The sequence below is a fragment of the Lissotriton helveticus genome, chromosome 10 (assembly GCF_964261635.1).
Source record: "Lissotriton helveticus chromosome 10, aLisHel1.1, whole genome shotgun sequence".
In the NCBI taxonomy this organism is placed as follows: Eukaryota; Metazoa; Chordata; class Amphibia; order Caudata; family Salamandridae; genus Lissotriton; species Lissotriton helveticus.
Genome location: NC_136071.1, coordinates 181,121,496 through 181,193,584, shown reverse-complemented (window position 1 = coordinate 181,193,584; position 72,089 = coordinate 181,121,496). Strand labels below are relative to the sequence as shown.

Sequence of the window (72,089 nt, the reverse complement as noted above, 5' to 3'; positions counted from 1 at the left end):
TGCCAGAACTGAGCGAGGCGTTGATGGTCCGTCCTAGTTCGGGTGCGATGACGGCGGTGGCCCTGTGGAAGATGTGCAGTGGGCAGTGGTCAGTTGGGGCTCCTGAGTGAGTTTTCTTCATGGTCGTGGTGATGAGTTCGATGGTAGCGGGGTCCCAGGACGTGATGGTGGGCTTGTCGGCTGCGGTAATGGTGGGTAGGGGGGTGGTGTCCGGCGCTGGTTCGCTGAAGTTGTAGTAGAGGACCTTGATCTTCAGATGGAAGAAGGAGCTGAGCTTGTCGCATAGGTCCTGGGAGGGTGTGACGTCCGTGGCTTCGCAGGTGGGTTTTGCAAACTTCTGTATGACGTTGAACAGTTCCTTGGTGTTGGTCGCGTTGGTCTGGACTTTGTCTCTTATGAAGGTCCGTTTGGTGTCTCTTATGCGCTGGTGGTATTCCTTCAGGGCGCTCTTGTGGTTGTTCCGTGCTTCCATGGTTTTCTGGTTTTGTGAGGTTTTCTCTAGGCGTCTGTAGGAGCGTCTGGCTTCTTGAAGTTCTGCGGTGAACCAGGCGACCTTCAGAGGGCGTTGATTGCTGGGGTGGAGGAGGGGTGCAAGCTTTTCTCGCAGCAGGTGCCCCAGCAGTGAAATTCCCTGGCTGCGGAGTTGGTGTCCGTCGTGGCCTTGGGGTAGGCCTCGTCAGAGGGTGGTGTTGAGGTGTTCCTCTGTGACCTTGCTCCAGTTCCGTTGTGGCGGCGGTAGACGGGCTTGAGTGCGGTGGTGGTGTTGAAGGTGAAATGGACTCCGTGGTGGTCCGTCCAGAGAGGCTGGGTGGTGTGGCTGAAGCGAATTTACAATCGTATGGCCGACTGGGTCCAGGAGCAGTAAATCCTGTCTTCGCTCCAATTTGTGTTTCGACCAGGGTTGAGAACAATCAAACACTGCTGAACTTATGTTTAATAACTAATAAGTACACCTTATCCAAATGCTGTCCTCTGTTTGGCTTTGATGGACCTCTCAACAGCGTTTGACTCTGTTACTAGAACTAAATTGTTGGTAAAACTTCTGGATATGGGGGTAGAAGTGTCTTTAGTGAATTTTTTGTTTTCTGCACTTGTACTTAGTTGCCCGAGTACGCCCTAACTCAATTGGCGAAATGTCTTCAGTTTTTAGCCTCAAGCGCAGAGTGCACCAGGGCAGCATTTTAGCTCCTATGTTGATTATCCAATACATTAACGACCTTGGCCCTTAACTGACTTATGTTCAGATAGATACCTATAGAGTGGCAGACACTCAGGTGCCCACACTTTTATATGCGGATGATGTGGTACTTTTGGCTCGCACCCCTAAGGCCGTGCGTGTGTTGGTGGATCACTTTGTCCAGTTTAAGATCTAGTTACTAATTATGGTAAATAGCATATTATTACCTGCGGACCTGAAAGAATCAAAACCCGCAGGTTACCTATAAAGAGGCAGTTCCTATGTAGTATGAATGATTTTACTTACCTGGGTGTTACTTTTAGTACATCAGGCTCTTGGCAGCCACATTTGGCCAGTTCTAGTCTTAAACTTAGTAGGTCAAAAAGAGACATTTTAAATCTCTTTAGGACAAAGGGAAAGGGGATGACATTACCTCTATTAAAAACCTATAACACTCAATGTGTCCCCAGCAGCTAAGCACTGGGCAAGGGTATGGGGCGCTTGCAGGATCTCTTCCTTTCAAGCGTGAGGAAGATCATACATGTAGGGGGGTTTTGCACCCCCCCCCCAGCCTATAGTTTTCTTTTACACACAGAGATCCAGCAAAGTTTTATCGAGGATAGTGTCCGAATGGCACCTCTAATTGTTTGGGTCAGTATATGGACAAATTCCAAAGCCACATTCTGAAGAGAGATCATTTCAGATTGTCTCATCGTTATAATTTGGGTTCTATGCCGTGGTTGAAACATATCAACACAACCTTTCAAGTGCTGGGGTCGTCTCCGATGTTCCTGTCTCCTATTAGGCTATAGAAAGGAGACAAATCTAGGATACAAATTTTATTTTTAGGTTTTTGTGTTGAGGTAAGAATGCAGAAGGAGCTGGCCAAGAGGTCTGCCTCAACTTACTATCATATCCTTGCTAGTCCAGAGCCCGTTCTTTATCTTTCTCTAGCATTAACGCAATGGTAAAGGTCCCTTCAGGCTCGGTATGGCGGCTTATGGGTTTTAGAATGCCAACTGATGCCTTGGGAGGCTCCTCCAGGGCTTGTCCCTGTGATGGGGTTTCCTCACAATCACTAATGCATTACATCCTTTATGTAATTATTTTAGTTATGCCCAGAGACTCTTTTCTAAACCACTTTTGAAATTCTTGGGGCATCGAAGCTGTGAACAGGCCTTGCACAAATTGCAAACATTAGATACCCCTATCGTCTGTGTTAGTGTGTGTTCTTTCCCTGAAGCAGCTGTTTTAGCTAGAACTATGGGTGCATAGTACTGTTTATTTTAAAATGAACTTATTCTGATTTTAGATAATTACTGTATCTGATTAGTTCATTTTTATTGAGGCACAATGTACTTTATATGCAGATATGCAAATTGTTTTAAATAATTAAAGTGTTGTAGTTTTATTTTGTTGCTGAGCATTAGTTATTATGCCTTATGGTTATTGGATCATTTACCTTATTAATGATGCCAAGATTGATGGAGTCATTTGTTTTATAATCATTTATTGCTCTATATTGTTTTTGTCATTTATGGTCACATACGGCCGAATAAAGAAATAAAGATGAGACGAGATACTAAACAAATAATATATAAAAAGAAATAAAAAACAAATACTGTCAAATTAAAATTATAAACAAATATTTAATAATAAATATATTTTAACAATATTTTAAAAAAATTAAATCTGGCGATAATACATAACCTATTCCCACTCCAGTTTATGCAATAGTAGAGAAAGCACTGGACTTCAGTGTGCTCAAATTGACTATTCCCAATCCAGTCTGTGCAACAGTAGCGAAACCGTTGGACTTTGGAGGGGTAACATTTACTATTCCCACTCCAGTCTGTGCAACAGTAGGGAAAACGTTGAACTTCACAGGGGTAAGATGTACTATTCCCACTCAAGCCTGTGCAACAGTGGGGAAAGCATGGGACTTCATAGGGGTTAAAATGACTATTTCCAATTCAGTCTAAGAAACAGAAGGGAAAGCGTTAGACTTTGGAGGGGTAAGATTTACTATTCCCCGTCCAGTCTATGCAACAGTAGGGGAAGCGTTGGACTTTGGAGGCATTAAAATTACCATTCTCATTCCAGTCAAAGCAACAGTAGTGAAAGTGTTGGACTTCGGAGGGGTAAGATTTTCTATTCCCACTCCAGCCTGTGCAACAGTAGAGAAAGGCCTGGACTTCGGAGGGGTTAAAATTACTGTTCCCACTCCAATCTAAGCAACAGTAGGGAAAGAATTGGACTTCAGAGGGGTAAGACTAACTATACCCACACCAATCTAAGCAACATTAGGTAAAATACTTCACTTCAAACACATTACATATTTGCATAACCATATTAATTTAGAAAAAATATAACATTCTTTATATAAACTTTATTACCTAACGTAATATATACGTACATATATATATTACCACAAGAACTCCCACCTCGCCGCCGCCAATACGACCAAGAATCAGGAAAACGGACCACACGGCAGGTAGAAATAAAGTGATTTTTTATTTTCTCAGTGCAAACATGATGCGTTTCGTCCGGTGCTCCCGGACTTGATCACATGACATGTCATGACCCCAAAGTGCTTAAATACCATTCCACAACATAATATGCTCCTCCCCTCCACATTCATGGGTATGGAAAACAGACTGTATCAGTTACCATATATCTAATAAAAGGATTTGCGAAAAAACATGAATATATTATTATATTAAAATATATACATGTCATCATATCTAAAAACATAGGCAAGTGCCTCTATATCATATGTGTAAACACCATAATTCATAATAAGACAACGAGGGCCAGTGCCCAGATTCTCCCAATTATACTCTGATATCAATGAGCATGATGGAATGTATTTGCCATGTTTTCCCTTAAATTTGTATGGGGAATAGGTATAATAACATTGTAGTGCAAAATCAGAAACCAGTGAAAAATTGAAAAATATAACGTAAACAAAGAATAAATCCTAAATAACATAGCAAACAAACAGTCAATCTAGAGCACAGTACGAAATCATATGAGACCCAAACAAAGAAAGACGGAAAATTGCATATAATGCTAAGTTTCCTGCAAATGTCACCATAATACCTTTATGTTGACTTTGTCAATTACAAGGGTTCATGTTATTAATTCAACTGTGCTTTAAAGTGCCACGTGCTAGAGCGCTAAACAATAAATAAATAATAATACAACATTAAGAAATTCATCCATCTCTGAAGCTGCTAATATATATCCATCTTGTTGTTATCACACACACCAATCACATATAGTCAACCCTCCACCCATAGACACCGAATAAAAACCAGTAAAAACCAGTTAAAATTCAGTAAAAACGGGCCGAAAATTCAACTACCGTGACATAGCATGCATAAAAACCACAAGATAAAACAGAAATCACTATCAAAATTTATCAAAATTATTTCATAAAATCTCACTACAAAAAATCAGATAATTCATAATACGACCACTGGTCCCAGTGGACGTTTACTGATCAAACTCAAATGACTGTTGTTACATAGCAATTCAAATGGGTATAAGAAGGTATATAAGTCTTCCCCTGTATTTAAACCATTAGGCATCTTAGTGTCAAACTGCATAATGTATCTACTTTCCAGCTGACGCAATTTTTTGTCCCTATTGCCTCCCCTTATTTGTTTAGGCACCGCATCTAAAACAAAATAAGTTAGATCTTTAAGATTGTAGGAGAGTAGGGTCTGCAATCCTATGATCACCCAGATTTTTGCTTTTTGCTTCACTGGTTTACGACTTTCCCTGGCTGTGGGCCTGCTAATCAGACCCACAGCCTAGCTGTTCTCTCTACTCCAAATTGTACCCAGGTACTAAATTGGCACTGGGCCCTCTCCAAGTCCCTGTACCCAGGGCTGAGGTGCACCCAGAGGTCTCCCAGGGGCTGCAGCATGTATTATGCCACCCCTGGGCTGACTAACTAAATCAGACACAACTGGCTGCTTGACAGCTGGGGCAGAGTGGTGTACCCACCCTCTGCTGTAGATATAGTATTCCTATATCTAAACCTAAATGGACACACAGATCTCCTATCAGTCACTCCTATGGCAGGCCTTGACAATCCTGAAGGCAGAGTGCTTGGAATCGTGTGAGATGGTGCTCTGGCATGAGCTGAGCCTGTCTGCGGCTTTCGGGGTCCATCCCTTAGCCGTTTCCATGATATCGCATACCATATACTCTTAAGTGCATTATAATCCTCGCGGTTATATGCCAACTCTGGTATCGCTTTATCAAAACATGTCGAGTAAGGTGTCATACGAATTGGAATACTAACCCCTCGCCAATTCTGGCGACTGGGTTAGCATTCCACCCTTCTAGAGGGACACGACATGTATGTAACCTGTAACCCCGGTTAAAGTCAGACAGAGCCTTAGCTCCACAAAATGGATGCTGCCACCGAGACACAAGTCTGCCCTCCTGCTGCTGGGAGTCCTCCCAGAGCAGGAGGCAAGGACAAAGGGTTTCCTGCCAGGGGGGGTGCCAGCACCGTCCCAGACAGGGTTTTGTGTATTCTAGGTAGGCAGGGCTTTAGAGGAAGGTGACTGCAAGTGGCACCCCGGTGCTCACTGTGCATAGGCCGGCTTGAACCAGTTCCAGGGGCACTCCAGCCCCTGATCTGGGGAAAGCCCGCCAAAGGAGAGGGGTGTAACCACCCCCCTCCTAGTCCCACCCATAGGGCAGGACTTAGTCGCGTGCCAGCCCCTTTTTGCAGGATAAAGGTAGGAACTGGCCCCCTTCCAAATCAGATCATCTTTGAATCCTGAAACTACTTTCCACGAAAGGAACTCAAGACTTCTTCTCAAGATTTCTCCCTTGTGACTAAGGAGTAGTCACCCTGCAGCAGCAGGCACCATCCAAGCATTGCGGTTTGCTGTAAGTCTCTCCTCCGGATCAAGACTGCCCCAGCACGACGAGAACCGGCTTCCCTGGCACCTCTGACCTCAACCTACATCATCAGCCCAGCTGTGATCCGTGGGTGCGACGAGACCTCGAGGGACCGGCCATCTTCAAAACTGCACGACGCTTGCCCAGCACGACTTCTGAGGAATCCTCACGTGAGTGCTTTGGGGCCCGAGAAGCCCCGACCCTGAGCAGCTCCAGCACCGAAGTCCAGCCCCCTTGCATTCACGAGATATGCGTGGGGCCCTTCTGCTCTTTGCTGCTCACCGCGTTGTCCAGGTCACTTGCCCGTTGGCTAGTGGCCCTCCTGACGACGAACTTCGACGACAACACCGCTGGTCTGGTTGCTCCAGACTAGCCCTTGCTCCCCTCCAGAAGAGGAGCACCCTGGACCCTCCTGGTCCACTCAAGACGCCATTTTAGGTCCACCGCGTGGGCCTTGCATTTGCCAAGACTTGTTGCCCAATCCTGGGTCCAGCGACGTCGACAGCAAGTACCTTCGTGGGACAGCTCGCACCTCCATCCTGGTCGCCGACAACGCCTCCTGGTCCGAGAGACTGCAGAGCCCAGCAGCGCCCACTCACCTGGCTGAGGTGACTTCGTCCGGTGCCATCCTGGTGCCCACTCAAATCACTGGCTAGTGATTCAGAACTTGGTCCCCTCTGCTTACAGGTTTCTTCTTCCCTGATCCAGGCTTGGATCACTCCGAACTTTCTTCACTGGCCGCCTGCCAGCAACTCTTTCTTCAGGCTCCTGGATCTTCAACAAGGGTTTCCGACGCAACTTCAACCCTATGCAGCCGCAGCCCCTGGGCTAGGTAACCTGAGTACCTCGGTGCTCCAGCATAGTCCAACACCCTAAGTGTTCGGATCCACTCCCGTTTTTGATCCACCTAGTCGGGTTCGCCCGAGAACAGTAACTTTGCAACTGCTAGCCTCCATAGACTTTTTCCCGCCTTACGCGTGAGAGTTCCCACTCTGCACACGATGTCCACAGGCCTCCTGCATCTAATCCCAGTGTTTAGAATTGTAGGCCTAGCGATTCCTAAGTCTAGAAAAGTACTACTTACCTGCTAGCAAGTTCGCATTCCACTTACCGAGTATATGGTTTTTCGTGCCCCTCGGGCATCTGTGTAAATTGTGCAACTTTCAGTGTTTCTTTAAGAGTTTTGTTGTGTGCTTAGCTCCCTGTCTCATAAAGAGCCAGGGTAGTCCTGTTATAAATAAATATACTTTATTTTTGATAACAACTTGTGTGGTGTCCTTTCACTTGGTGTTCAAGGGGTAATGTGATGGTAAAACAGCTGGCTTAACACGCCCTCTAGAGTCTTAGCCTTAGACTGCTCGTATCCATGCTACTAGGATAGCTGGTCTATAAGGTTGACTTACAACCAATCATCAATAAGGGTTGTTTGGACTGATACATAGTGATCACTAGAATAGTGAGCACTGCATATCAGGCCAACTTCTCACATTGGTGGCAGCGGTGGGATTTGAGCTTGCTGTTGTTTTACCACGCATATCCTAAGAATATCATTTGAAAGATCACATAAGTACTAAGGTACATATAACTTAGCTTAGAATACTCTGAGTTCTACTGAACCAGCTGTTGTAGCTCCTAGGGCCTAGCACACCCTAAACTACAACTCTAGCAAGGGATCAGTAGGCAAACATATAGTGTAGGTAAGTGCACCACTTACACCTCACTAGAAAAGCATGTCTACCCAAGGAGAGTCTACTGAGACCCCCCTTGTGGTTATTGACCCTCCACAGGTCAAATCAAGATATGCAGCTCTCAGTTTCCAGGAGATGAGACAAGTGTGTACCTCCAGGAAATTGAAACAGGGGTCTAACCCCACCATTCCCTTTCTGATAGGTCTCTTAGAGACTTATGATGCGAGAAAGATTTCTCAGCTAGATGGGAATATGCCAGCCTTAGAGGGTACCTCTGGGGATCCAGACCTCCCCAACACTGCCAATGCAGTTGAGGAGGAGGATCAAGAGGAACTCTCTGGGGATGAGGTAGACAAAGGTCTTGAGGTAGTCAGAAGGCTAACTAGGGCCAACTTAGACTTAATTGGGCTAGGATCTGGGGGACCCCCAGTACTGACCCGAAGTGGGCCTAACCTTGGAGTTAGGAGAGATAGATCTCTTTCTAGGGACTCCAACAGATCTCTGCACTCTAATGCCTCTTCTCAGAGGAGAAGGAACTCTCCCCAAAGGAGATTGACTTCCCCTCAGAGAATGGAGCATGAAGCAAGAATGAGACAGGCTGCTCTGAGGATTGAAAGGGAAGAACTTGCCCTGGCCAAAGAAAAGCTTGCCTTTGCTAGAGAGCAGCAGATGAGTGGGATAGTTCCCACTGGTGGCAGCAATCTCCCAAGAGATAGAGAGAAGGGTTTAGATACTAAACACCTGACAAAGATAGTGCCCCCCTTTAAACAAGGGGATGACATCCAGAAATGGATGGCTGCTTTGGAGAGGGCCTGCACTGTGCAGTGCATTCCCCAGAGTCAGTGGGCAGCTATACTGTGGCTCTCCTTTGATGGTAAAGGTAGAGATAAGCTCCTCACTACAAGAGTAGAGGATGCTAACAATTACCAGGTCCTGAAAAATACACTGGTTGATGGGTTTGGTTTAACCACTGAGCAGTACAGGTTGCTGTTCAGAGACACCCAGAAAACTCAGTCTCAGGACACGGTCTGACTTTGTGGATTGTGCCACTAAGGCTTTGGAGGGCTGGTTGCTGGGTAGCAAGGTTACTGATTACACAGGATTGTATAATCTGATGATGAGAGAACAAATTTTAAATCATTGTCAGAACCAGTTGTTGCACCAGCACCTTGTTGATTCAGATCTGACCTCTCCCCAAGAATTGGGAAAGAAGGCAGACAAATGGGTCAGAACAAGGATCAAGCAGAACCAGAACCAGAACCAGGGTGGTCAGAAGAAAGCAGACCAGAAGGGTAATACTAAGAGTGAACAAAATGACCAGAAGTCTTCACCAGGTCCCCAACAAACCAAAGAGGGTGGGGGTCAGGCTTCCCAGAAGAAGAAGACTCAAGAAGGCCAGTCAAAAAGGTGGTGCCAGTACTGTAAAAGTAAGTCTCACTGGTTTAGTGAGTGCACCAAAAGAGGAGGGCAAACTCCTACCACTACAGCCCCTAAGGCAACTGCACCCCCTAGTACAGTCAGTAGTGGTAGTGCACCTCCCAAGGCATTAGTTGGGTTAACCTTGGGAACTGAGGGGTCTGACAACTTAGTTGGCACACTCACTCAGGCTGTCCTTGTCTGTACAGGGGATATGGATATATCCCCTGACACAAGTCCCAATACTTTGGGCAAATACAGGCAGACACCTTTGATCAATGGCAAAATGGCTCAGGCCTATAGGGACACTTGTGCCACTAAGGCTTTGGAGGGCTGGTTGCTGGGTAGCAAGGTTACTGATTACACAGGATTGTATAATCTGATGATGAGAGAACAAATTTTAAATCATTGTCAGAACCAGTTGTTGCACCAGCACCTTGTTGATTCAGATCTGACCTCTCCCCAAGAATTGGGAAAGAAGGCAGACAAATGGGTCAGAACAAGGATCAAGCAGAACCAGAACCAGAACCAGGGTGGTCAGAAGAAAGCAGACCAGAAGGGTAATACTAAGAGTGAACAAAATGACCAGAAGTCTTCACCAGGTCCCCGACAAACCAAAGAGGGTGGGGGTCAGGCTTCCCAGAAGAAGAAGACTCAAGAAGGCCAGTCAAAAAGGTGGTGCCAGTACTGTAAAAGTAAGTCTCACTGGTTTAGTGAGTGCACCAAAAGAGGAGGGCAAACTCCTACCACTACAGCCCCTAAGGCAACTGCACCCCCTAGTACAGTCAGTAGTGGTAGTGCACCTCCCAAGGCATTAGTTGGGTTAACCTTGGGAACTGAGGGGTCTGACAACTTAGTTGGCACACTCACTCAGGCTGTCCTTGTCTGTACAGGGGATATGGATATATCCCCTGACACAAGTCCCAATACTTTGGGCAAATACAGGCAGACACCTTTGATCAATGGCAAAATGGCTCAGGCCTATAGGGACACTTGTGCCAGTGTCACCATGGTGACACCAAACTTTGTGGACCCTGGACAGATCATGCCAGGTACAGATTTCCTGGTGACCAATGCCAGCAACGTCACTACCAGTCATAGTATGGCGATTGTTGCTTTCTCCTGGGGAGGGGTAAGTGGCCAAAAGAAAGTTGTGGTTAGTTCAGACCTCCCAGTGGATTGTTTGTTGGGCAATGATTTGGAGTCATCACTATGGTCAGAAGTGGAGCAGAGGACTCACATGGAAATGTTAGGCTTGCCAGCACATGTGCTTGCTGTGACTAGGTCACAGGCCAGAAGATGCCCCACTGAACAGGTGCTGGATCCTGGAAGAATGGACCAGACACCTTCCAAGAAGAAGAGCAGTAGGGTTAAGGCTTTGCCTTCCCCCTTGCCCCAGGTTGAGGATCAGGTCTCTGAGGAGGCTGATCTGAGAGAGCTGAGGGAAACTGAGCCTAAAGAGCTTGAACTTGATCAAGTTGAGTTTCTGGGCTCAGGGGGACCCTCCAGAGAAGACCTGGGGAAGGCACAGTTAGACTGCCCTTCCCTTGAACCCCTCAGACAGCAGGCTGCTGCTGAGGCTGCAGGGAATGCCACAGGTGCCCACAGGGTATACTGGGAAGATGGACTCCTGTACTCTGAGTCAAGAGACCCCAAGCCTGGTGCAACCAGGAGGCTGTTCATCCCCTCGTCTCTGAGAGGTTTCCTTCTCACCTTGGCCCATGAGATTCCCCTTGCAGGTCACTTAGGTCAGACAAAGACTTGGGACAGGCTTGTCTCACACTTTCACTGGCCCCACATGAATGAGAATACCAAGGAGTTTTGTCGCTCCTGTGTCACTTGCCAAGCCAGTGGTAAGTCAGGTGGCACCACAAAGGCCCCCCTCATACCACTACCTGTGGTGGGGGTTCCCTTTGAAAGAGTGGGGATTGACATTGTTGGTTCAATGGAACCCCAGACAGCATCAGGGCACAAGTTTATACTGGTGGTGGTGGACCATGCCACCAGGTATCCTGAAGCTATTCTACTTAGGACCACTACAGCACCTGTAGTGGCAAGGGCCCTAGTTGGAGTGTTCTCCAGAGTGGGCTTCCCTAAGGAGGTCGTTTCTGACAGGGGTGCAAACTTCATGTCAGGATATCTGACTGCAATGTGGAAGGAGTGTGGTGTGAACTACAAGTTCACCACACCCTATCACCCACAATGCAATGGGCTTGTTGAGAGATTCAACAGGACCCTCAAAGGGATGATTCATGGACTACCTGAAACTCTTAGGAGAAGATGGGATGACCTGATCCCCTGCCTCTTGTTTTCTTACAGAGAGGTCCCACAGAAGGGGGTTGGCTACAGCCCTTTTGAACTTCTGTATGGGCATCCTGTAAGAGGACCCCTGTGTTTGGTGAAGGAAGGATGGGAGAGACCTCTCAAAAAGCCTGCAACCAACATAGTGGACTATGTACTTGGTCTCCGCTCCAGGATGGCTGAATACATGGAGAAGGCATCAAAAAACCTAGAGGCCAGCCAAGAACTCCAAAAAGCTTGGCATGACCAGAAGGCTGTCCTGACTGTGTACCAGCCTGGACAGAAGGTGTGGGTGCTGGAGCCAGTGGCCCCAGCAGCACTCAAAGACAAATGGTCTGGGCCCCACACCATCATTGAGCAAAAGGGAGAGGTCACCTACCTGGTGGACCTGGGAACTCCCAGGAGCCCTCTCAGAGTGCTCCATGTGAATAGGCTCAAAGCATATGTCGACAGGAAGGACATGAGCTTGCTCATGGCCACAGATGAGGGACAGGAGGAAGAGAGTGACCCTCTCCCAGACCTGCTCACTCAGAATCCTGATGATGGATCAGTAGATGGTGTTGTCTTTTGTGGCAGCCTCTCTGAACATCAGCAACAGGATTGTAGACAAGTTCTGCAATCCTTTAGAAATATGTTCTCTCTGACACCCAGCCAAACTGATTGGTGTACCCATGAGGTTGACACTGGGGACAGTCTGCCTGTCAAGAGTAAAATCTACAGACAGCCTGATCATGTTAGAGACTGCATCAAAACTGAAGTGCAGAAAATGTTGGAGCTGGGAGTCATTGAGCCCTCAGATAGCCCCTGGGCTAGCCCAGTAGTTCTAGTGCCAAAGCCTCACACCCAGGGTGGTAAGAAAGAGATGAGGTTTTGCGTAGACTACAGAGGACTCAATGCAGTCACTAAGACTGATGCCCACCCAATACCAAGAGCAGATGAACTTATAGATAGATTGGCTTCTGCCAACTACTTAAGTACATTTGACCTGACAGCTGGGTATTGGCAAATCAGGTTAGCTGAGGAGGCCAAGCCCAAGACAGCATTTTCTACCCCTGGTGGGCATTATCAATTTGTGGTAATGCCCTTTGGTTTGAAAAATGCACCTGCCACCTTCCAAAGGTTGGTGAATCAAGTTCTCACTGGGTTGGATGACTTCTGTGCAGCTTATCTTGACGATATTGCTGTCTTTAGCTCCACCTGGGAGGATCACCTGGTCCACCTGAGGAAAGTGTTAGAGGCCCTGCAAAAGGCAGGCCTCACTATCAAGGCCACTAAGTGCCAGATAGGGCAGACACAGGTTGTGTACCTGGGCCACCTTGTAGGTGGGGGCCAGGTTCAGCCATTGGAGAGTAAAATACAGGCCATCAAGGACTGGGCTCCTCCAATCACCCAGACTCAGGTTCGAGCTTTCTTGGGCCTGACTGTTTACTATAGGAAGTTTGTCAGAAATTATGGGTCCATAGTGACCCCCCTTAATGACCTGACAAGTAAGAAGATGCCAAAGAAAGTTCAGTGGACAGAAGGCTGTCAAAAGGCATTCAATGACCTAAAGCAGGCCATGTGCACAGCACCTATCCTAAAGAGTCCAGACTACTCCAAGCCATTCATTGTCCAAACAGATGCTTCTGAGTTGGGTGTGGGAGCTGTTCTATCTCAACTGAATTTTGATGGTAACGACCAGCCCATTGCTTTTATTAGCAGAAGGCTGACCCCCAGAGAGAAAAATTGGTCAGCTATTGAGAGGGAGGCCTTTGCTGTGGTTTGGGCCCTGAAGAAGCTGAGGTCCTACTTGTTTGGAACTCACTTCACAGTTCAGACCGACCATAAGCCCCTCTTATGGCTAAGTCAAATGAAGGGTGAAAACCCCAAACTACTTAGGTGGTCCATTTCCCTACAGGGGATGGATTTTACAGTGGAGCACAGACCTGGTACTGATCATGGCAATGCTGATGGGCTCTCCAGGTATTTCCACTTAGAGCAAGAAGACTCACCTGGTCAAGGTTAGTTTATTGTCCCAAAGTTTGGGGGGGGTCATGTTGGAGAGTAGGGTCTGCAATCCTATGATCACCCAGATTTTTGCTTTTTGCTTCACTGGTTTACGACTTTCCCTGGCTGTGGGCCTGCTAATCAGCTAGCTGTCCTCTCTACTCCAAATTGTACCCAGGTACTAAATTGGCACTGGGCCCTCTCCAAGTCCCTGTACCCAGGGCTGAGGTGCACCCAGAGGTCTCCCAGTGCCTGCAGCATGTATTATGCCACCCCTGGGCTGACTAACTAAATCAGACACAACTGGCTGCTTGACAGCTGGGGCAGAGTGGTGTACCCACCCTCTGCTGTAGATATAGTATTCCTATATCTAAACCTAAATGGACACACAGATCTCCTATCAGTCACTCCTATGGCAGGCCTTGACAATCCTGAAGGCAGAGTGCTTGGAATCGTGTGAGATGGTGCTCTGGCATGAGCTGAGCCTGTCTGCGGCTTTCGGGATCCATCCCTTAGCCGTTTCCATGATATCGCATGCCATATACTCTTAAGTGCATTATAATCCTCGCGGTTATATGCCAACTCTGGTATCGCTTTATCAAAACATGTCGAGTAAGGTGTCATACGAATTGGAATACTAACCCCTCGCCAATTCTGGCGACCGGGTTAGCATTCCACCCTTCTAGAGGGACACGACATGTATGTAACCTGTAACCCCGGTTAAAGTCAGACAGAGCCTTAGCTCCACAAAATGGATGCTGCCACCGAGACACAAGTCTGCCCTCCTGCTGCTGGGAGTCCTCCCAGAGCAGGAGGCAAGGACAAAGGGTTTCCTGCCAGGGGCGGTGCCAGCACCGTCCCAGACAGGGTTTTGTGTATTCTAGGTAGGCAGGGCTTTAGAGGAAGGTGACTGCAAGTGGCACCCCGGTGCTCACTGTGCATAGGCCGGCTTGAACCAGTTCCAGGGGCACTCCAGCCCCTGATCTGGGGAAAGCCCGCCAAAGGAGAGGGGTGTAACCACCCCCCTCCTAGTCCCACCCATAGGGCAGGACTTAGTCGCGTGCCAGCCCCTTTTTGCAGGATAAAGGTAGGAACTGGCCCCCTTCCAAATCAGATCATCTTTGAATCCTGAAACTACTTTCCACGAAAGGAACTCAAGACTTCTTCTCAAGATTTCTCCCTTGTGACTAAGGAGTAGTCACCCTGCAGCAGCAGGCACCATCCAAGCATCGCGGTTTGCTGTAAGTCTCTCCTCCGGATCAAGACTGCCCCAGCACGACGAGAACCGGCTTCCCTGGCACCTCTGACCTCAACCTACATCATCAGCCCAGCTGTGATCCGTGGGTGCGACGAGACCTCGAGGGACCGGCCATCTTCAAAACTGCACGACGCTTGCCCAGCACGACTTCTGAGGAATCCTCACGTGAGTGCTTTGGGGCCCGAGAAGCCCCGACCCTGAGCAGCTCCAGCACCGAAGTCCAGCCCCCTTGCATCCACGAGATATGCGTGGGGCCCTTCTGCTCTTTGCTGCTCACCGCGTTGTCCAGGTCACTTGCCCGTTGGCTAGTGGCCCTCCTGACGACGAACTTCGACGACAACACCGCTGGTCTGGTTGCTCCAGACTAGCCCTTGCTCCCCTCCAGAAGAGGAGCACCCTGGACCCTCCTGGTCCACTCAAGACGCCATTTTAGGTCCACCGCATGGGCCTTGCATTTGCCAAGACTTGTTGCCCAATCCTGGGTCCAGCGACGTCGACAGCAAGTACCTTCGTGGGACAGCTCGCACCTCCATCCTGGTCGCCGACAACGCCTCCTGGTCCGAGAGACTGCAGAGCCCAGCAGCGCCCACTCACCTGGCTGAGGTGACTTCGTCCGGTGCCATCCTGGTGCCCACTCAAATCACTGGCTAGTGATTCAGAACTTGGTCCCCTCTGCTTACAGGTTTCTTCTTCCCTGATCCAGGCTTGGATCACTCCGAACTTTCTTCACTGGCCGCCTGCCAGCAACTCTTTCTTCAGGCTCCTGGATCTTCAACGAGGGTTTCCGACGCAACTTCAACCCTATGCAGCCGCAGCCCCTGGGCTAGGTAACCTGAGTACTCCGGTGCTCCAGCATAGTCCAACACCGTAAGTGTTCGGATCCACTCTCGTTTTTGATCCACCTAGTCTGGTTCGCCCGAGAACAGAAACTTTGCAACTGCTAGCCTCCATAGACTTTTTCCCGCCTTACGCGTGAGAGTTCCCACTTTGCACACGACGTCCACAGGCCTCCTGCATCTAATCCCAGTGTTTAGAATTGTAGGCCTAGCGATTCCTAAGTCTAGAAAAGTACTACTTACCTGCTAGCAAGTTCGCATTCCACTTACTGAGTATATGGTTTTTCGTGCCCCTCGGGCATCTGTGTAAATTGTGCAACTTTCAGTGTTTCTTTAAGAGTTTTGTTGTGTGCTTAGCTCCCTGTCTCATAAGGAGCCAGGGTAGTCCTGTTATAAATAAATATACTTTATTTTTGATAACAACTTGTGTGGTGTCCTTTCACTTGGTGTTCAAGGGGTAATGTGATGGTAAAACAGCTGGCTTAACACGCCCTCTAGAGTCTTAGCCTTAGACTGCTCGTATCCATGCTACTAGGATAGCTGGTCTATAAGGTTGACTTACAACCAATCATCAATAAGGGTTGTTTGGACTGATACATAGTGATCACTAGAATAGTGAGCACTGCATATCAGGCCAACTTCTCACAAAGATCATTATTATGTACAAGTTTAAAATGACGGGCGACAGGGTAGCTGGAGTCTGAATTAACAATAGCACGTAAATGATGTAAAATACGTGTAGACACAGGTAGCTTATATATATATTTTAATTTGCAGGTACATTCTAAAACGTAAACCACATACTCAGTTTTACAGTTAAAAAGACCATTAAGTTTAAACAACTCATTTGCAAAAGCATCCTGGACCTCCCTTGTATTGATACCAAATTTACAAGCTCGACATGAGCTACACTTCACAAAGCCTTTTTTCTTAGTTAGCCAATCACTTTTGGTAGAGGTTTTGGTAACAGTCTCAGGCATTGTTCTATCCAGGGCATCCCTCATTGATGGAGCTCTCCTATAGGTTATACTTGGAGAGTCATCTATTTCAGTAGTTAAAATCATGTCAGATTTCAAAATCGGCCAACTTTTGGTTATAATTTGTCTAACACGCTTGTGTTGACTGTTATATGTCGTTATTAACCTTACAGGGGCCTTTCGTTGAAGACTTGACACATTGGGACTGCTAGAAACATCTGACTGTACCTCATTTATGTTGTGAACAGTGTCCACGGTATCAAGTTTAAGTAAAGATTTCTTGAGGTCCTCTATCTTATAGCCTCTGGCTAAGAATCTTTGCATAGATTCATCTAAACATATTTTTAAGTCATTGCTGTTGCTACAGATACGTTTAATCCTTAAAAATTCCCCATAGGGTATACTTTTGATTAGATGTCTAGGGTGGGTGCTGCTGGCGTGGAGGATGGAGTTTCCAGCCGTAGCTTTTCTATGGAGCTTAGTATTGATCATGTTGTTATTGATATAAATCTCTACATCGAGAAATTCTACTATCTCCCTATTGATGTTCGCCGTGAAACTCAAATTCATATCGTTGACATTGATCATGTCCACAAATGCCTGGGCAGATTAAACAGAGCCCTGCCGAATTATACAGACATCGTCAATAAAACGCCACCAGGCAATGACCTTGTCAGGAAAGGATTCCAACAGGATGCGCCTCAGGACATGCTCCTCCCACCAGCCTACATGTAAACATGCAAAACTGGGGGAGAAGCATGCCTCCATGGCCACACCCCGAAGTTGTTGATATACAGAGGTATTAAATTAAAAAAAATTGTTATACAAGCATAATCTGATTTTGCTATGTTCATAAAATTTGATGTTACAATTGGATAAATAGTATTGTACTCCCGTCAGACCTATCTCATGGTCTATGCTTGTATATAGAGCACAAATATCCATCACAATTAAACAGTATGAATCACGCCAGACTAGTCCATTCAACTTGTTCAAAAAATGTCCTGTGTCTTTTATATACGAATCCAAGTTTTCCACATAGTCTCTGATAAAAAAAGTCAACATATTTAGAAATTGGTTCCATTAAACCCCCCTGTGCTGATATAATCGGTCTTCCGGGTACTGGAATTATTTGTTTATGTACCTTTGGTATGAAATATAGGGTGGGGGTAATAGGATGGTCCACTTTCAAGAAGTTGTATTCTTCCTTACTGATCAAGCCCATCCGTTTCCACTGGGCTAACTCTTTAAAAAACAATTCCTTGACTTTATTTAATTCATTGAACGTGACCTTCTTGTAACACAATGCATCATCCAAGTGTTTATTGGCCTCGTTTATGTAGAGATCTCTTGGCCATAGGACAATATTTCCGCCTTTGTCTGCGTTTTTAACAATGATACTCTTGTTATCCTTGATTTTCTTCATCAATTTGGTATATTGTATTTCCTTATAACTCCTGTTGGGTGAGATCATTTACAACAACATCACTAAAAATGTCAATTACATCCCGTGGCATGACTGGCATGAACGTTGACGCAGGTTTGAATGGACTCAGGGCGGAGCTGCTGCACGCAATGCCCATGTTGCCCAATTCTTGCTGAGTGTTGTCATATTCAGGCTCTTTGTCATCACATGCCAAAGATTGCACTACTCTTAATCCCGGGACATCAGAAATCTGTAAAGACTTGCTGGGTGCACTTTTGTCAACGATAGTAGTTGCACGGTCATCAGCTTTTTTTAATTTGTGAAATTTAATCAGCTTCAGTTTTCGGATGAACTTAAAAACATCTATTCTTGTTTGGGTGTATTTGAAGCCGCTTTTGGGGCAAAAGGAGAGACCCAGTGACAGTAGTTGTAATTCTGCAATATCCAAATCCATATCGCTGAGGTTTATTATGGTGTTATTATTTTCAAAATTTTCCACTTGTACTGTGCTTTCCCTCTCCCTCCTTTGCCTCTCCAATTCCCTCTTGCGTTTCCGCCTTTTGTTGCGGCGTTGGGTGCGTTTGGACCTTGTGTTTTCTGTTGTTGTTTCTGTTGGGGTGTCCAGGATCGCAGCGTTTGCCTGCGATCCTCTACGATAAACCCCAATTCCTCTGATGGAGTAAAACTAGTTTGTCCCAAGTTTGCTATTGCGTCATCTTCCGAATCCATGTTGCTACTGAAAGAATTCGTATAATTAGTCTCCTCCTGGGAAGATAGCTCATTGTTTGTAGTTACCGTTGATACTGTATCCGGCTTGGCTGACACTTTAGATGTTAGTACTTTTCTCTTGACATTGTCGAACTTTCTAGAGAAAGTGAATATCCTGCCATTCTCATAGTCCTTTTTGTCTCTAACAAACTTATAGATTTTTCTTTCCTTAATTATCTCCTGATGTTTGTCCCAACGTTTTTTTTTTTTAAAAGGGTTTTATTGAAGAAAACAAGAGAAATTTACATATATCGGGTGTCATACATAAAATACAATATAGCGATAGGTGAGCGACTAAATCAATACGGGAAATACAAGTCACAGGAGTATGCAAGTCAACCTAGTTAGGTACATTAAGGGAAAAGTACGATCAACAATCCAGCGAAGTAGCAGCCAGCAGGGCTCACCCACCCATATTTCAGGATAATGAAGACCAAATTAGACACCCCGATACATAAGAAAATCGATACAGGATAAACGACCCATCTCTCGTAAAAGAAAAAAAGGGAAGAAAAAAAAAGGCCATAGAACTAAACTTAGGCAAAATAACAAACCCCTCCCCAATCCCCCCACCCTGCACCCCTGCAATGGCTACGGCCCAACCCCACTGGCAGTGTGCCTGTCGCCCCGGAACTAGACCTAAAAGAAGGAAAAAGAGAGAAAGTGGAGGAGGAAATATCAAACAGACCCCCGGTCTCCCTTACCCCCCACCAGTAGCAAACCACCCCTACACATATCCAGAATACAATGCAACGATGAAAATCAGACGGGGGAGCTTGTAAGAACCACCCAACTCCCGCGCCATTATAGGTTACAAATCCCGTATCAATTGAAGTCATAGTTCAAACCCATCCAGTCAAAGTTAACCCTGGCCGCTGCGATTCTTCATGCAAGCCCTGTCGGCTCGATCCGCCATTCCAATGAGAGTATCAAAATGTTGGGAAAGTTCAACGTCAGTACGGAAGGATTGAAGCCAGGATAAAAGTACACAAAGTCTAAGAGTCAAACGATGTTTGCTGACCACCAAAGATAAGTTTCTAGAGCGTATTTGAACCAACCAGGAGAAAAAGGGAGAGGGAACAATCCTACAGTCACTGGAGAATTCGCTCCGACATATAAGATCATCCATGTCCATCTGGGGCGGCATCGGCATAGGGCAGGATGTACATTCGATAGTCCCGGGCTTGCTAGCAGTCGTCCTGGGGGCCACAAAAAATACCAAGTCTGGCTTCAGCGCGGGGCCCTCTGTCTCAGACACTTCTTGCTCCGCGGGTAAAACAGCTTGTTCCAGAACCAACAAAGGGTCGGAGTCCGGTCTCCGGCAGATGATATCAACCGTTACGACCATCCTCTGGATGATGGCGGTGGCCTGTGAATGGAGCTCCCCAATGGCGGCCATTACCGTATGCAGCAACGGTATACATTCCACTCGCTCCATCGCCCCTCACGAAGCGACCGAGCAGGTCTCTGAACCCCGGAGGTCGACTACTCCGGGGCACCAGGCACAGGCAAATTCGGTGACAACTGTGGGCACTCTCAAAAGCGCGATCTCAACACCGTCGCCGCCAGCAAGGAACCAAGCCCATCGACCCCGGGAGCCCAACGGGGCCTCCGGGCAGCGGATCCCCGACCACAGCAACTGATACCTCACGCCGCCACAGCTGCGAGATAAAACTGCCACCAGTCCACCATCCAAAACGGACAAGAAACACTCCAATTCGGGAGACTGGATGCTACCCACGTCCCGCGGCCGATGTTATTCAACACCAACCCGGCTGGGTGAGAAATCGAGGCCCCGGCTTCAACTCTGGGTTAGGCTGAGAATGGGACACGGCGTATCTTCGTCATTTAAGCAGCTAGAAATTCCGGGATTGCACCTTTAGAGTCAGGAACACCTCAGCTGCACGTGAGTCCGGTGAGAAATCAGGATAATCGTCAGGATTTATGAGCAACTGGCGGAGGTCTGCGGAGCCGGGAGCTTTTGCGGCCATCTTGGTTGCTAGCGTAGCTCCTCCCCTTCTTTTTCATTTTTAATCATCTCTTGATTGTCAAAGGCACCCAACTCCAGTAGTAGAGCGTCAATCTCCTTGACTATCTCTGCTCTATCTATTTCAGCGTACTTGATGAGCATACAAACCATGTTCATTGAGGCATCAAGGTTATTAGTTGCCCATTCTTGTAGCATTAGGGGGTTGGGTTTTTCAAAGGATGGCGCTATTAATACCCTCAAGCCCCTTGGTACTCTTCCCGCTTCTTTATATTTTTGGAGAGACTTGCTCTCCCACCACTTAGTTAGTTCATTTTTTTGGAGTTTTTCTAATTTTTTTAAGACAGTCTTAACATTAGTTTCTTTTTTTCGCTCCTGCGCATTAGCACTTTGTTTGTCTGTGTTTTTATCAGTGTTGGATAAATTCGAGAACAAGGCTTCTGCCATCTCTTCTCGGTCACGAAGCTCGTCAGCTGCTTCAGCCATTGCGGCTTATTTGAGAAATTATTTGGTATGCACTGCAGCTTTAAATGGGCTCGTTCGTGAACGCCTCCAATACTGCGTTATCTTGTGTTTCTCCCGTATTCCCTCTCCCGGTATGAGGATTAATATGTAAAGCGCTATTAGCAAAGCGGGCACACTCATCTTGGATGCCTGGAATGGACCGCTTCGATTAGGGTGATTCACCGATCCTCCCGTGTATCGCGGCTTCGTGTTGACAGGCAAACCTCCGGCTTCGGCGTTTTCCTACAATGCACCGCGCTTCCACTTTCTTCCTCCGGGGGGCTGGCTCGCTTTTGCTCCTTGCAGAGTGTACATACGATGCCGTGAAACGGCTCCTGCTGATTTTTTCGAGCCAACCTGCTCACGAGGGTGGGTCCGTCCAAATTGGCTGCAGCAGACAACCAGGAAATTATAATACCACACGAACTCCCAACTCGCCGCCGCCAATACGACCAAGAATCAGGAAAACGGACCACACGGCAGGTAGAAATAAAGTGCTTTTTTATTTTCTCAGTGCAAACATGACGCGTTTCGTCCGGTGCTCCCGGACTTGATCACATGACATGTCATGACCCCAAAGTGCTTAAATACCATTCCACAACATAATATGCTCCTCCCCTCCACATTCATGGGTATGGAAAACAGACTGTATCAGTTACCATATATCTAATAAAAGGATTTGCGAAAAAACATGAATATATTATTATATTAAAATATATACAGTCATCATATCTAAAAACATAGGCAAGTGCCTCTATATCATATGTGTAAACACCATAATTCATAATAAGACAACATATATATATATAAAACTAAAAAAACAATTATCAAATTTAAGAAATTCATACACAATGTAATAATGAATTTCAAATTTTCGAAATTGTTATTTACATATTCATTAACTTGCCACCCTATAGCACTACACGCCTTGAAACCATATAAAAGTAAATAAATATAACACAATTTACATAATTGATGATCAATTAAATAACCGAATAACAATTATTTACCACTCAACAACCCTATAAGCTCAGCAGCACACACACCTAAAATACTACTATTATATATATATATATATATATATATATATATATATATATATATATATATATATAGTTATTGCATACATTGACATAATTATTACTCAATTAAATAATTAGATAACAATTATTAATTAATCAATAATTAGTTCACTTCCCACCCAACAACCCCACAGACCCAGCAGCCAACATCCAAAATATTACTAGGAGATATAATTATTAAATAACTGACATAATTATGAATCAATTCAATATTTGATTATACAATAATATTTAATATTTTTAAAATATTATTTATCACTACAAACCTAGTAACCCACAACTAAAATATAACTAAAATAATTCAGTATTACATAATGTACACAATTGATAATCACTCCAATAATTAATAAAACATCAATAATGTATTATTAACTCCTTCGACGCTCATGACGAGCTGAGCTCGTCATGAGCCACGGTGCTCGTGTGCTCATGACGAGCTGAGCTCGTCATGACTGTTAGAACGCTCGCATGCTGGGCTTATTCCCCTGCTGTGCGAGCGCTGTAAAGGAACGGGTGTGGTCATGACGAGCTCAGCTCGTCATGAGCACACGACCACCGTGCTGCATGACGAGCTGAGCTCGTCATGAGCACGGGGGCGCTGTGCTCCCCCCTCCCCCCAGCACAGCGAGGAAATGTGCCCCGCAGGGAAGAGGTTAATAATTACTTGGTTGACTTCCCACCCTATACCCCTAAAAACCCAGCAACCTGCACCTAAAATGTAACTAAAATAAATGCTTATACATAATTTACATATTTTATAAGCAATTAAATAATAAATTAGAAAATCATTTTCAGTTAATTATTACCTTATTAACTTTCCATCCTATAACCCTACAAAATATCAAACCGTCCCTTAAATATAATTAAGTCAGTATTACTCAATATACATAATTATTATCAATCACATACTTACTAAAAAACTAATTAATTGTTAGACCTGGCATCCTTAGGGTGGTCTTACCCCAGACGTTTTGTCGGCTTAACTACTCTTTTTGCTGATTCTTTTTGTTGGCCTTAGGACTCTGGGCTCTTTACCAATTGCAAAGTGCATGTGCTTCTCTCCTAAAACATGGTTTGTTTAATGTATCCTCAATTGGCACATTTAATTTACCTGTAAGTCCCTAGAACAGTGCACTACATGTGCACATAGCCTGTAATTTAAATGCTACTAGTGGGCTGCAGCACTGATTGTATAACCTACAAAAGTAGCATTTCAAACCTGTCTCAGGCCTGCCACTGCAGTAAGTGTGTGCAGTTTTCTTCCATTTCGACTCAGTATTTAAAACTACTTGCCAAGCCTTAAACTCCCTTTTTATTACATATAGGTTACCCCTAAGGTAGGCCCTACGTAGCACTAAGGTAACTGTGCTATGTAAGTAAAAGGTAGGGCATGGTTTAGGTTTTGAATTCCCTAGAAGTGACAAAAATCCTATTTCATTTTTCACTACTGTGAGGCCTACTCTCCTCATAGGTTAACATTGGTAATTACTTAAAACTCTTTTAAGCTGTAGTCCTGATCATAGTGTTTTAATTTTTCCAATGTTTCGAACGGTATTGATAAATCCTCCCTTCTGGTGAAGTTGGATTTAACTTTACTTTTTTAGAAATGCCACTTTTAGAAACTGGACATTTCTCTGTACTTACTACAAAATGAGCACCCAGCCCTACACATCTGGGCTGGGTGACAGCTACACATTGTGCATTCCCTTCAGACAGACACAAACACAGGAAGGATAGGGGTCACTAGCGGCCCGGCCCCTGCCAAAGTGCCAGGGCGGGTCGGGCCGGGCTGGAGGAGGGAGGTGGGGAGGAGGTGAGGGTTTGGAGGACAATTTTGTTTTTTTATTATTTAAAAAAAAAAATGTACCTGAATGCCGCCGACCACTGCATCACGCTCCTCTAAGCTTCTTCTGGGCACAGGCTCCCAGACTGCACTGCGGTCAATCATGATGCTTCATGAAAGCAGCGTCAGGTTTTGGCCTGACCGTTGCCAACGTATGCTCCCAGGCAGACTGGAAGCCTATGCCTGCTCTCCGCAGCCCCAGCAACTCAGCTCGGGCTGAAGAGAGCTTCACTGCGCATGAGGGTTTGGCTGGCCGGAGACGGCTGGCCAAACTCTCATGCATAGCCAAAGTTAAAGGACCTTCTTTTCAGTTTTGTTCATTAGGCACTTCAACCAATGGGATGCACATAAAAGTAAGAACATTATACACTTGAATACTAAATTGAAAAATAAATCTTTGTCAAAATATACATATGTAAGCATGCCCCTGAAAAGGAAGAGATGGGTTTTAAGGTTCAGATGGAAAGAAGAGCTGGAGATCAAGTTTTAACTATTGTAATGTGTGAGGGCACTGAGAGAGAATGAGTCTATGTACAAAGGACCACGAGGAGTAGTCGCGGGAGAATTTATACAGGCCACCTCAGTTATTATGAACGAGGACAAGAGATGCACATTTATCTCAATTTATTTAAAAAATACAAATTCGTTGCCATATTAAGTAAAAGAGGAAAGTGTGTCAGGAATGAAATGAGACAGGGAGAGATATAAAAGAATAAAGGCAAGCCAATGAAGTGAATAGAGGCATTGGGAACGGAGTTATTGTACACATGGGTATATGGTACACCACCTTCAAAGGGACCTACAGGTAAATGTAATAGGTCAAATAGGTATACAATAATTACACACATGTTTAGGAAAGAAGCACATGCACTTTAGCAGTGATTAGCAGTGGTAGAGTGTGCAGAGGTCAACAAAAAGATTCAGCAAAACTTGGAGGCAAGAAGCAAAAAGATTGGGGGTAGACCATATAAGACTGACAGGTTTTAGATGTTAGTTTTAGATGTTAGTGGCTTCTTGAGTAAAATGTGGAGGCATATGCATGATTCTCAGTTTGTTTTGGCACAAAGGTCCAATGTAGGTTAACACCTGGAAAACAAAGTACACCCCATCCAGGATTCTTAGGTCATCCAGAATCTAGATGCTGCCACTCCCCGAAAAAGAAAGGAAGCGTGTCTGCACCTGGGCAATGTGAAGCACCATCACAGAAACTTTGGCATGAAGATAACTGTAGTGAAAGTGCAATTAAAATATTGATAATTCAACTAAAATATCCATATGGTATGCATGTCTACTTGCTGCCAAACGTCGGAATGCTCTATATTGAAAATTACTTTCCAAAAATTATCTCTTTGACGAATTGAAAATTAATTTAGGGTCGAAGCAACAATACCAACCTAGAACTTATTATGAGAGCCCTGGACTAGCATCAGACAAAGCCGCATCCCTAAAGATAAAATTACCAGGTTACGCTTTGCCTGGGGGTCTAAAGTTAGCAGTATTCTGAATGGAACCCTGAGGTTTCACTTTGAAATGGGAAATGACAGAGTCCAAATAATCTGGTATTTCCACATTCAACTCTGCAGTTTTCATAAGAGTATTCAGCTTTTCAGGACAGCTAAAAGCTTCAGGGAATGGTGACAGGTTTGAGGTGTTTCCACAGACACATCTTTCCGACTGGCCTGGTAATTCCTGCTATCGGGCTTATTGAAGTTAATATTAATCAATAATGTCTATTCACCAAAGTGCCAGGGGTACAGGAAGTAACAATGACATTAAAGGGCTAGACTCTGACCCCACCTTTATCATCTCCACATTGAGTGTACTCCTATGGGGAAGACAAGGTAAGAAATCGAGAGAAAGTAAACAGGGATTCTAGTGTCGTCTTTCCGGCTCCCCTCTACCTTTGTGATCTCCAAGAGTGGGGTAGAAAGGGATATTGAAGGGGTAATCTAAAAAGAGTAGTCATGCTACCCTGGGTAACCACTAACTGACAAAAATGATAATAATGACCCACAAGTGCTGCGTGGATCCCCATTAATATTGAATGAGGGACATACAATGTGAAAACTTTGTAACATCCTTCGACAGGAACTCAAAGCAAACCCCTCTCACCTTCACTTTTAAAAAGAGCATAAAACTTTCCCCTTATCTCGTCAATCAGCAGTTCCCAGGAGGTGCATGTTGTTAAGGGCAGGGGGCCCCACCCCATCACATTTTTCAAGTATTTAGTGTCTGTCAGGCTGAGAAAAGGTCAGCCTGCCAGACACTCTTCATATTTGGGTCAGCAGCCAGGTAATGAACTTGTGCTAAATGCGCAGGTGCCAAGCTGCCTGAGCTGAACTTAGCTGGGGTGAAGAGTTCACAGCCATGTGGGCATGATCTCCTCAGCCCGGCAAAGTGCTGCAAGGTCGTCCCCATCATGAGTTGGAGGTCCTTCAGTTTTAAGCCCTGAAGTGCTCAAGGCAGACTACACATCAGTGACGTCCAGACAGACTGGAGTGTTGTCAGTAAGTCTCACTGACCACATCCGATTCTGTGACAAAAAAGGAAAGGTTCTCCGCACATTGCCTGACCCATGCCAAGGTCAGACCATGAAAGGAGGCAGCAGCCCCTTTCCCAATCCTCCAGGAACCACTGAGGGGCTTCCCTCCTGTGACCCGATATCACCTCTGCAGCCCATGTGCATGCGTATGTGTTTGTGAATCGTGGGTGTAAGTGTGTGAAAGGAGTGTGCATGCAGATAAGTGTATGTGTGTGTGGCTCACCCTGCTGCACAGGAAAATTATCAGCAGCCACTGGTAGTTCTCCTATTTCTTAATGACTTTTTCCAATGCATTTTGCACCATGACGTATGTGCCCCCTGATGTGATACAACAAATTCTTCATCCTACTATTAAGCTGCTTCGTTCATGGACTCTACATGTTTCGATGGCTCGCAAGTGATTGACATGAGTCTTTCAGCTTACAAAGCGCACAATCCTGTAGTCTCCAGTTATACCATTACAAGACCTACCAGGACCCCATGGGCACTTTACTGCTGATCAGTTAACAACCTGGTACGAGCATTCCATTGACGTAGTCGAGGATTTGTTTCAGAATGCCCACTTACTTACATTTGATCAGTTATGTCAGGAAAATAGCATTCCTCCAACTCAGCTTCTACTACATGAGCAGTTATTAGGAGTCCTCAGGACGCTGTGGGGTGTGATGACCACAGAACCACCGACAAACGCAGTGATGCACGTGCTATACACCTTGGGAACAGGTCGACAACTAATCATGTGGTTTTACAGAGCAATTAGGGATCACAATGGCACCTGAATCCCCCTCATACTAGCTCTAGAAATGCGAGATTTAAGAACATTCAGCTCATGATTCTTCATAGGGCTTAGCTCACATCTCAAATAAACTGTATGTTCTCATCAGCTAAATGTGTCTGCGCTAGATGCCGAGCGCTGTCTGCCGACCTTCGGCATATGCTTTGGGCGTGCCCAGTTATTGCCTGTTTCTGGAATTCGGTACAAACCCTATTAGCTACAGTTACAGAGCTTGGCTATGATCATGTATTTAGTTTTTATTGAATGAAAACTTAATCTATCAAATAAAGAAAGAAGAGAAAAACTTTTTGGATAAAACAAAGTCTCCTGAAAACTTATTGGGCCTTGGGGGTCTATCCATTATAAGTGTGATTGATATTAGATTGTATTCTTAAAAACTGCATTACATTATTCTTTGATATTCCAAATATACTGGTATGTGCCGAGCACCTTTTTGTCTGTACAGTTACAGAGCTAACAAGACTCAACTCATGGAAATCTACAGCAATGTTTTTTTTTCCAAGGAGGAAACATTTTAAGATGCGGATATGCTTTGCTGATTTATCCATTCTTTTAGCCAAGCGCATACTAACTATGCGTTGGCGCTCACGACAGCCCCCGTCCTTTCTTCAGTGGTGTTGAGCTTTACTCCGTTGGAGTGAAGCAAAAAGTGCTGCGTAACATTTTGAGGAACCCCTAAGAATAAGAAAATATCTCATAGCAGCAGCCTGGGACACCATGCTAACACAATTCAAAGAGTTATAGCAGAGTACCGCTCTATCTTCTCACATCAGTCTACTTCCCCGTGTCCTCTCCTGATAAGGAATACCAAGACACATGGTGGATCTGAGCAAACACTAGGATCTGGCCTCACACTACTTACTCAAGGCCCCCTAACTATCATCCCCTCTATTCCCTCATTGGCCTAATCATGTGTTCCGCTTTGATTCCTCTTTCCTTCACCCCTTCCAAGTTGGACTTCCCAAAGACGAATCCAACTACTTAATACCAAATGTTTTTTTTGTTTTATTAAAGATGCTAAATTAATCTCCCTTAATGTATGTAGTGCAAAAAAAGCTTCTTGTATTGTATTACTACATTGAATAATTTAAAAGCCTAATAAAAATAATTGAACCACCAAGACACTTTTGGCGTTATATAAATTCCGACATAACATACGTAAGAGAAAAGATAATTATAACTAACAAACTGGCAAATTGCCTTGTGGTGGCAATATCAGCAAACCTTGATATGGTGGTAGAGATAAACATGGCTCCACTGATGGAAAGGGTAAAAACGGATCTAATAAGGATGAATAATTTACACTTATCGCTGGTGGGCTGTACCAACGTTATTATGCTGATTCTCCCCAAATTTCTTTAATTTTTTAGATCGATCCCTTTATTTTTTGAGAACAGCTGGTTTAATACTTTAGAGGCAATATGTAGCAGATTCATCTGGGCACATGGGAAGACGCGTAGGGCATATAGATATATCACGCTCCCAAGAGAAAGGGGGGGGGAGCACCGGACTTCAGGTTATATTACATGGCAGCTGCTCTACAATACATGCAAGGGTTAAAATAGGCGGAACAGATCTGGATCAAAGAGTTAATAACCTGGATAACTAACAAACTTTCTTATCTAGTAAGGCTACTTAAATTATCATTCCTAAATAATTATAAAATATTTGCACCAAATCAGCCCAGTGAGGACAGTATTGAGCACCGTGGGACTGGCAGCCATTTGGAAGAGTGAGAGGTTAAGATAGTTCATTCTACAGATATCAGTTGGACGGCCTCAGCTCATAAACTGTAGAGATACAAGTGAGACACACAGTCTCACTATAATGGACAGATGAATATATTTGATATTATAGAGACCACAGATACATATACTATTTAAATCATATATTTTTTTAATGGAGTTAATATTTGCTACAATGCTCAACTTAGTAACCGTGCATTTTCTCATAGCACTCGTACACTGAATTGTCTCTCGAAGCATAGTTTAAGTTTAGTCAAGGAGAAATATCATTAGCTAAAATTCACTAGAAACTGACTGACGTTCTCCACTGCACTGCAGGGTTTCTTACACAACATACAATGTGCATGCATCTTGCCTGCACACAAGTGTGAGAAAAGAGGCCAGGCTCATGCTAATTCGATCTATAGCCTCTTTGCACTGCCTTCCCATAGAGGATTCTTACCCCAACAGTTTGAGATGTTTCTGTAGATTGTTCACTTGCCACAGGCTATTAGACTTAAACCCCCTCAATTAATGTCGCTTATGGCCAGTGAACAAATTACCTCATCGAACTTCATTTTGATTCTTTTCAGTCTGATTAAAAAAAGGGATGTAGTGGCATCGGATGAAAGATGGTGGAATAATTCTCAAACCAAGAAGCACTCCCATTATATAAATATAATCAACTGCACCCAGAGGATGGTGGGACGAAGTCACAGCAAATTATACAGCAATGGCTATTAATATATTGTTCACACTGTGATATGTCAGGGGTTTCAGGTACAGGTGAAAGCTTCCATATATAATTCCAGCAAATTAAGCAGCCACATCTAGCAAAACATGACACCCAGAGGCAAATATCAGCATTATACTACAAATATATGTTAACATATGCCTATACTTAGAGAACCCACAACCTGTGTTTTAAGTCCCCGCTCTGTCTATCTGCTCAGCATTTGTCCTGGAATTCACAAAAGACAGCATGGTGAGTCACTCACAAAAAGCATAGTTTTCAGTATTTCTCAGCTTTTAAAAATAAATACAGAGTGGAAACATTTTGTTTTCTGTCTGTATTTATCCGTAAAAATTGAAAACTGGGAGCCTTATTTATAATTTTGTATTCTTGTCACACCTCTTCTCTATTCCCATTTCTTCTTCATTTTCCCCAAACATACTCTTTTCACAATAGCTTTTAACACTCTCCAAGCTAACCAGAGGGAAAGATGTAGAGCAGCGACCAGCAATCCTATGACATCAACCAGATAGTACTGATAGAAGGGTAAGTCATTCCCGGCTGCCTGAAGATGGGACGCGCCCTTGTGACGGATGGTGTACTCTATCCAGAAGATGGCGGTCTGCATTGGGTGGACCTGAACATCTCTGTGCAGAGCAGACAGGCGTTGCATGTTGGCTCTATAGCTTGGGTCATCAATAACAGTTCTCACTGCATTGTAAATGTTTTCAGCTGTTAAGTCTGGCAGGTTCTTCAACAAAAAGGCAGCTCCCCGACTGTTAAGACGCAAGATATTTTCATACTGGTCACCAAAGACTGGAAAGCCGATCACCGGCACTCCATGGTAGATGGCCTCGTAAACGCCATTCTCTCCTCCATGGGCGATGAAGGCCTTTGTTTTTGGATGACTGAGAAGGTCATTCTGGGGCAGCCAGCTCAGAATCTTGGTGTTGTTTCCCAGTGTGAGCGGTGTCTCTCCTGTGTAGCGCCAGATCACACGTTCTGGAAGCCTGGCCAAGCCATCGGCAATGTTATTGGCTAACGCCCATGGTAAGGTTTTTAAAAATGATCCCAATGAGAAGACCACCACTCCTGCATCACCAGAACCGTCCATAAACTCTTGAATCTCTGCAGGAAGAGCCTTTGGAGGTCGGTTCTGAAAGCCTCCAATGTAGACGGCATTGGGCATGATCGGCCTGGGGAATTCAAAGACAAAATCCACCTTCATCAGGAAAATATCAGCCTTTTTAATAAGGTGATAAAGTCCGCTGTCTGTTTTGAGATACCGCCGACAAAGTTCATCATACGTTGGGTAAACAATTAACTTTTTCAGAATTTCATTCAAGCTGTAGAGCAAAACGTTTTTACACCTTTCAACAAAACTCATTCTATCTGTCCACCTAGAATTAAGCAGCACTGGCACATATGAGAGCGGCGATGGGGCAATAGCGAAGTGGATGTCTTCAAGTTGCACCCACCGTCCAAAAAGTACAACTGGAATCTCAAGGTGATGTGCCAGCATAACTCCCCCTTGAAAATACGGATCAGCCAGGACAAGCTCAAAATGCGTATTCTGAAGGCGCTCCATCAGTTCCTCGTTTTCAAACATGGCTGCAATAACCGCTGCATGGCTCTCAGTGGTTTGCTGAATGATGCCAAGTGTTTCCCAAGCAATGGAAAGTGATGATCTGTCTTTGGAGAAGAAGGCCATTCTAAACATCCAGTCAAGGCAATACTTTTCAAACTCCTCTTTGGTCATCGTGCTCGGTGGCATTTGAATTGTTTCTATTATAAAATCGTCAGACTCATCTTCTATGAGGATGGCATTGGAGGCTTTCACCACTGTGAGCTCGTGCCCTCGTCCCAGTAGCTCCATCATGAGAATTTTTATGTTCAGCCAGTGGCTGCCCTCCCCTGGGACCACCAGGATCTTAGCTGCCCCAGCGCCATTACCCAGAGCAAGTAACAGTGCACAAGAAACCACAAAGTAGAGGCTACGGATGTTGCAGGTTTTCACCATGTTTCACCAGCTCCGATCCTTCCGCCCTGTCCAAGGTCCTACGAACTAGATACAATATTTTGTTGTGAGTGAACTGATCTCACCTACACGCTCAGCTAGCGCGGCTCCAGCCGCATCAGGTTGAAGGTCTGCCAAGTGCGAAGTCTATTCATTTGTTTACCAGGAAGCCATAACCAGTCAGAAAATCAATATATGGGGCAGTGCGCCTCCGAAAAAGGAAGCTCGTGCAGCTCTACCTGGAGTCAGCGCACTGTTTAGTTTATTGTTTGACATATACGATATTTAAAAAAAAGCAGCGTAAACCACATGGTCTCCAATTACATGCAAATGCAATGAAAAATGGACTACACGCTACATCTGACTACCGCTGCAGCCCTGCTGGGAACGGAAGGACTACAAAGCCAGGGCTGCTCTATCTTCCCGCCCCTCAGCGCCCTTGCCCTTCACAAAGATGGCTGACGTTCGACTTCCAGGGAGAAGGCTAGGGCATGTAGCCATCTTTTTGTGGGGTACGCTCATTTTGAGTGCATGCGTGTGAACAGCATAGCATTCAATATATTTCATACACAACCCTGAGTCCTCAGCCATTCCATGGTTTCACTTTGTAGTTTGGGACTTGTTGCCAAATTTGTCCCATTATAAACACGCTTTGGCATAGTCTAGGTCTCGCATTTAGGACCTTATAAGTGTTTAGCCAGAACTAGTGGGTTTGCCAATGTCTTTAAACTATTTGCTGTGCACGATATAGTAAAAAAGTGTTAGCATTTTATGTAACCAAGGAGACCTTATGTACAACTGAACGACCCAATTAAAAGAAAATTAACGTAAAAGATGTCCTCTAATTTTTTGTCATTGCAACGCTGGCAACTTCTTCCTGCCAGTTCGAATGCTTGTTTGTTACAGCATTTTTTTGGGGGGTGGGGGTGGGGAGGGGGGACAACAGGATGGTGGAGATTGGGAAAAAGTAGAAAAAGTATACTGAATGATACTCACGTAATGCTGAAGTGGTGCTAAGTGACGCTGTGATGCTGAGTCAGGCTGAGGTGGTGGTGCTGCACTGATGCTCAGGTGGTGTTGCGTTGGTACTGAATTGCTGCTGAGTTGAGGCTGCGCTGGTGCTGAGGTGGGGCTGCACTGGTGTTGAGGTGGGGCTGTATGGTGGTGGTGCACTGCTGCTGAGATATTGCTGCGCTGCTGCTAAGGTTGTGCTGCACTGGTGCTCAGGTGGTGCAGCGCTGATGCTGAGTTGGTTTTGCACTGGTGGTGGTGCAGTGATGAAGAGCTGATCCTGAGGTGGTGTTGTGGTGGTGTCCAGGTATTGCTGTGTGATACTGAAGAGGTGTTGAGTGATGCTGAGGTGGTGCTCAGGTGGTTCTGAGTCATGCTGAAGTGGTGGTACTGCACTGGTGCTCAGATGGTGATGAGCTGGTGCTCAGGTTGTGCTGAGTAATGCTGAGTTGATACTCAGGTGGTGCTAAAGTGGTGCTGCATTGACGAATTACTGCTGTGTTTGACATGTGCTGGGGTGGAGCTGCGCTGGTGCTGAGGTGGGGATGACCTGGTGGTGGTGCACTGATGCAGAGAAGGTGCTGTGCTGATGCTGAGATGGTGCTGGGCTGATGTTGAGGTGGTGCTGCCCTGTTGCTGAGGTGGTGATGCGCTGATGCAGAGTTGGTACTGCACTGGTGGTGGTGCACTGATGAGGAGGTGGTGCTGTGCTGATGCTGCGCTGGTGTTGTGCTGATGCTGTGGTGGTCCTGTGCTTCTGCTGAGGTGGGGCTGCGCTGATGCTGAGGTGGTGCTGCACTGGTGCTGAGGTGGTGCTGCACTGCTGCTGAGGTGGTTCTGCACTGCTGCTGAGGTGGTGATGAGGCGGAGGTCTGCTTGTGCAGAGGTGGTGCTGAGCGATGCTAAGAGGGCGCTGAGAGATAGTGAGGTGGTGCAGAAAGATGCTTTGGCGGTTCTCAGGTGGTGTTGTGCTGGTACTCAGGCGTTGCTGCACTCATGCTGAGGTGGTGCTGCACTAATGTTGAAATGGTGTTTCGCTGGTGCTGAGTTGCTGCTGAGGTGGTGCTGCACTGATGCTGTGGTGGGGAGTTTGCGCTGGTGCTGACTTGGTGCTGTGTTGGTGGTGGTGTTCTTATTCAGGGGTGGTGCTGTGCTGATTCTGAGGTGGCGTTGTTATAGTGTTGAGTGATGCTGAGGTGGTGCTAGATGTTGTGGTGGTGCTGTGGTGGTACTGAGTGATGCTGTGATGGTGCTGAGTGATGCTGTGGTGGTGCTGGTGCTGTGGTGGTGCTGCGTCATGCTGAGGTGGTGGTGCTGAACTGGTGCTCAGGTGGTGCTGAGTGATGCTGAGTTGGTGCTGTGCTGTAGTGATGCTGCGCTGATGCTGAGGTGGTGCCACACTGCTGCTGAAGTGGTGCTGTGTTGACGCTGAGGTGGGGCTGCATTGGTGTTGAGTGATGCTGAGGTGGTGCTGAGTGATGCTATGGTGGCTCAGAGAGATGCTGTTGTGGCACTGTCGTGATGCTGAGTCATGCTGAGGTGGTGGTGCTGAGCTGGTACTCAGGCAGTGCTGAGTGATGGTGAGTTGGTGCTGTGCTGAGGTGATGCTGCACCGATGCTGAGGAGGTAGTGCGCTGATGCTGAAGTGGTACTGCATTGGTGCTGAGTTGCTGCTGAGGTGGGGCTGCACTGGTGGTGGTGCACTGATGCGGAGGTGGTGCTGTACTGATGCTGAGATGGTGATGTGCTGATGTATGAGGTGGTACTGCACAGGTGCTGATATGGTGCTGCACTGGTGCTGAGGTGCTGCTGCTAATTTTGGTACTGCATTGGTGGTGGTGCACTGATGTGGAGATGGTGCTGTGCTGATGTTGAGGTGTTGAGGAGGGGCTGAGCTCGTTCACTAATGCAGAGAAGGTGCTGTGCTGATACTGAGATGGTGCTGCCCTGATGTTGAGGGGTGCTGCCCTCGTGCTGAGGTGGTGCTGCGCTGATGCTAAGTTTGTACTGCACTGGTGGTGGTGCACTGATGAGGAAGTGGTGCTGTGCTGATGCTGTGCTGGTGTTGTGCTGATGCTGTTGTGGTGCTATGGTGGTGCTGTGCTTCTGCTAAGGTGATGCTGAGATGGTGCTGAGTGATGCTTTGGTGGTTCTCAGATGGTATGCTGGTGCTCAGGCATTGCTGCACTAGGGCTGAGGTGGTGCTGCGCTAATGTTGAAATGTTGTTTCGTTGGTGCTGAGTTGCTGCTGAAGTGGTGCTGCACAGATAGCACAAGAATAGGGGTTGAGGCAAAGAAAGCTTGCACCTAGCTATTACAATTGGCTAATTCAATAAAGTGATGGTGCTCAAAACCAGGAGGTAACCCCTTTTCACCCCCTATTTGGAAAAACCAAATACACAAAAACCAGCAAATCGGAATTAGCACCCATCAATATTACAGTTTACTCATAAATCCGATAGAATGTCCAGACATAAATCCAAAAGAGCAGGTCTCGAATCCACTTGTGGTAGACAAGTTGTTCTTTATTAGTATACTTCAGAATATTTAAAAATTACTACGAATGCTGACGTTGTGCTTTGCTCTTGGCCACTATACCTCTTCCTGCAACTGTACAAAAGGGGGTGGTGATGGACGGAGCATCTGAACCAATCAAACACTCACACCCAGTCAAAAGATCTGGGTTTGATCCATCACCGTTCTTTAGCCCACTCTGCCACCCCAGTTCAGACATGGCTATATGCAAATCAGTCTGACCCTGTGCCTAATGGGAACAGTCCAGCCCGAACTGCCAAGCCATGCCTTCCCTGGACCGGAAACAAGCTTCAGAGTACCGGTTTCTGGCATTACAGCCGTCTTCAGCCCGGCTTGCTTGAATCCAGTGGCAAAGTGAGCAAGGGACTCACGTCTGAGCATACCCTGCCACACTTATGGCGGCCAAAGCGGTACAAAAGGGGGTGGTGATGGACGGAGCATCTGAACCAATCAAACACTCACACCCAGTCAAAAGATCTGGGTTTGATCCATCACCGTTCTTTAGCCCACTCTGCCACCCCAGTTCAGACATGGCTATATGCAAATCAGTCTGACCCTGTGCCTCATGGGAACAGTCCAGCCCGAACTGCCAAGCCATGCCTTCCCTGGACCGGAAACAAGCTTCCGAGTACCGGTTTCTGGCATTACAGCCGTCTTCAGCCCGGCTTGCTTGAATCCAGTGGCAAAGTGAGCAAGGGACTCACGTCTGAGCATACCCTGCCACACTTATGGCGGCCAAAGCGGTACAAAAGGGGGTGGTGATGGACGGAGCATCTGAACCAATCAAACACTCACACCCAGTCAAAAGATCTGGGTTTGATCCATCACCGTTCTTTAGCCCACTCTGCCACCCCAGTTCAGACATTGCCATATGCAAATCAGTCTGACCCTGTGCCTCATGGGAACAGTCCAGCCCGAACTGCCAAGCCATGCCTTCCCTGAACCGGAAACAAGCTTCCGAGTACCGGTTTCTGGCATTACAGCCGTCTTCAGCCCGGCGTACTTGAATCCAGTGGCAAAGTGAGCAAGGGACTCACGTCTGAGCATACCCTGCCACACTTATGGCGGCCAAAGCGGTACAAAAGGGGGTGGTGATGGACGGAGCATCTGAACCAATCAAACACTCACACCCAGTCAAAAGATCTGGGTTTGATCCATCACCGTTCTTTATCCCACTCTGCCACCCCAGTTCAGACATGGCTATATGCAAATCAGTCTGACCCTGTGCCTCATGGGAACAGTCCAGCCCGAACTGCCAAACCATGCCTTCCCTGGACCGGAAACAAGCTTCCGAGTACCGGTTTCTGGCATTACAGCCGTCTTCAGCCCGGCTTGCTTGAATCCAGTGGCAAAGTGAGCAAGGGACTCACGTCTGAGCATACCCTGCCACCCTTATGGCGGCCAAAGCGGTACAAAAGGGGGTGGTGATGGACGGAGCATCTGAACCAATCAAACACCCACACCCAGTCAAAAGATCTGGGTTTGATCCATCACCGTTCTTTAGCCCACTCTGCCACCCCAGTTCAGACATGGCTATATGCAAATCAGTCTGACCCTGTGCCTCATGGGAACAGTCCAGCCCGAACTGCCAAGCCATGCCTTCCCTGGACCGGAAAAAAGCTTCCGAGTACCGGTTTCTGGCATTACAGCCGTCTTCAGCCCGGCTTGCTTGAATCCAGTGGCAAAGTGAGCAAGGGACTCACGCCTGAGCATACCCTGCCACACTTATGGCGGCCAAAGCGGTACAAAAGGGGGTGGTGATGGACGGAGCATCTGAACCAATCAAACACTCACACCCAGTCAAAAGATCTGGGTTTGATCTATCGCCGTTCTTTAGCCCACTCTGCCACCCAGTTCAGACATGGCTATATGCAAATCAGTCTGACCCTGTGCCTCATGGGAACAGTCCAGCCCGAACTGCCAAGCCATGCCTTCCCTGGACCGGAAACAAGCTTCCGAGTACCGGTTTCTGGCATTACAGCCGTCTTCAGCCCGGCTTGCTTGAATCCAGTGGCAAAGTGAGTAAGGGACTCACGTCTGAGCATACCCTGCCACACTTATGGCGGCCAAAGCGGTACAAAAGGGGGTGGTGATGGACGGAGCATCTGAACCAATCAAACACTCACACCCAGTCAAAAGATCTGGGTTTGATCCATCACCGTTTTTTAGCCCACTCTGCCACCCCAGTTCAGACATGGCCATATGCAAAGCAGTCTGACCCTGTGCCTCATGGGAACAGTCCAGCCCGAACTGCCAAGCCATGCCTACCCTGGACCGGAAACAAGCTTCCGAGTACCGGTTTCTGGCATTACAGCCAACTTCAGCCCGGCGTACTTGAATCCAGTGGCAAAGTGAGCAAGGGACTCACGTCTGAGCATACCCTGCCACACTTATGGCAGCCAAAGCGGTACAAAAGGGGGTGGTGATGGACGGAGCATCTGAACCAATCAAACACTCACACCCAGTCAAAAGATCTGGGTTTGATCCATCACAGTTCTTTAGCCCACTCTGCCACCCCAGTTCAGACATGGCTATATGCAAATCAGTCGGACCCTGTGCCTCATGGGAACAGTCTAGCCCGAACTGCCAAGCCATGCCTTCCCTGGACCGGAAACAAGCCTCCGAGTACCGGTTTCTGGCATTACAGCCGTCTTCAGCCCGGCTTGCTTGAATCCAGTGGCAAAGTGAGCAAGGGACTCACGTTTGAGCATACCCTGCCACACTTATGGCGGCCAAAGCGGTACAAAAGGGGGTGGTGATGGACGGAGCATCTGAACCAATCAAACACTCACACCCAGTCAAAAGATCTGGGTTTGATCCATCACCATTCTTTAGCCCACTCTGCCACCCCAGTTCAGACATTGCCATATGCAAATCAGTCTGACCCTGTGCCTCATGGGAACAGTCCAGCCCAAACTGCCAAGCCATGCCTTCCCTGGACCGGAAACAAGCTTCCGAGTACCGGTTTCTGGCATTACAGCCGTCTTCAGCCCGGCTTGCTTGAATCCAGTGGCAAAGTGAGCAAGGGACTCACGTCTGAGCATACCCTGCCACACTTATGGCGGCCAAAGCGGTACAAAAGGGGGTGGTGATGGACGGAGCATCTGAACCAATCAAACACTCACACCCAGTCAAAAGATCTGGGTTTGATCCATCACCGTTCTTTAGCCCACTCTGCCACCCCAGTTCAGACATTGCCATATGCAAATCAGTCTGACCCTGTGCCTCATGGGAACAGTCCAGCCCGAACTGCCAAGCCATGCCTTCCCTGAACCGGAAACAAGCTTCCGAGTACCGGTTTCTGGCATTACAGCCGTCTTCAGCCCGGCGTACTTGAATCCAGTGGCAAAGTGAGCAAGGGACTCACGTCTGAGCATACCCTGCCACACTTATGGCGGCCAAAGCGGTACAAAAGGGGGTGGTGATGGACGGAGCATCTGAACCAATCAAACACTCACACCCAGTCAAAAGATCTGGGTTTGATCCATCACCGTTCTTTATCCCACTCTGCCACCCCAGTTCAGACATGGCTATATGCAAATCAGTCTGACCCTGTGCCTCATGGGAACAGTCCAGCCCGAACTGCCAAGCCATGCCTTCCCTGGACCGGAAAAAAGCTTCCGAGTACCGGTTTCTGGCATTACAGCCGTCTTCAGCCCGGCTTGCTTGAATCCAGTGGCAAAGTGAGCAAGGGACTCACGCCTGAGCATACCCTGCCACACTTATGGCGGCCAAAGCGGTACAAAAGGGGGTGGTGATGGACGGAGCATCTGAACCAATCAAACACTCACACCCAGTCAAAAGATCTGGGTTTGATCTATCGCCGTTCTTTAGCCCACTCTGCCACCCAGTTCAGACATGGCTATATGCAAATCAGTCTGACCCTGTGCCTCATGGGAACAGTCCAGCCCGAACTGCCAAGCCATGCCTTCCCTGGACCGGAAACAAGCTTCCGAGTACCGGTTTCTGGCATTACAGCCGTCTTCAGCCCGGCTTGCTTGAATCCAGTGGCAAAGTGAGTAAGGGACTCACGTCTGAGCATACCCTGCCACACTTATGGCGGCCAAAGCGGTACAAAAGGGGGTGGTGATGGACGGAGCATCTGAACCAATCAAACACTCACACCCAGTCAAAAGATCTGGGTTTGATCCATCACCGTTTTTTAGCCCACTCTGCCACCCCAGGTCAGACATTGCTATATGCACATCAGTCTGACCCGGTGCCTCATGGGAACAGTCCAGCCCGAACTGCCAAGCCATGCCTTCCCTGGACCGGAAACAAGCTTCCGAGTACCGGTTTCTGGCATTACAGCCGTCTTCAGCCCGGCTTGCTTGAATCCAGTGGCAAAGTGAGCAAGGGACTCACGTCTGAGCATACCCTGCCACACTTATGGCGGCCAAAGCGGTACAAAAGGGGGTGGTGATGGACGGAGCATCTGAACCAATCAAACACTCACACCCAGTCAAAAGATCTGGGTTTGATCCATCACCGTTCTTTAGCCCACTCTGCCACCCCAGTTCAGACATGGCCATATGCAAAGCAGTCTGACCCTGTGCCTCATGGGAACAGTCCAGCCCGAACTGCCAAGCCATGCCTACCCTGGACCGGAAACAAGCTTCCGAGTACCGGTTTCTGGCATTACAGCCAACTTCAGCCCGGCGTACTTGAATCCAGTGGCAAAGTGAGCAAGGGACTCACGTCTGAGCATACCCTGCCACACTTATGGCAGCCAAAGCGGTACAAAAGGGGGTGGTGATGGACGGAGCATCTGAACCAATCAAACACTCACACCCAGTCAAAAGATCTGGGTTTGATCCATCACAGTTCTTTAGCCCACTCTGCCACCCCAGTTCAGACATGGCTATATGCAAATCAGTCGGACCCTGTGCCTCATGGGAACAGTCTAGCCCGAACTGCCAAGCCATGCCTTCCCTGGACCGGAAACAAGCCTCCGAGTACCGGTTTCTGGCATTACAGCCGTCTTCAGCCCGGCTTGCTTGAATCCAGTGGCAAAGTGAGCAAGGGACTCACGTTTGAGCATACCCTGCCACACTTATGGCGGCCAAAGCGGTACAAAAGGGGGTGGTGATGGACGGAGCATCTGAACCAATCAAACACTCACACCCAGTCAAAAGATCTGGGTTTGATCCATCACCATTCTTTAGCCCACTCTGCCACCCCAGTTCAGACATTGCCATATGCAAATCAGTCTGACCCTGTGCCTCATGGGAACAGTCCAGCCCAAACTGCCAAGCCATGCCTTCCCTGGACCGGAAACAAGCTTCCGAGTACCGGTTTCTGGCATTACAGCCGTCTTCAGCCCGGCTTGCTTGAATCCAGTGGCAAAGTGAGCAAGGGACTCACGTCTGAGCATACCCTGCCACACTTATGGCGGCCAAAGCGGTACAAAAGGGGGTGGTGATGGACGGAGCATCTGAACCAATCAAACACTCACACCCAGTCAAAAGATCTGGGTTTGATCCATCACCGTTCTTTAGCCCACTCTGCCACCCCAGTTCAGACATTGCCATATGCAAATCAGTCTGACCCTGTGCCTCATGGGAACAGTCCAGCCCGAACTGCCAAGCCATGCCTTCCCTGAACCGGAAACAAGCTTCCGAGTACCGGTTTCTGGCATTACAGCCGTCTTCAGCCCGGCGTACTTGAATCCAGTGGCAAAGTGAGCAAGGGACTCACGTCTGAGCATACCCTGCCACACTTATGGCGGCCAAAGCGGTACAAAAGGGGGTGGTGATGGACGGAGCATCTGAACCAATCAAACACTCACACCCAGTCAAAAGATCTGGGTTTGATCCATCACCGTTCTTTATCCCACTCTGCCACCCCAGTTCAGACATGGCTATATGCAAATCAGTCTGACCCTGTGCCTCATGGGAACAGTCCAGCCCGAACTGCCAAACCATGCCTTCCCTGGACCGGAAACAAGCTTCCGAGTACCGGTTTCTGGCATTACAGCCGTCTTCAGCCCGGCTTGCTTGAATCCAGTGGCAAAGTGAGCAAGGGACTCACGTCTGAGCATACCCTGCCACCCTTATGGCGGCCAAAGCGGTACAAAAGGGGGTGGTGATGGACGGAGCATCTGAACCAATCAAACACCCACACCCAGTCAAAAGATCTGGGTTTGATCCATCACCGTTCTTTAGCCCACTCTGCCACCCCAGTTCAGACATGGCTATATGCAAATCAGTCTGACCCTGTGCCTCATGGGAACAGTCCAGCCCGAACTGCCAAGCCATGCCTTCCCTGGACCGGAAAAAAGCTTCCGAGTACCGGTTTCTGGCATTACAGCCGTCTTCAGCCCGGCTTGCTTGAATCCAGTGGCAAAGTGAGCAAGGGACTCACGCCTGAGCATACCCTGCCACACTTATGGCGGCCAAAGCGGTACAAAAGGGGGTGGTGATGGACGGAGCATCTGAACCAATCAAACACTCACACCCAGTCAAAAGATCTGGGTTTGATCTATCGCCGTTCTTTAGCCCACTCTGCCACCCAGTTCAGACATGGCTATATGCAAATCAGTCTGACCCTGTGCCTCATGGGAACAGTCCAGCCCGAACTGCCAAGCCATGCCTTCCCTGGACCGGAAACAAGCTTCCGAGTACCGGTTTCTGGCATTACAGCCGTCTTCAGCCCGGCTTGCTTGAATCCAGTGGCAAAGTGAGTAAGGGACTCACGTCTGAGCATACCCTGCCACACTTATGGCGGCCAAAGCGGTACAAAAGGGGGTGGTGATGGACGGAGCATCTGAACCAATCAAACACTCACACCCAGTCAAAAGATCTGGGTTTGATCCATCACCGTTTTTTAGCCCACTCTGCCACCCCAGGTCAGACATTGCTATATGCACATCAGTCTGACCCGGTGCCTCATGGGAACAGTCCAGCCCGAACTGCCAAGCCATGCCTTCCCTGGACCGGAAACAAGCTTCCGAGTACCGGTTTCTGGCATTACAGCCGTCTTCAGCCCGGCTTGCTTGAATCCAGTGGCAAAGTGAGCAAGGGACTCACGTCTGAGCATACCCTGCCACACTTATGGCGGCCAAAGCGGTACAAAAGGGGGTGGTGATGGACGGAGCATCTGAACCAATCAAACACTCACACCCAGTCAAAAGATCTGGGTTTGATCCATCACCGTTCTTTAGCCCACTCTGCCACCCCAGTTCAGACATGGCCATATGCAAAGCAGTCTGACCCTGTGCCTCATGGGAACAGTCCAGCCCGAACTGCCAAGCCATGCCTACCCTGGACCGGAAACAAGCTTCCGAGTACCGGTTTCTGGCATTACAGCCAACTTCAGCCCGGCGTACTTGAATCCAGTGGCAAAGTGAGCAAGGGACTCACGTCTGAGCATACCCTGCCACACTTATGGCAGCCAAAGCGGTACAAAAGGGGGTGGTGATGGACGGAGCATCTGAACCAATCAAACACTCACACCCAGTCAAAAGATCTGGGTTTGATCCATCACAGTTCTTTAGCCCACTCTGCCACCCCAGTTCAGACATGGCTATATGCAAATCAGTCGGACCCTGTGCCTCATGGGAACAGTCTAGCCCGAACTGCCAAGCCATGCCTTCCCTGGACCGGAAACAAGCCTCCGAGTACCGGTTTCTGGCATTACAGCCGTCTTCAGCCCGGCTTGCTTGAATCCAGTGGCAAAGTGAGCAAGGGACTCACGTTTGAGCATACCCTGCCACACTTATGGCGGCCAAAGCGGTACAAAAGGGGGTGGTGATGGACGGAGCATCTGAACCAATCAAACACTCACACCCAGTCAAAAGATCTGGGTTTGATCCATCACCATTCTTTAGCCCACTCTGCCACCCCAGTTCAGACATTGCCATATGCAAATCAGTCTGACCCTGTGCCTCATGGGAACAGTCCAGCCCAAACTGCCAAGCCATGCCTTCCCTGGACCGGAAACAAGCTTCCGAGTACCGGTTTCTGGCATTACAGCCGTCTTCAGCCCGGCGTACTTGAATCCAGTGGCAAAGTGAGCAAGGGACTCACGTCTGAGCATACCCTGCCACACTTATGGCGGCCAAAGCGGTACAAAAGGGGGTGGTGATGGACGGAGCATCTGAACCAATCAAACACTCACACCCAGTCAAAAGATCTGGGTTTGATCCATCACCGTTCTTTAGCCCACTCTGCCACCCCAGTTCAGACATGGCTATATGCAAATCAGTCTGACCCTGTGCCTCATGGGAACAGTCCAGCCCGAACTGCCAAGCCATGCCTTCCCTGGACCGGAAACAAGCTTCCGAGTACCGGTTTCTGGCGTTACAGCCGTCTTCAGCCCGGCTTGCTTGAATCCAGTGGCAAAGTGAGCAAGGGACTCACGCCTGAGCATACCCTGCCACACTTATGGCGGCAAAAGCGGTACAAAAGGGGGTGGTGATGGACGGAGCATCTGAACCAATCAAACACTCACACCCAGTCAAAAGATCTGGGTTTGATCCATCACCGTTCTTTAGCCCACTCTGCCACCCCAGTTCAGACATGGCTATATGCAAATCAGTCTGACCCTGTGCCTCATGGGAACAGTCCAGCCCGAACTGCCAAGCCATGCCTTCCCTGGACCGGAAACAAGCTTCCGAGTACCGGTTTCTGGCATTACAGCCGTCTTCAGCCCGGCTTGCTTGAATCCAGTAGCAAAGTGAGCAAGGGACTCACGTCTGAGCATACCCTGCCACACTTATGGCGGCCAAAGCGGTACAAAAGGGGGTGGTGATGGACGGAGCATCTGAACCAATCAAACACTCACACCCAGTCAAAAGATCTGGGTTTGATCCATCACCGTTCTTTAGCCCACTCTGCCAGCCCAGTTCAGACATGGCCATATGCAAATCAGTCTGACCCTGTGCCTCATGGGAACAGTCCAGCCCGAACTGCCAAGCCATGCCTACCCTGGACCGGAAACAAGCTTCCGAGTACCGGTTTCTGGCATAACAGCCGACTTCAGCCCGGCGTACTTGAATCCAGTGGCAAAGTGAGCAAGGGACTCACGTCTGAGCATACCCTGCCACACTTATGGCGGCCAAAGCGGTACAAAAGGGGGTGGTGATGGACGGAGCATCTGAACCAATCAAACACTCACACCCAGTCAAAAGATCTGGGTTTGATCCATCACCGTTCTTTAGCCCACTCTGCCACCCCAGTTCAGACATGGCTATATGCAAATCAGTCTGACCCTGTGCCTCATGGGAACAGTCCAGCCCGAACTGCCATGCCATGCCTTCCCTGGACCGGAAACAAGCTTCCGAGTACCGGTTTCTGGCATTACAGCCGTCTTCAGCCCGGCTTGCTTGAATCCAGTGGCAAAGTGAGCAAGGGACTCACGTCTGAGCATACCCTGCCACACTTATGGCGGCCAAAGCGGTACAAAAGGGGGTGGTGATGGACGGAGCATCTGAACCAATCAAACACTCACACCCAGGCAAAAGATCTGGGTTTGATCCATCACCGTTCTTTAGCCCACTCTGCCACCCCAGTTCAGACATGGCTATATGCAAATCAGTCTGACCCTGTGCCTCATGGGAACAGTCCAGCCCGAACTGCCAAGCCATGCCTTCCCTGGACCGGAAACAAGCTTCCGAGTACCGGTTTCTGGCATTACAGCCGTCTTCAGCCCGGCTTGCTTGAATCCAGTGGCAAAGTGAGCAAGGGACTCACGTCTGAGCATACCCTGCCACACTTCCTGCAACTGTTGCGCATAATTATTGAAGCCAGATACTTGGCACCTTGAAGACTACTACTATTGTACGGGTCAATTCTTTCTGCATTTCCGGTGAAATTTTGGGAAATGCTGCAGGCATTCACTTGAGCCCTGAAGAAGTCTCGACAGAGACGAAACGCGTTGGCTAAATATCTGATGACTTGGAATTTTTAAAGAAAATATTCTGAAGTATACTAATAAAGAACAATTTTTCTACCACACGTGGATTTGAGACCTGCTCTTTTGGATTTATGTCTGGACATTCTATTGGATTTATGAGGAAACTGTGAATATTTTATAAATATTGATAGGTGCTAATTCCAATTTGCTGGTGCTGCACAGATGTTTTGGTGGAGAGTTTGCACTGGTGCTGACTTCGCGCTGTGTTGGTGGTGGTGTTCTTATTCAGGGGTGTTGCTGTGCTGATGCCGAGGTGGCGCTGTTGTAGTATTGAGTGATGCTGAGGAGATGCTGAGGTGGTGCTAAGTGATGTTGTGGTGGTGCTGTGGTGGTACTGAGTGATGCTGTGGTGGTGCTGAGTGATACTGTGGTGGTGCTGAGTCATGCTGAGGTGGTGGTGCTGAGCTGGTGCTCAGGTGGTGCTGAGTGATGCTGAGTTGGTGCTGTGCTGTGGTGATGCTGCGCCGATGCTGAGGTGGTGCTGCACTGAGGCTGAAGTGGTGCTGAGTTGACACTGAAGTGGGCTGCGTTGATGCTGAGGTGGTGCTGAGTGATGCGATGGTGGCTCAGAGAGATGCTGTTATGGCACTGTGGTGTTGCTGAGTCATGCTGAGGTGGTGATGCCGATCTGGTACTCAAGTGGTGCTGAGTGATGCTGAGTTGGTGATGTGTTGAGGTGCTGCTGCACCGATGCTGAGGTGGTGCTGTGCTGATAATGAAGTGGTGCTGCGTTGGTGCTAACATGCTACTGAGGTGGAGCTGCCCTGGTGCTGAAGTGGGGCTGCACTGGTCATGGTGCACTGATACGGAGGAGGTGCTGTATTGATGCTGAGATGGTGCTGCGCTAATGTTGAAATGGTGTTTCGTTGGTGCTGAGTTGCAGCTGAGGTGGTGCTGCACTGATGCTGTAGTGGGGAGTTTGCACTGGTGCTGACTTGGTGCTGTGCTGGCGGTGGTGTTCATATTTAGGGGTGGTGCTGTGCTGATGCTGAGGTGGTGCTGTTGTAGTGTTGAGAGATGCTGTGGTGGTGCTAAGTGATGCTGTGGTGGTGCTGTGGTGATGCTGAGTCATGCTGAGGGGGTGGTGCTCAGGTGGTGCTGAGTGATGCTGAGGTGGTGCTGCACTGATGCTGAAGTGGTGCTGAGTTGTCGCTGAGGTGGGGCTGCGTTGGTGTTGAGTGATGCTGAAGAGATGCTGAGGTGGCTCAGAGAGATGCTGTTGTGGCACTGTGGTGATGCTGAGTGATGCTGAGTTGGTGCTGTCTTGAAGTGATGCTGCATCGATGCTGACGTGGTGCTGTGCTTATGCTGAAGGTGCTGCATTGGTGCTGACTTGCTACTGAGGTGGTGCTGCCCTGGTGCTGAAGTGGGGCTGCACTGGCCATGGTGCACTGATGCGGAGGTAGTGCTGTCCTGATGCTGAGGTGGTGATGTGCTGATGTTGAGGTGGTCCTGCGCAGGTGCTGACATGATGCTGCACTGGTGCTGAGGTGCTGCTGCGCTGATGTTAATTTTGGTTCTGCATTGGTGGTGGTGCACTGATGAAGAGGTGGTGCTGTGCTGATGCTGAGATGGTGCTCTGCTGATGCTGAGGTGGTGCTCAGGTGGGGCTATGCTGATGCTCAAGTGGTGCTGCGCTATTGCTTGGGTGGTGCTTCATTGATGCTGAGGAGGTACTGCGCTGATGCTGAGGTGGAGCTGTTCTGATGCTGAGGTGGTGCTGCAGTGGTGCTGAGTGATACTGAGGTGGTAGTGTACTTGTGCAGAGGCGGTGCTCAGGTGGTGTTGAGTGATACTGAGGTGGTGCTGATTGATGCTAAGGTGTTACTGAGTGATGGTTTGGTGGTGCTCAGTGGTGCTGTCCAGGTGCTTAGATTGTACTGAGTGATCCTGAGTAGCTGCTGCGCTGGTGCTGAGGTGATGCTGAGGTGGTGCTACTCTTATTCTGAAGTACTGCTGAGTTGCTGCAGAGGTGGTCCTGCACTGGCATTGCGGTGGTGCTGTGCTGATGATGTGGTGGTGCTGAGTTTGATGCTGAGGTGGTGCTGCACTGGTGCTGAGGTGGTACTGCACTGCTGCTGAGGTGGTGCTGAGTGATACTGAGGTGGTGGTCTGCTTGTGCAGAGGTGGTGTTCAGGAGGTGCTGCATTGGTGGTGGTGCACTGATGGGGAGGTGGTGCTGAGCTAATGCTGAGGTGGTGCTGTGGTGGTGTTGAGTCATGCTGAAAGGATTCTGGTCTGGTGCTGAGTGATGCTGTGATAGGGGTTAGTGATGCTTTGGTGGTGCTGGTGGTGCACTGGTGCTCAGGTGGTGCTGAGTCATGCTGATTTGGGGCTTTGCTGAGGTGATGTTGCGCTGAAATGCTGCTGCGCTGAATCTGAGGTGGTGCTGTGTTGGTTCTGAGTTTCTGCTGAGGTGGGGCTGTACTGGTGCTGAGGTGGGGCTGCGGTGGTGGTGGTGCACTGATGTGGAGGTGGTGCACCGATGCTGAGATTGTGCTGTGGTGGTGTTGAGTCATGCTGAAAGGATTCTGGTCTGGTGCTGAGTGATGGTGTGATGGGGCTTAGTGATGCTATGGTGGTGCTGAGTCATGCTGTGGTGGTGGTGGTGGTGCACTGGTGCTCAGGTGGTGCTGAGTGATGCTGAGTTGGGTCTTTGCTGAGGTGATGCTGAGCTGATGCTGAAGTAGTGCTGCACTGAATCTAAAGTGGTGCCGAGTTTCTGCTGAGGTGTGCGCTGCAGAGGTGGGACTGCTGTGGTGGTGGTGCACTGATACGGAGGTGGTGCACTGATGCTGAGATGGTGCTGTGGTGGTTTAGAGTCATGCTGAAAGGATTCTGGTCTGGTGCTGAGTGATGCTTTGATGGGGCTTAGTGATGCTATGGTGGTGCTGAGTCCTGCTGTGGTGGTGGTGGTGCACTGGCACTCAGGTGGTGCTGAGTGATGCTGAGTTGGGGGATTGCTGAGGTGATATTGCAATGATTCTGAAGTGGTGCTGCACTGATGCTGAAGTGGTGCTGTGTTGGTACTGAGTTTCTGCTGAGGTGAGGCTCTGCTGGTGCTGAGGTGGGGCTGTGGTGGTGGTGGTGGTGCACTGATATGGAGCTGGTGCACTGATGCTGAGATGGTGCTGTGCTGATGTTGGGCCAATCATCAGGCCATGACCAAGACAGCAAAAGGAGGAACAAATGTAAACTATTCACAAACAAAATCAAAGGAATGTTGAAAAGCACATAAAGGAATGAATGAAAAGAAATGGGCGTGCTGAAAGCCCATACAGTATGTCTCAAGATACAGCACATACTCTGCCTGAGTCCAAGGAGGACTACGAGTCCCACAATTCAAAGTTAAAAAAATCTTAAATGAGTAAGCGCCTCATGCATAGAGATGAGGAACTCTTGAGCCTTGCATAGAGAGGTTACAGCTAAAACTTGGCAGCTTCAGCTAACAGGCTGAATTTTTTGTTCTAGGCATTCAAGCATGATATAATAGAGATCCTGAGTAAATATGTGTATTTTCTTGGGGTCGCTAAAATTAAAGGTGCAATGGAGGACTAAATTATGTTTTCTGATTGACAAACCTTTGTAGCAAGAAAATGAAAGGTATGCAGCAAATCTTGAGCCAGATTTGTCATGCTATTTTATCTTCTTGACACATTTATACACAAAGTATCCCACGCTGCCTGTTGAAAGAAATAAAAGAATAAAGCAGATCCCAATGACTTATCCACCAGCAAATAATAAGTTTGCTTTTTATCCAAACACATGAATTACGTTTTATTTGCAATGTCGCTTCAACCTAGAGTAAAAAAAAAAACACATGTAAAACATAGTTTTGCACTGAGCGGAAAACCAGGTCATATGTGCATAGGTCATATACTTAAAAGCAGGGGTCTTTTATGTATCCAGGTTATACTTCCGACCTGGCTTTCAATTATGTTTACTCTTTGTCTCTGGAAACACTGCTGTCCTCTAAGAAACAGCCTTGCAAAACAATTTTTTATTTTACATCTCTATAGTGTAAATGTTTTCCTAGATTTCTAGAAGGTGATATTCAAGGCTGAAACACTTACATAGAGATGGGAGGGGAGTAACATTAATCTGTTCAAATAATGAATACTAATAGCAAAGTGAAATATGTTCATGACAAAGAAGCAATCTTTCCCTCTGAATTATATTTTAATAGGTCAGGGTCTTTTCATACTGCAGAAGAAGCCCTTCCTAGTGGATGAAATGGAGACCTTAAGGGTGCCTGGAGAAATGTTTCACCTCGTTACTCAGTTTAATAATTGAACACTGCAATCAGCAATTGGAAAGTGTCTGCCCATTCACAGTAGTAAGTGTGGCACATTTTTTATAACTTTTTTTTCCGCTTGAGCTAGAAACACGTTTTTAGTGTACTCTGCAAAATAAGCAGGAGAGACTGGATGATGTAGAAAGTGCTTAAACACATAAAAAATGTCAAAAAAATGCAACTTCCACACAATTATGTACTTTTACCCGTGGCCCTGTGCCTAATTTGTAAAAATAAATGTGTCAGGGCTCCCGTCAGTGGGCCACTGCAGCTTGCACCACGCATTGCCTCTGGTATGCTGCCAATGATAGTAACAACACAACTACTAACCATCACAGTCCTACAAGTGTGACAATTGACACTATTCCAGACCCCCAAAGCAATACGAATGGCTTGGGTGGCAGGTAATAATCATTTGTAATGTATATTGAAATAATAATTGACTTTTGTTGTGGGCATCTCTAAATTAGAATCAGAAAGAACAAAAGGGACCCTGCCAGTAAAATGTCAATAGGTCCACCACGGGGATCCTACGATACAGATCTAACAATGGAGCTAGCGGTCAGAGTCAGAACATCAAATACAATCAAACATTAATGTATTTATTTTATATTTATTTTTTCTCAAATTACAAAATGATTTTTACATACAATCTTATTCCCGAAAATATACATATATATTCATGATTCAAAAAATAGGTAAAAACACATAGGTTCACTGCATCTTATAAAGTCCCACACACCATTCAACTCTCACACTCACAAGGCCACATAAATCCTAAACAATCACACAGCAAATCTTTCAAATCTCCAGACATAAAGATTCCAATAGTACCAAGAAGGCCATAAAATTAATGAATACACAGATGGGCAACAATTCATTAGACAAAGGAACGTTGGGTAGAGATGAAGTAAAGGACTGATGATGAAGAGAACAATCCTATTCCCAACCAGAATCACGCCCATCAGGCATCTCTAAATTAGCCAGACTGCACCTTGTGGCAGAGTATCACAAGCGCTGGTGTTGACAATCAAGTCCTGGTGCTGAGCACCGGAAAACACCAGCTGAAATTAAGCTCTGAGTGGCCCTGTTTATTGTCAGCCTGAACTCTTCTCATTCCAGTGCTCTCCTGCAGGCTCAGGAGTCCTGGCCCTGCATCAAGCTTCCTCTTAGTGGCACTGCAAGATGAAGGTGCCATATTTTGGGATGTGAGCACTGGGGGCAAGATGCATGTTTTGCAGCACTACAATTAACTTAAATTAAGCAACTTACACATTTCAGTCCATCATGGTGATGTGTCTTTTCCAAGGGTGTCTGACATTTGAGTGGTCGTGAGAGGGTAGGGTGTCACAACCTGGAGGAAGATAAGGCAGAGCTTTTGATATTATAGATTAGGCTCTTCTTCAGAAGCCTGTGAAATCTGTCTGGTGACAGTCAAAGGAATATTCATTGAGATTGTGGAGGAGGAGTTTTGGGTAACCAGCATGTCTGTCCATCAGCTCCATGATCATAGATGCCTACAGACAAGCGGGATTGCTAGTCTGGTAGGGGAATATTTTTGTCGGAACCTTTTGAACAAACCAGTACCTGGTCCATTTAGCAGAGTCTCACTTGTATCCTCCGATCTGTGTAATATTTTATGTGCTTCGTATTGGTGCTGTCCTAAAGTCTTACATCCTGATACAACACAAGGGATCGTGGTCCTCAGCTTCCTGCCAAAGATAAGCCTAGAAGGGAAGATGCTGTTTGTGCTATCCAGGATATCACAATGGGGTCTCTTATCAGACACAGTATTTCCCAGATGGGAGCTTTGGTGGGCTTTGCTACCTGTATGAAATTCTTTAAGGTGAGTGCGAACAACTCCCCACTACCATTAGTCTTAAGCTACAGCAGAGTGATCTTCATAGGGTGGAACTGGCCCAAAGTAATCCATGGCAACTTCCTCCCATATTTAGTACGCAGTATTTAACACCCTGATTGGTTTAGAAGGGCTGTCCTTTCTGAGACAGTGACAGACGTGGCACACGTCAAGCATCTTTTCCATGAGTTCATTGAGGAGTGACAAACGCACTTTCAGTTTATCTCAAAACTCTTTATCTGGTAGGAATGCCGCTTTGCCTTCCTGATTCTGCTCTACAGTCTGTTTTCAGTGAGCCTGAGAAATGAACAAGGCTCCTCAGAAAGAAGTCCTCTGATGTGGCAAGTCAACTCACCTTGTAGATTTTGTTTTAATAATCAATGTTATTGCATTTATAGCTACAATGAGCATTGTTAATATATTAATTTATTTATTTATTTTTGTGCTTGTATAGCGCAGGAAGTCAACCCTCGAAAGGGTATCTCCGCGCTTACGCATTACCAAAAAGCCAGGATCAGGTTCTAGACAGTAAAAAGAAAGGAAGAGAAACCTAACAGGCGACGAATAAAAAGGTTTTCAGTAGTTTCTTGAAGGATTGAAAATTAACAGTGTTTTTGAGAGCAGAGGGCAGTGAGTTCCAAAGTATGGGGCCTTTGTAGGACAGAGCTCGCCCTCCCTGCCTAGCTTTTTTTATCCTAGGAACCTGAAGTTGTTGCTGACTGCTGGAGCGAAGGGTACGACTAGGTATATAGGGTTTGAATATGTTTTTTAAATATTTAGGTCCATTGCCAAACAAACATCTGTGGATAGTGCAGCAGATTTTAAATTTTACACGCTGTCTGATTGGCAACCAGTGGAGTTTCGTGAGAAGTGGGGGGAGAGAGGCAGACCATGGCTGGGCGTTGAGAACTAATCTTGCAGCAGTGTTCTGGACTACCTGTAGTCTCTGTAGTTGTTCTTCATTTGCTGAGATCAACAGGCCATTACAGTAGTCCAGTCTACTTATAACCAAGGCCTGGACGAGAGTCTTCCTAAAGGAATCTGATAAAAATGGGAAGACTCGTCGTAACAGTCCAATAGCCTGAAAGCAAGATCCTGCAACTTGATTTGAGTGCTCTCTAAACAAAAGTGATTTGTCTAATCGCACACCAAGATTTTTGACGATCTGCTTGGGGCTTGGTGTTGATCCTAGGTCCGGGGGCCACCAGTCTGGAGACCACAAAAGTGTGGCCTCCCCAAACAGCATCACCTCAGTCTTGTTTACGTTGCACTGGAGGCAGTTGGTGGCCATCCAGTGTGATATTGCCCTCATTCCGTCCGCAAAAGATTTTTCTATTGCGGGTGTTAGGGTTTTAAAGGGGAAAAAAAGCTGAGTGTCGTCAGCATACGACACAGGGGTGAACCCATGAGATCTTACAATATCTGCCAAGGGGGCCACATACACGTTGAAGAGTGTGGGGCTAAGACATGAGCCCTGTGGCACTCCCTTGGTGAGCTCCCTTGAGATGGAATGGTGGGAGCCCAATCTTACCTCTTGTTGACGATCCGAAAGAAAGCTTTCCAACCAAGAAAGAGCCACTCCTTCCACTCCCCTCTCCCTCAGACGACCGAGAAGTAGCTCATGGGACACGGTGTCGAAGGCAGCGGATAAATCTAACAGCACTAAGATCGTTGAAACTCCTCCATCCAGTGACATCTTGATGTTATCAGTCACTGAAAAGAGGGCAGACTCTGTGCTGTGATTTGACCTAAATCCAGATTGGGATGGATCTAGGCCCTCCGCTGCCTCGATGTAATTAGACAAATGAATATTTACATGTCTCTCGGTCATCTTGCTGAGAAGGGGTAGTAGGGAGATGGGACGGAGGTTGGAAAGGTCGGTCCATGGGATTGCTGCGTTCTTTCGGATTGGGTTCACCACTGCTTTTTTCCACTCTGTAGGCACAGATCCTACCCTAAGAGAGTGGTTGATCAATGTTTGAATATGAGGCCTAAGCAAATTTTCCAAGGAGGTAGTCATTTTAGCTGATATAAGATCATCTGGGGATCCGGATTTTATGTGGCTCATAAGGGAGGTGAGATCTGAATTGTTGACTACTGGAAACATCGTAAGTGTGGATTTACTCCATGTGGACAAGATGGAAGGGGAAAAGGGATCATTACTATTTAAATTTGAGACCAATAAAATTTTGTCATAAATCAAACTGATTTTATTTTCAAAAAACAAGGAGATTTCGTCGCATAGTTGTTGAGAAAAGTCATCCGGACTTTTGCATGCGGTGGGTTTTACAAACTCCTGGAGAATTTTAAATAGTTCCCTAGAACGATTTCCTGCTTCTGCGAGTTGTTGAGAGAGGCTATTCCTCCGAGCAAGTTTGATATTTTTGTAATATTTAATCTGGGCCTCATGATGTGCTTTCTTATTTTCTTCGGTTCTTGTTTTTCTCCACTTCTTTTCTATCCTCCTACATTTTTGTTTTTCTGTTCTGAGCTCCTCCGTGTACCATGTTTCCTGTTTGGTGGCAGGGTATTGTTTGTGTAATTTTAGAGGTGCTATTTTGTCAATTGCTGCTTTGAGAGAATTATTGTATTTAGTTAATGCGATGTCAATACTATCTGTCTCTATGGGAATGGGCTGCTTCCATTCCTTTTGCAGTTCCTCTACGGTGACTTTATGCCACTGTCGACGCCAGACTGGTGGTAGGGAGTTTTTATTAGGGGGCTTATCCACCTTAGATATAAAAAATTCCACGATAAAGTGGTCAGACCACATTATTCGGACCGGGGAACGACATTGTATTTTGGGGAAATTAGTAAATAATAGGTCGAGAAGGTGGCCACCTGTATGGGTGGGCTCATGGTTTTGCAGAGTCAGACCGAGGGAGGATAATTCGGAAACCAAGGCAATAGTTTCAGGGAGTACGGAATTATCAACGTGAACATTAACATCACCAAGAAGGAGGAAGTCTTCCTTTGCTTTAAGATGAGGGACCAAGAGTTCCAATAATGCAAGAGAGAAACCTGTGAAGGTCCCTGGAGGGCGGTAAACTAAGGCTCCTTTCCAAAATCTTTTGTGGCATATTGCATTTTGAAGATTATTATCTCAAGGAGGGGGCTATGCTTCTGTTCTAGTATTATGATCTTCAAATGTTCTTTATACATAATAGCTAGGCCACCACCTGTCTTCTCTGGACGGTCAAAATGAATAAACTTATAGCCAAGAGGAACCCCCACTGCAATGGCAGGAACCGTGTGGGGCTTCATCCAAGACTCTGTTAGGAAGCAAAGGTCGGGTTGTTTAGTATATAATAGATCCCATATTTCTACTTGATGTGTAGGTAGGGAGCGGACATTTAGGAGAAGGCACTTTGCCTCCTTTGTCCTTTTAGGTAGAGCTTGTTCCTTTTTATCTAACGTCTCAGTGCTCGATTTTATAGGAGAGGTTTGATATTTGCAGTATATGCAAGAAAAAGGGCCCTCAGGGCAAGGCCAAGAGTCTCTGGAACATTCTATACAAGGGGAAGGTCTGAGATCTAGCAGGATTTGTGACGAATACCTAATGAGAGGGGCTCTTGCAGATGTAATAGGCGTGAGTGTTGAGCCCCTGGCCCCCGGCCCCGTCCTGTCGCGGACGGGCGCAGACGGGCAGGACTCTGGCACGACTCCGGCGCAGGTCCGGCGCGTCCGCAGTACGCGTCCGCTGCGCGGAGTCATAGCCGTTCTTTTTAAGGCGCTGCTAGAGCGCGTCACCCGCCTGACCACACCCAATATGGCCGCCAGAAACAGGGAAGCCAGCCCTCGGCGTCGATACTCGGCCGAGGGCGGTCCGGAGGCAGGGGTGGGGGGAAGGAACACAAAGCGCTTAGGAGCGCTGAGGAAGTCTCTAAGTTTCTAACGCTTATTAATCAAGCGGTTTGCATCACACAAAGTTAAAAGTGCAGGGGAAATGCTAAAAATGCACAAAGTAAAGAAAGAGACCTCCCGGCTTCCGCCTCAGGAGGGGAAAGGTTGCTTCTGTGGTTATCACTAGAACAGGCTCGCTATTTCCTTTTTAAGGCGCTGCTAGAGCGCGTCACCCGCCTGACCCACACCCAATATGGCCGCCAGAAACCGGGAAGCCAGCCCTCGGCGTCGATACTCGGCCGAGGGCGGTCCGGAGGCAGGGGAGGGGGGAAGGAACACAAAGCGCTTAGGAGCGCTGAGGAAGTCTCTAAGTTTCTAACGCTTATTAATCAAGCGGTTTGCATCACACAAAGTTAAAAGTGCAGGGGAAATGCTAAAAATGCACAAAGTAAAGAAAGAGACCTCCCGGCTTCCGCCTCAGGAGGGGAAAGGTTGCTTCTGTGGTTATCACTAGAACAGGCTCGCTATTTCCTTTTTAAGGCGCTGCTAGAGCGCGTCACCCGCCTGACCACACCCAAATGACCGCCAGAAACCGGGAAGCCAGCCCTCGGCGTCGATACTCGGCCGAGGGCGGTCCGGAGGCAGGGGAGGGGGGGAAGGAACACAAAGCGCTTAGGAGCGCTGAGGAAGTCTCTAAGTTTCTAACGCTTATTAATCAAGCGGTTTGCATCACACAAAGTTAAAAGTGCAGGGGAAATGCTAAAAATGCACAAAGTAAAGAAAGAGACCTCCCGGCTTCCGCCTCAGGAGGGGAAAGGTTGCTTCTGTGGTTATCACTAGAACAGGCTCGCTATTTCCTTTTTAAGGCGCTGCTAGAGCGCGTCACCCGCCTGACCCACACCCAATATGGCCGCCAGAAACCGGGAAGCCAGCCCTCGGCGTCGATACTCGGCCGAGGGCGGTCCGGAGGCAGGGGAGGGGGGGAAGGAACACAAAGCGCTTAGGAGCGCTGAGGAAGTCTCTACGTTTCTAAAAGTTGATTTTCGTACCACACACAAGGCCACCCTGTTGGGTTTCCCAGCCCAGATAAAGGAGGTCAGTTTGGAGGATATGGATCGAAAACATTGTCTGTGTACGGGGTATGGGACATTTGCTAGTATATATAAGTACCAGGGAAGACACATCATCTTAAAGAGCGCATTGTGCCCATCGGGTTAAGTGGCAGCCTCTGCCAGCGGTGTAAATCTCGGTCACGGGAAGAGGCAAGAATCTGGAAATTATGTTTCCAAGCCAAGTCCGGAAGGTGGAATATGTGGACACCAAGGTACTTACTTAAATGTGTTATATTGCAGAGGATTGGTCGGGCACCAGCAAAGGCCCTCCACATCCTCCCTCACCTCCACCAGGACGGACTTGGAAAGATCACTATAGAGACCGGAGGCCTCCCTGTCGAGGTGAATAATCTCCAGGCATCAAGGGCCGGAGCTAGGAGGGCCCCCAAGGAACAGCAAAACATTGTCTGCATAGAGGGCTATCCGCTCCTCGAGCCCCTTCCCCCATTTTCATCCACTGAACCGCACATTGCAGAGTATAAGGCGCACCAATTGCTCTATTGCTAAAGCAAATAGCAGAGGGGAGAATGGCCACCCCAACGCGTCCCCCTTCGGATTGGGAAGGGAGCTGATTGTATGCCGTTCACCCAGACCTGGGCCCTGAGGTTGTGATAGAGGAGTCCGAACATCCTCCAAAACATTGATCCCATTCCTGCTCGAGACAGGACGGCCTCTAAGAATTCCAATGAGAGTGCATAAAAAGCTATTGAGACGTCTACTAGAAGGAGGGATAGCTTACCCTCCACCCAGTGTGTTTGGGAGAGGACCACCTGCATTCGTCGGATGCCGTGACATGTATTTCTACCCGGCATGTGCCCACATTGGTCCAGATGAATGAGTGCCCAACATTTCTTATGTACTTCGCTGCAAAAGAGGGCCTATGGGCACAGGTCGGCAATGGGAAGCAGAAAGCCAAGTTGGCTGTCTTCTCTGGTCCTTCCTCATCTTGTGAATAATTTTGAAGCTTCAGTCTTGTAACTGCAGGCTCTACCACTGAAAGCCTTGGACCATTTTGGCTTTCTTGTTGCCAACAATTGATATCAGTGCATGATGGTATGTGAAGATTGTGATGGTTTCACACAGATGAAGAGGTTAAAGTATTCACAGCCACACTTTTTTCTTGGCCTACGAATTGGCCCTCTCACAGAAGATTGTGTTAATTATTTAATTGTTTTGATAATTGCATATTTACTAATTATATTATGTTTAAGGATTTTTTTATTAATTAATTTATTTTAGGTCGGTGAAATTTTAGGATAATAGGGTGGCATGTATTTAAATCTATTTTTACATTTGTAATTGATAAAAAATATAATACAATTGTAGGTGTCAATTTCGATTTTTAGGTTTTAATAATTTATACATTATGTTAAGTTAAAAATAATTTATGTATTTAACCCCTTGCGCGCTGTGATAATTCTCCCGCTGTGGTTGGGTACAAACACCTCGTTGAGTGCAGCGGACCTTGGAGGTGTTATCACAGTGTAACTGCTTTATGAGGTTCAGCAATGTAGGATCCATTCCGCTACCTCCATTAATGACCACAGCTTTTCCCTATCCACCAAGTCAAAAGCACAGGAGAGGTCCAAAACGCCATATGTAATGAACCTCTCCTGGGGTTGTCACATTTTCCTGGGATAAATTCAGTGCCTGTTCGATGGTCCCCAGTCCTGGACGGAAACCATATTGAACCTTTGAAAAGAAAGAGATATTTTTGGCCTAAGTTTCCAGTTTTTCCAGGATCACCCTCCTACAGTTTTTACTGTGGCATCAAACAAAGAAATTGGGTGACAACACGTTGGGCAATTCCTATTGCCTTTCTTAAATATAGGTACTACAATGGATTCCTTCCATGTGTAAATTTGGGCCCCCTTCACAACGGCTTTAAAGACATTAGTAACTAATGGGCCCCAAAATTTCAAATGAGATTTTAACATGTCAGTGGGGACTCTGTTGTGGCCTGGGGCCTTGCCAGTGGCAGCACTCTGAATAGCTTTAGTGATCGTTTTTAAGTCAACACATTTGTTGAGCCAGACGTCATAAAAAAAGAGTGGGTCAATTATCGGTTCCATACGGGGATCATCGGAATGGTCGTCCGGATTAAAAAGTTTGAAGAAATTACTTACCCACTCCTGTTCTAGGACGTGACATTTAATTTCATTTAAGGGGGCCACTGTGAAGAAAGGTCTATTGATAACCTCACAAAAAAGCTTACTGTCTTTTGGATGTGTCGCTTTATATAGGTCTTCCAACGTTTAGTCCCTGATTTCCTTTTTCTGGTTTCTAGCACTTTTTTATAGCCGTTTTGAGCTGATCTTACCTCTTTTGTGATGCGCAGGATTGAGTTGGAGGCTTTTTTAGGGGCTTTTAAAGCTGAAGTGAAGTTCGGGTTGAACCGGGAGTGTAATGTATTGCCTTTAGGTGGCCTATTGTTTCTTAGTAGTCGGGCAGCTGTCTTGCAAATCGCTGAGTAACTATCCCTGATTTTATTGAGATCAACTTCCGATGAGAGGCATTGAGAGATATCCGGACTAGTGTCTTTGACTAAGTCTTGGAAGAATTTACTTGGGTCAATTCAGTCCCCATTTGTCCATACTTCCTGTTCTGATAAAAAATTAACTGTGAGGTCCAGTAAGACACTATAACCCATTTTCCCTATAATCTTTTAAGTCAGAGTGGGGATAGTAAATTTCACCCCTACAACGTCCAACAGTTTCTCTACTGTTGGTCGGGGTGGAGTAACGTGAATTTGACCTATCCAAGTCTTTTTTTAAATTATTTTAACTTATATTTTTTGTTTTAATTTCAAAAGTTAGCATAATGTAAAATATATTTCTTATTATTTCTTTTTCTTGTCTTGTTTATTAGTTCATTATAATGTTGTTATTGTATATGTTTTTGGGGATTACTACCAAAGGCTTTGCTGGTGGGGAGCCTTAAACTGCATCTTTTTTATACCGGACCTCGCAGCACCCGCTCCGCGGGTGCCGCTTCGCTTTGTGGACACTGAGGCTGACTCACACTTCGAGGGACACAGGATCTGTTTGACCCAGGTAGCGGCACGCAACGGGGCTGCGAGCGTTGCAGGGACTCCATCTCCCAGGAGTCCCTGCCTGACCGACATCCATCTTCCGGTCCGCTCTCCCTGTTGCTCCGCCCGCTGCACACCTGAGGGGTCTTAAACTCCCAGCCTGCTTCCATTCTGTGGGATTACTACCAAAGGCTTTGCTGGTGGGGAGCCTTAAACTGCATCTTTTTTATACCGGACCTCGCAGCACCCGCTCCGCGGGTGCCGCTTCGCTTTGTGGACACTGAGGCTGACTCACACTTCGAGGGACACAGGATCTGTTTGACCCAGGTAGCGGCACGCAACGGGGCTGCGAGCGTTGCAGGGACTCCATCTCCCAGGAGTCCCTGCCTGACCGACATCCATCTTCCGGTCCGCTCTCCCTGTTGCTCCGCCCGCTGCACACCTGAGGGGTCTTAAACTCCCAGCCTGCTTCCATTCTGTGGGATTACTACCAAAGGCTTTGCTGGTGGGGAGCCTTAAACTGCATCTTTTTTTTACCGGACCTCGCAGCACCCGCTCCGCGGGTGCCGCTTCGCTTTGTGGGCACTGAGGCTGACTCACACTTCGAGGGACACAGGATCTGTTTGACCCAGGTAGCGGCACGCAACGGGGCTGCGAGCGTTGCAGGGACTCCATCTCCCAGGAGTCCCTGCCTGACCGACATCCATCTTCCGGTCCGCTCACCCTGTTGCTCCGCCCGCTGCACACCTGAGGGGTCTTAAACTCCCAGCCTGCTTCCATTCTGTGGGATTACTACCAAAGGCTTTGCTGGTGGGGAGCCTTAAACTGCATCTTTTTTTTACCGGACCTGGCAGCACCCGCTCCGCGGGTGCCGCTTCGCTTTGTGGACACTGAGGCTGACTCACACTTCGAGGGACACAGGATCTGTTTGACCCAGGTAGCGGCACGCAACGGGGCTGCGAGCGTTGCAGGGACTCCATCTCCCAGGAGTCCCTGCCTGACCAACATCCATCTTCCGGTCCGCTCTCCCTGTTGCTCCGCCCGCTGCACACCTGAGGGGTCTTAAACTCCCAGCCTGCTTCCATTCTGTGGGATTACTACCAAAGGCTTTGCTGGTGGGGAGCCTTAAACTGCATCTTTTTTTACCAGACATCGCAGCACCCGCTCTGCGGGTGCCGCTTCGCTTTGTGGACACTGAGGCTGACTCACACTTCGAGGGACACAGGATCTGTTTGACCCAGGTAGCGGCACGCAACGGGGCTGCGAGCGTTGCAGGGACTCCATCTCCCAGGAGTCCCTGCCTGACCGACATCCATCTACCGGTCCGCTCTCCCTGTTGCTCCGCCCACAGCCCGTAACCACTGCTATATCTTGGGCATTGGGTTCCGCAGCGCGGGACGCACGCGCGGGACTCAGACCGGGGCTAAGACCGGGCAAAGAGCGGGCCGTTTGAGGCCGTTCGAGAACGAGAGAGTCCGGTCCGGGCTATACTCCCTGGCTCTAATTTCACTTGTGTGGGAAATAGACTTTTTATTTGCGCACGCCAAGGACAAGGTGCAATGTCCACACGTGAGTACAGAAGCAGGGCAGCAAAGGGGAAGTTGAAAAATGGAACACTGGATGACTTTCTTACTAGAACCAACACTGCCATAGATATGGAGATCAGTAAGATGCAGCATGGGGTTTCTATTGAACTGGATGTAGCTAGAAGGCTATCCCAGGAGATGGCCAATGCTAAGAGATCCTCCTTGGGTCACTTTGCCTTTGCCAAAACTCCGGACCGCACAACGCGACCAGTATTAAATCTAACACAGGCAGTTATTCACCATCCACCGGTCTCATCTCCTCCAGCCCTAGTGGAGAAGGTTGGGTCTCCTCAGGCTGCCTCCCCAAATCCTAGTTCATCATTGTTCAGGGTGGGAGGGGTAGAGGGGCCACCCTTGGAGACATTACCAACTGCCAATTGTAAGGCCAAGAGTATGAGAATTTCTCCTAACTCTCTAAAGGGTTCCAACCAGAAACGAAAGCGTAACATCGCTACTGCCTATTCTAGGAAAAAGGCTAAGGTTGCAAAGGCTCAGTTACCCTCTCAAGTATTAGTTCAGCCATCCTATTCATTCCTTCCCGTGGTGAATAGTTGCCCCTTAGCATCTGAATCTAGTCCAGTGAAGCCGATGGGGGAACATGAGAATTTTGTAATAGAAAGTGAGAATGGTGGGGCACCAGTTTGTATGATTGAAGGAAAGGATGTGGATTTTTTTTAACGGTTGTGTGGGAAACGTTAAAAAAACCTCTTACTCCCTTGGAACTTAGACTTTCCCGAATAGAAACCCAGCTCCTCGAGACTGAAAAAAGTATTCTAAATCTTGCCACCTTGACTATACCTGACAATAAACCAACTAGCCTACCTGTTGTGACCCACACTCCTTCAGTAGCCGTTGACATTCCAGCAGTACCTCCGGTGACTAAACCTGTCTCAAAACCCCGGTATAAGGTTCCTGTAAGTACCAACGTCAACAGAGTAGCGGGAAGTGCAAACAAGTTGCCGGTTCCATCTGTCCCGGCTCCGAAAGTAGTGGCTGCCCCGAGGGCTAAAGACCGTGATACTTACTACTCCATTCCACCGAGACAAAAATCTCCTAAAAATCATTATAGGGGTTATGTTGATCTTCCCCCAGATGTAAGAACGTATGTAGTAGTCCTTACGGGGGTGCCAGAAATTCTACATCAACAGCAGGAGGACTTTGGGTCTTTAAAAAATAAGGTCACCCACTGGCTCAATGTGAATAGGCCATTACCCAATCACCTGAGAAGCAAAATTCTTATGGTGCGACGGGTCCCCTGGATAGGCTCCTCGCACAAATCCGTCTCAGGTGATTGTGTTATCGTCTCATTCGAAGATCCCAATACTGCACACTTCATTCATTCATGGAGCGACCACGGAGTTAACTCGTCTATAGCAACTAGACCATTAACTTACTTTTATCCCCCGCGCCTTCACTCTCAATTGGGGGGAAACTGGAATTGGAACACGATGCCGGTACGAAACCATGGGCAGGGAGGGTCATCTAATTACTTGCAAGACACATATGGAGGGTGGAATGGGGCTCCAACTTACAACAGGTTTGGGTGTCTTGAGGATGTGGACTGACTTCACCATAGGGCAGTTGATATTTTGTTACCGGTAGACTTACACAGCTTTCTGTCCTACCCCTCACTTTGTTCTGCTTTTGTTTCATCATATTCACACTCTTCCCCGCCACGCTCGGCCCTAACACCACCACCATATTTTCCTGGAGATGGCAAACAAATCTCGGGTGAGATTAAGCATATAGAGGAGCAGGCCGCTGACTATCCCGAGGGGGTACACCCAATGAGTATACAAAAAAAGAAGATGACATCACCAACCCAGGCCTAGTTGGCCATATTAACGAGGATAATGTCCTCCCTGAGGTGCTTAATGCAACCTGTTCACCGGTATTAGAGGTTTTGTCCTCTTCCAACTATAGTCAGTGTAGGATAAGCAGGTGTCCATTGGCTTTTAAATCTACCGAGGAGGTGGGGGGACCCAGAACACTTTCGATACTTTCCTGGAACGTGGCCGGGTTGGTTAATAAATTAGATTCCTCAGAGTGGGTGGAATTTATTGAGGAATACGACATATGTCTGTTTCAGGAAACGTGGGCTAGAGAACAACACTCCCGTACAGGGTATGCTACCTTTGAGATTGCGGCAAAATGGGGCGGGAAGGGTCGACCGTCCGGCGGTCTGTCAATTTGGGTAGCTTCTCACCTAGGATGTCGGGTGAGAAACCTCGAAACCAACTCACCGGACTTTCAGTGTGTCGTCCTAGAGTGGGTATCGGGGGTGAAAGTAGCATTAATAAATGTATACTCTAGACCTGTTGGCATTACGGGTACTTCGGGAACTATCGAGGATTTGTCTGTGTTCATTGATCGCACCACCCTCTGTCCATCACTTGTGATCGGGGGGGACTTTAACACTCAGTATGAGCCCCTCCCGGATCCTCTGGAAGGGGTAACCAACGAAGAGGATGACCTTTGGGAGATACCCATTTTGTCGGGTCCACCTGTAAAATCATGGTCACCTCTAGCCACTCAAATAATATCTTTCACCTTATCCCACTCGCTGAGGGCCTGTAACGAGCGGGCCAAGGGAGACATCCCACCCTAGCCCACCTTCAATAGACCAGGGTATGAATCACGGATAGACTATATCCTGGTGCGGACAAAGGACTGGTCCAAAATCAGGGACTTTACAATAATAAGAAGGACTGACAGTGACCATAATGTATTGTCATTGAGATTCGCTGTCCAGGGTATGCCAACAGCAAGCACAGATAAAAATTTAGCATTTCTGGAGGGTCTAGTTGCTACCAGTAACAGACATAGAATCAGATGGCCATTACTGGTGCAAAACCCACAAAATATTCAGAAGCTAGACGAGGCAGTAGTCCCTGCCCTTGAAAAAGTTGGGGATCTTTTCCCTCAGTCACCCACTTTTGATAAGTTCAGCGTGCTTGGGGATATTCATTCCGAGCTCTGTACCAACCTAGTAGAAGTATTTAACCCGGTGGCCAGGACGAAAATGGCCAAGGGGAGAAGAGCCTCATGGTTCAATGCTACTTGTAGAAGAGCAAAGGCTGATCTCCTGGAGTCTCTTAAAATCCGGGAAACTCCCAGTAAGATCAGGGCTAAGCGGATGGCCTACAAGTCTATCATCTCCAATGCCAAAATAGAATGGGACCAGGAGAATTGGACGGAAATGACGGCTGCCTTAGCATTGCAAAACGCCCGTAAATTCTGGCAGATCGTCAAGCACGGTTCAGCTGAACCAATAGCAGCAGTAAATGCAAACATTGCTGCAACTGTGTGGGAGGCCCACTTTAAATCCTTGTATAGTGCGCCCGACCAGGGTCAATTGGGGAATCCGCCTGAACCAGTAATGATCCAACCCCCCAAAGCCTATCCCAGATGGATGGGTTTACCCTGGGAGAACTTAATATGGCAATTTTGGGCCTGGCGGCTTAAAAGGCGCCGGGCCTGGACAAGCTTCCAGGCGACCTTTATAGGCATGAAGTTAAGATCTGGGCCCCGTATTTGATGGTGCTGTTCAATGCAATCCTGAACGGCATGACGATCCCCCCAACTTGGCTGGGGGCAGAGATAGTCCCTATATTTAAGAGGGGCTCGCCTCTGCTCCCAGCCAACTATAGGCCAATAAGCCTGATAGATGTTTCCCAGAAACTCTTTACTAGCCTACTCCTGGATCGTTTGTCGGAATGGATGTCGGATTATGATATTCTGAGCCCATTCCAGGCGGGATTTAGGAAGAAGATCTCCACCACAGACCAGGTCTTTCGGCTTGCCCTCATCTTTTGGAAAACGGTACAGTTGGAGGGTGGCAGCCTCTATACTGTATTCGTGGACCTGAGGGCGGCCTTCGACCTGGTCCCGCGCAGAAAACTCTGGGAGGTGCTGGCCAAACTGGGGGTCCCTGCGGGCCTGTTGGAGATGATTATCCGTCTCCATACTGCCAACTTTGCCCAGGTGAGGTGTGGTAGGGAGGGGGCGCTGTCAAACCGATTCCCCGTTGACAGGGGGGTAAGGCAGGGTTGTGTGCTTGCACCGACCCTGTTCTGCCTCTATGTCAACGGGGTAATCGCCCACCTCAATGGGGTTGTCAATTCAGACGCTCCCAAGTTGGCAGGCACCAGGGTGCTGGCGATTATGTTCGCCGACGACACCCTGCTGCTCTCAAAGTCCCCAATGGGGATACAGCGCGTCCTAAACGGTTTTGTGGATTTTTGTGGGGAGCATGGTTTAGAAATCAACACCTTAAAGACCAAATTTATGGTCTTTAATCCCCCACAAAAGCTACGATTCACACCTACTATTGGCCAGAGCAGACTTGAAAGGGTGCATACCTTTGAGTATCTTGGTGTCATGATAAATGACAATATGACCTGGTCCACACACCAACAGAAAGCACAACTTAAATTGGCCCAGTATGCGGGAGGGGTTCTGAGGCTCATGGGAAATAATAGGTCATCCATTAAACCCGTCGGCCCACCACTCCAGATTTACAAGGCACAGGCAAGGGGGGCTGCCATGTATGGTTGTGAGCTATGGGGTCATGTAGCTTCCCCAGATTTGGTGAGAGAGGAGAACAAGTTCATTAGGCAGGTGGTCCGACTTCCGTCCGGTACGCCCCTTGTCCCACTAAGGCTAGATCTAGGGCTGCGACCTCTAAGCGAAGAACTGGCACTGCGTCCCTTGGTTTATTGGCGGAGGATGTGGGCAGTCCCGGAACTGATTAGCTATAGGCAGGGTCTACAAGAGGTCCTAGCCATGCCTAATGCTGGGAAAATTAAATGGTTCAAATTTATTAAAACTGAGTTGGAGGGCCTAGGCCTACCGACACTCTGGTCTGATCCCTCAACCACATGCCCACTAATTCCCAAAAAGAGACTGGCTAAGGTCTATCGCGTCAGTAAACTAGCGGCACTCTGTTGTCAGGCTACTCTGGGAACACTTACGGAGTCATTTTTATGTATTAAGGACAAATACAGTTTTGAACCAGCCCTGGATAAAATACATCCTGCTCTACTTAGGAAACTCTACTTGCAGTGGAGGCATGGGACACTTCCACTGCGAGCACTAACCAGTAAGTGGAGTGATTCAGTAACCAGTTTATGCCCGGCTTGTGGAGTGGCTAATGAATCAGAGCTCCATATAATCTTTTTCTGTCCGGCCTATAATGCTTCCCGCAGGAAATGGATTGTGCCCATTTGTAGGAGCCTGGGGTTTGCGGAGTGCTTGGCCGCGTTCAGAGTATTGAAAACAGATTTGACTGATCACATTGTCTTTGCTGTGGCTAAAGACTTAGGTGCAATGTGGTCTCTGAGGAGACAGTGCCTTAAGGCTGGTCATTGATCACTGATTGACTGTACCATAAAATCTGAAACTCTGTATTTTTGCAAAACTTTTATGTAACCGGATGGATTCTGATGTTTTTTAACGTTTATTCTTTTAATATTATGCATTGAATTGTGTGTATCTTTTATGGTGACAAAATTACCGAAATAAAGATTTATGATGATGATGATATGTTTTTATTTTTTAAAGTCTAGTGTTTGTAATTATATTTAATTTTTAGGATTTTAATCATGTATGTTTATACTATATATACTTTTTTAAATATGTTTGGTATTTGAAATTATGGATGCATACATCTGTATTTTGTGCAACTTATACTTTTTAGATATTTATTTTAAAGTTAAGATAATGTATAATAGTAAGAATTCAATATACATACTTATTTATTTTTTGGGACCATATTCTGGTCTTTTATATTTTATTGTCGATATTTGTATTTTACTTACAAAGCATGCAAAGTTGATATTTTTGTCCTCAATATTTTTTTGGTAGTATTTTGTCGCCCATTTGTTTGCTGGCAATATTTCATCTGACAACCATGATGTTGGGATACATGTATCTGCACACTGACAGTAGAATCATTATAGGAAATGTACCAGTAATACATGGTCCTTAGAGAATATTAGGATCTAGTTGTTTGGGATCTATTTTCTGGTTCTAAAGAGCCGGGCAAGTCTAGCTGCCAATGGTCATGAGGGTGGAAACTCCAATGCTGTGCTATGGTCCTTTTCTTGACAATAACCGAAGGTGATGTATGGGATGGATGAATTAATCTCAGCAATTGGTCATTACTCAAGGCTATGTTCTATGTTTTTCTGCTCACTGTGCCACTACTGAAAGGGAACAACTTTATCAACCAGCCTGGTCTCGAATGGCAAAGTCTGGCCTGCTGTTATAAGCCACTTTCTCTCTGTATTAGAACACCAGAAATCCCATTCAATTTTCCCCCTTGTTGTGCATTATTAGTGATGTGCAATTTGAGCCTTTGGCACGAAAGTTGCAAGACTAATCCCTTGGCATAGCTGTGACAGTTAGGTTTCTCTCACTGAGAAGAATAAAAAGTGCTGCATATATGGTTGTCTGAATGTCAGCCATTTCAGTTACTCTGGGCTTCTTGCATCAGACATAGGACTTTCGAGCAGCATTGTAAGGCTCCAATCTTTTATCTACTCAATTTACACCTCTCATGTGCTTGTTGTAGTCTAGAATACACACTTGTTTGCGTACTGATGCAACCTGATACCATACAGTCACAGGCGCAGTTCTTTCATCCTGAATAGTTGTGAGCATGTAGACATCTCTTCTGTCTGAAAACTTTACATCAAGAAGTTCATTACTATGCAAAGCCCTGCTCTGTCCCTTTCAAGTGTTTTACACACAAGCCCTTTAGGCTAACCTTTATGGTTAGAGTAGATTGTATCACACTCCACAGTACCCACTCTGGACAATTCTTTAAACAATAGCACACCTTTGTAGAAATTGTTCATGTATAAATGGGGACCTTTGTGAAAAAGTGCTGTAGCAACTTACCACACAATTTTCTCACTGACTCCAAAAGTGGAAGGACAACTGGAGAGGTAAGTTAAGAATCCCTACCAGTGTACACCCTGAAATTATACGCATAACCTGGGGCATTTTCACACAGTATATACAGCTTAATACCTTAACATGCTCTCTTGCTGGGAATGCATTGTCTTAAAATCAAAAGTCCCTTGGAACAAGACCAGAAACTCAACCACAGATATGTCTTTTCCTTTAAACATTGATCTCTGATAAACAATCTACTAAATGGTCATGGACAGGCCGAATCTTGAAGACTGGATCACAATCAGGGTGATCTTGTGACAATGCTATAGAAATATCCACTAAATGTAGGATCTGCTGCAGAAGCAAATACCGATCTCGGCTCATAGCTACTGGAAATATAGCAGTTGCCATCAAGAGATTAGTAGACCAGTATAAAGAAAGTGATGGCATTCTAATCAATCCTATCAGGAAAGTTAACCCCCAAAACGGCTTAATCTCATGGAGATTTGTCGGAGTCCGCCGTGCAGCTCTGGAGTGGGTCTTAAGTGTGGCACTGTTGTCCCTCAAAACCTGCTCTGCATACAAATTAGTCTGCTCAACAATACCACCCAAAAACACATCACCAATTAACAGTGGAAGAAAGTGACAGGCAAAAAAAGCATCTGTATTGACTCTACACCTTGAAACACAACAACTGGCAAGCAAAACAGGTTGCACCATGCTACCCAGGGTTCAGCACTTTCAATGAAAAGCCTTCCAGCCCCTGTCCGCAGTCTAGTTGGCCCTTGCTGCACTACTGGCATATCACCGACCTCCTCTAAAAGAGGCACTCCATCAGCACTAGTAGTAGATTTGTCGTCAGTTGATTCTTCTCAAACAGAAAATTCACTGCCAGAAACTTCAACTTGGTCCTCTGCCTCAGATGCAGAGTCAGTGTTTAGAGACAAATTCAAAAAGCAAATCCATGACCTGCTAGGTGGTTAGCTTGTAGGCAGCCATAATCCTTACTCATGAAATGAACACAACAAACAAGACAACACTAAACAACACTGTGTCAAATTGGAACTCAACATACTCAGCTGTATCAAACAGTAAATATAACTATTGAAATATAATGATCTGAAAAAAACTATCAATACAATCCACACAATTAACTGGATACTCAAATAAGATACCTCTCACTTGCCACAGACAGCTAGACTGAGGATCAACTGCACATAATATACACATATACTTCAAGCACCAAAAACATCACACTAGAAAGGAAAAAGAATTACACACAAGATAACACAATACAGACCTTGTACAAATCCAAATGTGAATTTGAAAAAATAAATAAATCATAAGCTAAATATGCTACAATTATTACAACTGCAAAAAAAAATCATTTAAGCTGTAGTTCTGAAAATTCTGGACTCGTGAATAAAACTTCATCATAGCATGACGGTATATATCAAAATACCGAGAATGGCTAGTACACTATGTACAAGCATTTTCGTCATATTCCAGTAACGATTTCACCTCGAAATTGTTATTTTCGTCTTGAACCCTTGGCTTCCATTTTGTGTACGGCAGCCATTTTGTGGGTTGCCCTCACATAGGCTTATAATACAGCTAAATTCGATTCCAAAGGACACGTACACCTTAATTGACTTTTCTCTGACCTGGGCAAGCTGAAACCATTGCCCCAGGCCGAACCTGTTTGGTCAGTTCCTCTCCCAGTGGCCGAATGAGACAGCATCAAGGCACAACATGCCATAAACCCTTTTCATCGCACACACACCCTGCCTAATCTTGCTCACACCTGTCCCTGCTCTTTTCTCTCACTTGCTTTATGATGAGGAGGTGCCCGTTTTTATTGGGGGTCCACCGATATCTGATGAAAATGTTGGGCCTTGCCGGGTAATTTGTTGTGGGCTGGACAAACTGAAATGTGGGCTTGTCATCATGACTCTGCTTTTTCTTTGTAGTGGAAACATGTGAACAGTATACTAAAATGTGGAGAATGTTTGCCTGAAGCACAATATTTTGTATAAAAAGAGAAGCCTGGCTTTGTAAGATTGAGCAGTCTCCTGAGAATATACATCCCGTGTTGTTGTACTTCTAGGACGCCTGTTACTTGGTTGCAGCCAATAAAATCGATCCTTGACTTCACCTAGAAGACTCCGAGTTTCTGTGGTCTAAATCAGGAAAGTACTCGAGGTCTTTGGGTGTGTACCCTGACACCACTGGGTTACCGGTTCGGTACCGGTTCTGAAAAACCCAGTACCTCAGTTGGCGCCCAACGCGGGGCGATACCAGCTGTACCGGTCCAGCCGGAGGTTCGTATGGAGCTTCGTGTGAAAATTCTGGAGGAAGGCCAACCACTTCATCGACCCCTGCATGTCGACGTGGTCCGAAAGTCTTTGCTGCGAGGTTTCCCGCTTCGCGACGGCTACAAAGGACTGCTGCCCTGGCTATCGCCCTGATTTGGACCCTTGAAGTTTGGTAGAGCGAAACGATAGACGAGTCTTCTGGTGACGTCATCGATATCTCAGTTAAGTATAAGTGGAACGTCTCCCAGTCCTTAGTTGGTCTTAGTTTGGGTATCCCCTTGGGATCACTTTGTTTGGAACTTGCAAGTGCCAAAGCCAAAGGACTCGTGTATTCACGAGAATATCGTAATTGATAATCCTTTGAAGTTTGAAGCTAGACTAGAGAGCGAAGATGCCTGGTCTTAGCAGACTTGGAAATTTGTTTTGTCTTGGTTGTAGTAATAGGGATTCCCGATTGGAGGACTCGTGTCCGGTTCCTCCGATTGGAACTCCAACTTATGAATTATATGTGAAACATGGAGTAGGCCCCATCACATACAATGAAGTATGGATCAAATACACCAGAAAAGATGGTGTTTTAAAATGGCCCCAATATGGTAGCTTTGACACGGAAATCCTAGATAACCTCGAAGTTAAACTTTTTAAGAAGAAAGCCCGGCCGGCAATGTTTGACTCTTTTCGCCTATGGCGTAAGGAAGCCAAACAGAAGGAAATTAAATTAGCAAAGAAAAATAAGAGAGAAAGGGGTATTTCGATAATGCAAGCTGCTATGCAGTTTAAAGACAATGAAGAAGAACAGATGAGTGAGCAGTTGCACAGGCAACGTAAAATGGTAATAGATAAATGCTATCCAGCTTTGCCGCCTCTTCAGCAAGATGCAGCAAAAGAGCTTGAAAAAGATCCGTTAATGGCGCATTTGTTAAGTTCGCCACCCCCTTATGTGCAAAATGCTACGGCACCTCCGCAACCTTTAGCTGCGCAACCCGTGGTTGCATTGCCTCCTGCTCCTCTACAGCACCCACCAGCTGTTCTTCAGTTGGCTCCTGCTCCTCCGGTGCAGCCTCCTCAAGGGCCACCGTCTTTAACATCTGCTCCTCCTATACTTCCTACAACTTTAACTACTATAACGACTACCACTCCTGGTACTTCTCCTGACACTGCCTCTGCATCTGCCTCGTCTCACCCTGCTTTCCCTCTTGTCTTTTCATCGACTTCTCCTTATGTTCGTCAGAGAGTGGCTAGTACTGTCGCTATTTTTTTGAATCCTCTCTTTGGTGCAACGAGTGTGACTCCTGACACAGAGCGCAAGCAATTGCGTAGTCAACTGCCTGATTCTAGGGAGAAGGAAACGTTGAATTGTTTGGCACATAAATGGGTCGCTGACCCGGAAAAATATGATTTAGAATGTGTTATGGATGTCTTCACCCAGTGGGAAACATCGAAGCAGAGATACGTTTTTGAGAAAATGTGTGTTTTCCTGTGTGAAGATTTAGAGGAAAATGATTTGGACTCTAATCCTCCTGAGTTGAGCCATGTACGGTTCGAGTTTTCAAAAGGCGCAATTGTGGGTTCAGATGTTAAGAAAGCAGTTGCGACGTTGTTGTCACTTAGGACTGAAGGTGTTTCCAAGTCGTTGTTTGAGTCTGATTCCTCGGTTAAAAAGAAGGTGAGACAGTATCCCATGAGAGAAGTTCCCCCACAA

General features: G+C 47.0%; 1 pseudogene across 1 annotated transcript; it reads right to left on the bottom strand.

Annotated features, from left to right (window-relative positions):
* Positions 1 to 29,391: 29,391 nt before the first annotated feature.
* On the bottom strand, positions 29,392 to 32,267 carry LOC144786093 (UDP-glucuronosyltransferase 2C1 pseudogene; annotated as a pseudogene). Its single transcript, XR_013602081.1, has one exon. The product of XR_013602081.1 is annotated as a UDP-glucuronosyltransferase 2C1 pseudogene (transcript).
* Between the last annotated feature and the right edge of the window lie 39,822 nt (positions 32,268 to 72,089).